At 43.4% G+C, this 72089-nt stretch overlaps 1 protein-coding gene across 1 annotated transcript; it reads right to left on the bottom strand.

Annotated features, from left to right (window-relative positions):
* Positions 1-47648: 47648 nt before the first annotated feature.
* On the bottom strand, positions 47649-71231 carry HSPH1 (heat shock protein family H (Hsp110) member 1). Its single transcript, XM_082498461.1, has 18 exons — positions 70999-71231; positions 70053-70110; positions 66610-66750; positions 64727-64849; positions 63438-63537; positions 60299-60432; positions 59562-59806; positions 58423-58651; positions 57373-57479; positions 55904-56037; positions 53512-53717; positions 52615-52746; positions 51738-51875; positions 51186-51311; positions 50545-50652; positions 50329-50448; positions 48964-49125; positions 47649-48462 (listed from the first exon to the last, which is right to left on the bottom strand). Exons 1-18 carry the CDS (start codon positions 71103-71105, stop codon positions 48262-48264), a joined length of 2571 nt encoding a protein of 856 aa, XP_082354587.1. The 5' UTR covers positions 71106-71231; the 3' UTR covers positions 47649-48261.
* Positions 71232-72089: the final 858 nt, after the last annotated feature.

Raw genomic sequence — 72089 nt, 5'->3', positions numbered from 1 at the left:
CCCAATTAAGAGTAAATACCCAATTTCCCTTCTGTTAGATTAGCCTGAGCGCATCAGGATATTTATTCTGACTTTATGCTTCATCCTATCTTCTGACGTGTTGTGGAGGGACACGCAATTCCTTTTCTGGCATGCAGTTGCAATGGCTGACCGCAGCCCCATCAGGTGTGAAGTGTATATGTTCGCACGGGTGGGTGGTCACTGCTTCTATACCTTGTGTCATACAGCTGCGGGAGTTTTGATTCGTTACTAGGATGTCTAAAACCAGATTTACATCTCTTAGAGCTGCACTGCTGCTCTAATTAACGTGGTGTGGTGGCCACATTTTGTTTCCCTCCCTACCAACCCACAACAGCATTTGATGGGAAGGACGTTGCTCCCTTGCAGGAGTCTGATTAAAGAAAGACGGTTCTGACCTGGGAGACATGGCAGGCTCCTTTCTGCCCCAAATTGTGCAGCATTTACCCTGCGCTTGCCTCGTTGCCCCGTGGTATTACTGGCAGTAAGAGTGCTGAGACCCAGGCTGGCATCGCAGCAATACTGGTGGGGGGAATAATGAAGGGGAGGGCTCAGCTCTGCCTTGGCCACAGAGCAGAAAGTCAGGTGGGCCGCAGAGCAGAAAGGCAGGTTTTGGGGAAAGTATGTTGTGCACTTTTGGACTAATTTGGTGTAGCCTCCTTGGTTGTCATTGCAATATCTTCCACGCTTATTTAAAAATACATTTATGCCAGCTGAACAGGGACTAGAGTGGAGCAGGGCAGTCTGAGGTGCCATATGAGGTGCAACACCACCAGCATGCCCAGGCTTTCTCCTTTCCCAGAGGTGCTCCTGAAGTCACAGTTTTGCTGGTGGCCATCAGGACATGACTCCAGACGTTCCGGCGCTTCTGAGAGGAGCACACTCCAGCTTCCCCTTGCCTGGTGCCTCCAGCCCCTGTGTGGGCAGCCAGGGGCTTGCTGACAAACCACCTTGTCCTGCTCTTGGCTCCGTTTCACGCACAATTTGGTTGCCTTCAGTTAAAAACTGTACTTATATAACTAATACTAAAAATAAGCTTTTCAAGGAGTTTTAGCTTCATTATGTCCTTAAAACTTGGGTGCTCTAGCTCTTAAAAAGAGTACTTCATTGTATAAAACCGCAACATAATACTGAAGTCCTCATGTATCACAAGTTCCTTAAAATCCAGCCAGCTTTAGGAATAAAACCTTCAGTTATTTTACATTAGAAAGAAAAAAGCTTAAGGAAAAAAGTGGAAGCATATTTTTGCTGCATGAGCAGTCTGTGGACGTTGGTTGGTGCTCAAAAACCTCTTTCTGAAATGTTTAATGTGAATTCTTGGTGATATTGTTTTGCTTCTATCACATATGCTCCATCCGTAAGATTTGAGTCATTCTTGAAGAAAACAGGAGGGTCTCCATGGTGACAAACTCCTGTGGCCTGAAAAAAAATGTGACAACGTTTTCTCCATACCCTAACATTTACTTTGTGGTTCTTTTTTTTTTTTTTCCCAAAGCTGAATTTACAATGATAAACACATAAGAGCATGGTTTTTAATATTCAGTATAAACAAAATCTTCCAGAATGTGCAAAGAACCTGCCTTCTCTTATGTACACCTGCAAAAAGATATCAGCATGCTCCTATGTAATGAAAACTCTCCAGGAAGGATACGTTAACACAAACTGTTGCAGACTCACCCACACGAGAGCTACCAGAATATTATTTCCTTAGCCTTCCCTTATGAAAAATTAACACAGAAGCTTCTCTCTGATGATAGATCCTACCAAGATGGAGACCGTAGCATTTTATGTGTTTATATACCCTAGTGAGTGATGGCTGTAAGGCCACTCGGAGCAAGCAGAGTGGTGAGAAGCCCCTTGAAGGGGGCCAGGGCTTTGCCCCCCGCTACAATGCCAGCAACACTCAGAGGCCCCTCTCACACCAAAGACCCACTGTGCCAAGGTCTGTACAAGCCACCAGAGGAAACGGACCATTTGTCCCAAAGACCTCGCTTTCCTAGTAATGAAATTTGAGCCGTTTTCCCCAAATCACTGGAAATTGTAAAAGACAGAATATCCATCCAAGTTAGGGGAAAAAAAAAAAACAGCCTCTTGCTCTTTGCACTGGCTCGGAACAGGTTGGTGTCAAAAATGCCATGGGATGCAACTGTGATTTTTGCACAGACTCAACTTATGTTATATACGCAAAATAATTATAGCGGTTGCCTTGTTACAGAATCACAGAATCACAGAATTATCAGAGTTGGAAGGGACCTCTAGAGATCATCTAGTCCAACTCCCCTGCCAAAGCAGGATTGCCCAGAGCACATTACTCAGGACTGCATCCAGGTGGGTCTTGAAAGTCTCCAGAGAAGGGGACTCCACAACCTCCCTGGGCAGCCTGTGCCAGTGCTCTGTCACCCTCACCGTAAAGAAGTTTTTCCGTGTATTTGAACGGAACTTCCTGTGTTCTAACTTGTGCCCATTGCCCCTCGTCCTGTCACTGGGAACCATTGAAAAGAGCCTGGCTCCATCCTCCTTCAACCCACCCTTTAGAGACTTGTAAGCATTAATAAGGTCTCCCCTCAGCCTTCTGTTCTGCAGGCTAAAGAGTCCCAGCTCTCTCAGCCTTTCCTCATAAGGGAGATGCTCCAAGCCCTTAATCATCTTAGTTGCCCTTCGCTGGACTCGCTCCAGCAGTTCCCTGTCCCTCTTGAACTGGTGGTACATTGTATAATCTGTGTGAATAAAACTATTTAGGTTTTTAACTGGAGGGCTATATGGTGTAAAATGGCTGTACAAGAAAATCCAGTTGTGTTTTGTTCTTCCAGTGCTCTATATGCACACTGATCTTCTTAAAAACACTCCAGGACTTTCAAAGCCCCTGTAGGACAGTAGCCAGCTGAGCCTATGCATTTTCTTATTGCCCCCAACATGTTAAATAGCAAACTCATTTATATTACTGCTTCTTGTAAATATTCCAGATCATGCTTTTCTCAGTAAATTGCTTTTCATGTGAAGTTTTTTTTTTTCAGTATCTGCAATTATGATAGGGTTGCACAACCAGTTACCTAAGAAAATGGCCTTGGTTTCCCCTAATCTTACACAGGTTTCATAACAGAATACTTATATTTATTCAGTAGGGTAGCTCCTGACTTATACTGGTTTGTTACTAAAAAAAAAAAAAAAAGAAATAAAAAAAGAAGGGCTGGTGAATGATAGGATAGGGTTTTTTTTAACTTTGATTTCTGGAAAAAAAATGTGGAACAAGTGAACAATTTCTAAGTGTGAAAATGAGTAACAGATAAAATGCATTTGTCAAGGACAATCTGTTAAATTAACCCACATCTCTTCTGGGTGATAGGTCTTGTGAGTAAGAGAAAAGAAACAGAAGTTATGCATCTAGAATTCAGCAAGCTTTCCACTTTCTTACATGATATTTTCATTGGCAGAACAGGGAAACATGGACTAAATGAAGCTATGACTACAAGGTGCAAAAATAATTAGATCATGCACCAGACTGCAGTTATCAAAGATGAACTCATCAAACGAGAGGACGTATTGACTGGAGTACATCTGCCACTTGTGCGGAACTCAAGTCCATCGTGCGCTTTCATTAGCAGCCCCACAGCAGCACCGAGGGCTCACCCAAGCAAACCCGCCTGGGACAAAAGGCGGGCTGCAGTTGCTTGATGCTTGTCCTATGTGGCATTGGTACCACTGATCCTGCCATCCCTGCGGTGGGGGGATGAGCTAGACCTGCTCTTGGGTAGCTACGGTAGCTCACCTCTTTGTTAATGGTTCTTTCCCAATGCTTCTGTTCTCAGCAGCGAGAGCTGGTTGTGTTAGTTCTTCTTTGCTCTCAGCAGTGGTGGTAAGAATTTAGCATCGGTCAGCACTAAAACTGTCACTGACTTCAGGGGGAGTGATGGTGCACTGCTCTGGTCACCATTGCTAAGGGACATCCTGGGCTCAGTTCAGTGGTCTAAGCATAGGGTTCATAGGGTGTGTGAGATGTGTGGGGTTGGCAGAGGTTAGACAGCACTCAAATCCTTCTGCAGGAGCAGCTAGACACTAACTGGGGTGCCCCGGGGCATCTCAAACAGCACTGGATGCCTCTGGTGAGGCAGCACATCCAGTGGAGCCTAGCAGGCACCTCCATTTGATCATTTGAATCACTCAGACTATGCTGATAGTACCAAGTAATCTCCGTTGACTGTAATAAGAACTGAGATTCCTGTCTCACATGTAGATCCCTACATTTTTTCTTAGTCGACAGCTGAATCATACTTCAACGACTTTTTATAGAAGTTTCGTTGGACATTCAGTAGTATAGGTCTAACACCAAACCATTAAAGAGACTAAGAGTTTTGCCCTATCCTTCATAGGTGAAAGAGGCTTTCAAGTCTTGGGCACAAAGTTTCTTCATTTCATGGTTCTACTGTTATTGAAAAATGGAAAATATTAGCTCTTATTAACAGTTTTCTCTCCAATATCACCAAGCACTTTACAGACAGGGCTAGGTAATCCTGCCTCTCTCCAGACACAGAAAAAGCGACACCAAGGCTTGCTCCCAGATACATGGAAAATCAGGGCAAAACTGAGAACAAGACCGTATGATTCTCAGCGTATCCACCTACGAAGTCTTGCTGACCTGTGACAAATTTTAATTGCAAATTAGACTTTTCGCTGATCTAATAGAAATCTGCATTACATTTCCGTGCAACAAACCCCAGAAGCAATAAAGAAAAAAAGATGCAGGAAGAGGAGAGGTTTTAACCTACTGCATATGTATTTAAAGGATTATTGCTGTCTTGCACTTCTCATCAAGGATTCCAGCTCTGGACACTTCACTCGCATATGTTTGGGATCACAGCACGTTAAGTAGGAAAGCCTTGGTGTCTCCCTTCCCTCTTTTCATTACATGAGGTTTCATCATGTTGTGTGAACGTTTAACCCCCAAGTGGAACAGAATCAGGCAAGAAGAGACCAGTCCTTCTGCCATGCATAAAACATTCACGTTCATTAAGATCATGGTGGGGCATAAGTACGAAAATGGAGGCTTCCAGCCAAGAAAAATATATTATAGAATATTGAGAACTTGTGAGTAATGAGATGTATGATCCAGTAGTACTCAGCTTTCTCATTTCCAAATTGCAGTGAAATCTGAAATTGCCCACTTTCACATCATTTACTGAGGGTTAACAAAAAGATCCATTCTCTCTCACACTGTGCTCCCTAGAGAATTTCTAAATTGTGTGATTTTGCCATTGTGGTCCTGTTCTGCTTTCAAAAGTGCTTGTGGAAAAATGTCTATTGTCCCCAAATGCCTGTTAATTGTGCTCAGTTTACTATGAAATGATTTTTTTTCTTCTAATGGCTTATCCTGCAAATCAAACAGAGATGCGCTCATCCATCTCAGCTCACGCTTTCTTGCACATTAACAACAGTGCAGAAGAAAGCTAAATTATGCCCACAGTTATTGCAGGCAGTCATGGTCTTCCAGCTAATCTCAGAGTAATGTCACTGGAATCCCATTATCTTCAGCAGCAGAGATTAGGCTGAATTAAGCAGCTATTTTCCACCAAGTTCCTCCTCTACCATTTACTGAATTTGCAGGGCTAATATACAGTATTAACAACTTTCCAACACCGCCTGGATTTAGTGCTTCAACGGAGCGCACGTTTTCTTGGCTACGTTTACAGTGTACGTGTGTATTCAAAAAGTGGGGCGTTGAGGGCAATGCAAGCAGACAATATTACTCTGCATCTAACTTCAGCAGTCCAGAACCATTCGGTTTAAAGATGCTAAATATAAGCCATCACTGAACAGATCAAAACTGACCATGAACAAGACCAGAAATTGGAGTTCTTGGAGAAACTGGAGTCAGAACAATGAGGTCCTGCAACGGTTTTCTTCTAGAAATATTAGGTGCTAAAGTGGGAGTAGCCCAAATGTGACCCTGGTCCTTCAGGAGGGCTGCAAGAGCAGTGTGGTCCAGCCTGCCTGGCAGCAGACAACCTCTGGAGGTGTCTCTGGGTATGAGGGATGCCTGTGCACGCATGGAGACTGTGGTCTTCCCAATCTACCACCACCTGCCTGCACCTCCCAGCCCCTGCCCGCGGGGTCCTGCGACAGTGTTAGAGCTGCCGCAGGAAAGACACACTGCTCATCTCTAAAACCTCTCCTTTTTTGATTAAACTGCTGTTTCATCTGGGCTGGCAATTTGCACTCCTAGAACATAGATTCCAATTAAATTAAAAAGGAAAACTGAAGTAAATACAAATTGATGTGAAAACAAAAAAAGTCTGATCAGTGGAACCTAAACCCAGTGATACGTTTTTAACTTTTCAGCACGCACAGAAAAGGTATAAAGGTATCTCTAAAAAACTCCAACTGCTGCTGTAACAGAAACATGCTCATAAATGATCAAGAAATTTGTAATTGGGTATTTAGGCATTTGCAGACTAATTTGCCCCCAGAGCACTCAATTTCCTTTCCTTCTCCCACTATTTTCTTTAACTGCAATTTCATTTCAATTCCTACTCACTGTAAGACCCACCAGGTTGTGTGGCATTAGCTACAGCTGTGGTCAAGGCACCCACCAGTTTGCCAAAGGCTCTTTTGAAGTTGATTACAACATACTTTGTGCCAAGACATGTTCAATAGCTCAATTCATCTATCAGTCATATTAAATTGAAGTACCTGAGCGTGAGTGGTTGGATGAACAGCGCTGGTACTTCTGTATCTGAGTAAATATAGCCGTAACTTAGTTTTTCTGGAGTTAAAATTCTCATAGAATCATAGAATCATAGGGTTGGAAGGGACCTCTGGAGATCATCTAGTCCAACCCCCCTGCCAGAGCTGGGCCACAAAATTCTCCGCTTGTTCTTATTACATATAGAAAAACTCAAATGTATTCTGAGTTTAAAATGTCACCCCTGCTACTGCTACCACAGATCAAAATTGCGCTTGCTTGGATAGCACATGGGAAACCTCTGGTGTCAGGGAGGTTGTGTGGAAGGGAACTAAAAAGTCTGATAGGCTCCAAGATGACTGAAGTTTATAAGCTGGGAAACACATGTCTCTTTAAGATGCTCTCTGTGAAAGCTCAGAAAGCTCCTTCTCAAATTAATTTTGCATACTTCTAGAGGCCACTAATGGCTGTGAACACTGATGTTTTCTCTGGCAACTGTGAATAGAGGATCATGCATGAAGTCTTACTGGAGCCGGCTGCGGGCCATGTGGTCTAGCTGTGTAATTAAAATACCTAGATAGTGCACTCAGTGCAGTGTGTACAATTACCGCATCTTCTTACCAGCTCGTAATCTTGAGACTTTCCAACAACAGAACCTCTGTTCTGTCTCTAGAACACAACCAAATAGCAGCAATTCATTAAAAGACTTGTTAAGTTGCCTAGAATAGCTTCAGTGTTGTGGTATTGCTTTCACGCTGAGAAATCAATGAAGCCTTTCCAAATACCCATAAATCGCCTTGAAATATTTCTTAATAATTTAAATTCCTGCCCAACCCCGCTGAAGTCAACAGCATTAAACAGTCACGGTTGTACAACAGAGCCCAGCAAAGAAGGACTGAGCCAAGGGGGAGATTTGGGAAGAATGACAGAGGTCCGCGTAGGGCTCCCAAGCAAATCAGCACACCTTGGCACTGGGACACCTCCAGCAGAAAACCTCCAGCAGAAAACAAACATTTAAAAAAAACCAAACCTTGCCATTTTACCAGTAGAGGGAAACAGAGCACCTTGGCTGCAACCTGTTCAGAGATGCAGGGTTGTCACTGGCATCTTGAGTGTCCTTTTTCCTTGGCGATGAGCTGTTCTCCTGCCTCTTCTCCTAGCGAGCACCCAGGTTGACCCCTCGCTTCCCACAGCTATGCGCTGCCTGCAGGCAGCCCCACGCCCAGGAGAAGGCAAGGGCCCTGCATAGGCCACCCCATTTGCTCAGCTCAAGGGAAAAGCAATACCTTCATCATCTTGCAGTCTGGGCTTCTCTCTTCCCCAAAATGGGATAGTGTTTGCCGCTCTTTGTACATCAATGAAAGCTTCAAAGTTGATTTCATGAAGTTAGATTGCTAAATCTCCATTAAAGCACTTAAATACAAGTAGCTTAATCTTCAAAGCTGTTACATACCTCTGACTTAATGGAATTTGTGGCTTCTTAGCACTACTGAAAATCAGGTCCCTAAAGATGTGCTTCAGCACTTACATTTGGCATTAGGATCCTGGCTAGAGGGATGGAGTTGTTTGGGGGGTGGGGGTGTAATTTGTTTTTCTCAGTCTGTTAAGAAATAACCCTTTTATATGCAACCTATAATTGGTATTTTTGCTTGCTCTTCAGCCTCTCTGCCTTTTTCATAGTAGTGACTGGGGTCTACAAGTTTAGATAAAAAGACGGTATGTATGTATCTTCCATGGTACAAATACAGCAGCAGTTCCTTGAAAGCAATAAGTTCATAAACTTTCAAAGGAAAAAGCACAATTCTTGCTTTCCCTGGGATGGATCCTATCTTTGGCAGCTGGAGAAAAAATAGAGTGGTCAAAGAGATTTTCTGCTCATCCAAATGTGTGTGCAATCTGTGCTTCACCACTGATCCCAGATTTCTCTTCTCTGTCCCAAGTCCTGCAGTGGCACCTTCGTGTTCCTAAAAATGACTCCTGTTAGCAGTGGTAAAGGAGGGAAGCTGGCAGGCTGTGTTTTAATTCTGCCATTATTAGTCCAGCAGATGTACGGAGTAATACCAGGCCTGTGGTTGCAACCTACAGCAGCGAGTTGTAAGCAACTTTTAAAATGGACTTCATTTTCCTGAAGTCATGCCATGGGGAGAAAGAGTGCTCTGAGGTCTGGGTCCCCCATCGTCAAAGTCAGGGACTTGCGGTGAGGTGCCGTGCTGCCTTTGGCCAGGACTTGTTGGGGCGTAATAGATTGGAGCCAGGATGCGACTGCGATGGGCACCTGGGCCTGAAAGGCTCTCCTGGATCCTCCAGCTGAGAACATCTCTTCAATAGCCCTAAATGTGCAACCCATTATCTGCACGTACAAATGGAACAGCTTAAATTGATATTTTAATTCCCGAAAACCACAGACTCGCAGCAAAGTAGACAAGAAGTGTGAGTTCTAATTAGTGGAGTCTTTACAGGTTCAGTTTCCCTGTTCAGTATCCCCCTGCCCTTTAAGATGCTCTTCTTCTTAAAGGAGTCAATACTCTACAACCATTCAAAAGCCATTTTTTTTAAAAAAGTGTGTCTCATTAAGAGGGTTATCATTGCTTAGATGAGGTCAATAGGCAAAGCTGATTTTTCCAAAAGTTTAGGTTATTTTGGGGTTTAGTCTCGTCCTTGAAAACTTTTCTTGCATTGAAAACCAGGTTCTTAGAGAGGAATGATGAGGAACTACTGAAAATGAGACCATCTGAAAGTGTTGCACAGGAAATGTGTGTTTTTTCAGTTGCACTTTTACAGGCTTGTCAATGAAAGGTGTAGATGTAGCATCACATCTTCATTTTATGGGCAAGAATCTTTATTTTTCTTCTTTCATAAAAGCTATATGCTATTGTAGTAATCACCGCTTATCATGAAAAGTTTGTACATGGCTGGAAAAATGTAGAACAAATGATACAGGACATCAAATTATCAATATAATTTGTTTTGAAGTGAGAGCATGCAGAAGATTATTTTAGAATCAGCATTTTTTACAAGCTTTGTCTGTGTTTTCTTCTGTGCAGTTTTAATACCAGCCTGTGCTGGAGTGATAGAAAGAAATTGTTACAAGCTTTCTTCAGTGAGGGCTATAAGCTGCAAGTAAAATGCAACAGATGATAGGATTATATTAAATTGCCTCAGTCATCAAGCATTTTCTTCTCCCTGTTATCTTATATGGTAAAACAGCATTGCTTACTTGACTCACTTTTGCATCTTTTTTGTTGGGAGGGGAAAACCATAAAGTTTTCTTATGCTGTACTCATTTCAGCCGATTTTCTTTTTGGCAAAGAATGATGGGATTAGGTAAAAATAAATCTGGTATTGACAGAGTCAGCTGTTCCACAACATACATTAGCTTCCAGAAACCATAATATTGGATCGAAAATAATTTCTTCCAAATCATTCAATCTGAAAATCTATTTCCTTAAGTAAGCTGGACCATGCTTTCAGGATTTTCCTTGTAAGTATAAGGACAAGGAACTTGCTTTCTAATGGAATAAGTGTTCTTTCCATTTTCCTTTGACTCTAGAGAATAAATACCTAATACTTTACGTCTCAATAAGACCCACAAATTAACAGTATTGTCAAGATTTACAAAGACTGGTGGATAAAGTTGGACAACAGCTTCATCAAATGCCTTTTATTCAGCTACCTAGCTCTTGTAATGATAATTAGAAAGAATTGTGCTGTACCCTTAAATGATTTCTTAAGTTTCTCAATTTCCATGTGACGTTAGCTGAGGGATGGCTTGGGTAACAGAAACTCAGTTATATGTTGTTTTCCTTTTCATACGATATGTTCCCCTTGTTTAAAAAAAACACACTCAAAACCAGAAAAAAATGTTCTGTTCCAAAATAATAGCTGATAGAAGTACTGATGATGTTTTGTTTAATAAGGCTGTAATACTCACCACCCATGGTGCGTATGAAGTCTACAGAGAAATCATCTTAAGCAGACCATTAGTATTCTTTACAAAAATTTCAAATAAAAAATGTCTCCTTAAACAGAGTGTATTTTCTATTCTGCCTTTTTTCTCCTTGTATTTAAAACTCTTTCCATTAAAAATAAAGAACTCAGTTGGTGCTAACCATCCCAGTAAGAATGTATTGTGCTGATCATTTGGGCTGCGGTAATGTGTTCCCCTCTAATGCTATTGCCATTTGCTGGTAGTTGTCATAAACGCTGACTCCCTGATCTGAACTTATTTTACACACCTTTTGCCAGCTATTTTTCCCGTGTTCTTAAGATTTAAGCAAATAGTAACTCAGATTTGGAGATCCAAATAAAGCATAAAAATACACTTCAAGTTTCGCTAAACTGATTTATATTCGACGTAGCTATTCATTGGAGGATGTACTTTCCTATGGAAATAAGCTTTAACAGAAAAGTACCGTGCAATGGCCTAGTGGAAACCATCTTTGCAAATGTTGTCATACCCTTCTTGAGTGCTTTTAACTTGTAAATTATTCAGGTGGAAACATTATGCTGCATATGATCACACTGAAGAGCTGTGAAATGAAGAGCGGTGCACAGGGACCGAAGGCGAGTGTGCAGAAGAGACTCTGTAAGTAGCCTTCTCTATTCCTCAAAATCGCAAATCTTCAAGGGCTTCTGACGTCTACAAGAGAAGAAATTGCTTTTGGGTGCTTTACTTGAAAGGGAGCACTCTCTTCACCCCGCCACACCATTACTTTCCCTGAGGCATTGTAGCAACAAACACAGGTTATAGCAGATATTTCTGGGGGTTTATACTCTTTGCTTAACTTCCTGACACTAAGAAGTGTAATATTGGACTGCTCTCTTACTTTGATATTAGTTTGAAGTGATTCCATGTGTGCTTTTATGTACATACAGGTATTTATATCTAGTAACTGAGATGATACTTCAGTGCCAAGGGCAGAGTTACATATTTTTTCAACCTGCCAATAAGAAATGATCAAATTTTTTCCACCTCTTGCCCTTTTTAGCAAGAAATGTGGACTTCTGTATCTGCAGATAAAGATTTGTGATAAGCATTCTTCTTCTTGTCCAAAAATGTAAGCAGGAATATAATACTTTGCCATTACCTAATGAAGACGATATTTACATAGAAGAAGCATCAACTTTGCAGAAATCGGATGCTATGTCCAGCTGGATTCAGGTGTGTTCCTCAGCACACATAGTCACTGGTAAATAGCAGATCTGATTCCATGCTTTGCAGCATAAATCAGAAGGCAGAATGCTGTTACAAATTGTGACACTTCAAATTTCAGTCTACAAAGCAAAGAATGAATTGCAAGAAAACACTTTGTTATCACTTGCTACAGTATCTTTCTATTACCTACCGTTTTGTAAAGCAAGTTTCCACTCATTTCCTTCAGACCAACCCTGTTGTTTCAGAAGAAGGCAAAGAGTTTCTTTATGATGAAGTGAGAAATGTGCAAAGATCTGTTTTCCCAGTTTCCATTGCTGACTGGGAAGAGAGTGCTCAGAGGCTTCTCCTGCCCTGTGGCAGTGCTCAGCCCCATCTCTCCCTGCACCAGGGTACCCATCTCCCCCTGATCCTGCAAAGACTTCAGTGAATGAGTATTTAGAGAGTGTGCACCATGCCCCAGGCTAGTCCCTAAGAAGAAAACTCCCTATAAAGACAGGAAGTAGGTTTGTTCATCAGGTCCACCAAGTTAACTTGATTTTTTCGAAGCTTGTCAATGATTGTCTACTCATAATTTTTTTTTTTTTTTTTTTTTTTCTGAGACATCTGGCAAGGGCGAATATCTTGTGCTCAAATTCAAACTCCTGCCTCAAATTCCCAGAGAATGGCAGCTCAGGTCTTAAAGTTGTTCAGGGACATTTCAGGATACCGTGTCTTTAAGGAAGAAAGTGAGACCTTGCATGTTCACCTCTCAGCATGTGCATTTTTTGCACACAAATGCAGATTCTGTAGCAAATGACATTTTTTGATTGTTTTTGTTAGACCAGCGGTTTCCGTGGATCTCGTATTCTTGCACTTTCTCCCTGGAGCATCAGTTGCCATATGGAAGTTTGTTCTGGTTTCTAAGAAAAAGTACTGACAAGCTGCACGCTACTCATGGCCAAGGGAGGAGATTTTAAAGGAAGGCAATGACAAGTGGTGGCAAGTTGCTTACAGAGCTTAAATTGGGTCCTTGTGACCCATTCCTTACCTGTGGTACCAGTTCCTTGGAGAAGGCTTAACCAATTTTACAAATTCAGAAAAATGAATAACTGTTAGAATAAATCATGTTAGCAATGTTCAAATAAAGGAATAGTGCTTGACTGGTAATAATTATAAAATCTCGTCACTCCCAGTAATTAGAAGCACTTGGAGAATGGTGTCCTCATCCAAAACCTCATCCATGGGCAATGTGCTGCCGTGTGCCCCCAGCGCCTTTGCGTTCAGTGGAGCCTGACCAAGATCAGTTGAGCTGTGACAGGCTCCATGCCACAGACCGTATCCTGTGTCACCCAAGTGCCACATTCCTCTGAGTGTGAGACTCATCAGAGGTGATGGGTTACAGAGAGGCCAACATGTATTCGTGGGTAACGTGCTGCCCTCTTCCACAACACAGCCATTTGTTCCTGTCAGGGCTGGAAATGGAGCAGGTTTTGACTGCCTGTGACCGAACTGGTCTTGCGGCACTCAGCAGGATGTGTCCCTGCCACCACTGGGCTATCGTGAACCAGCTGTAACACAGTGTGGCTCAGGAAGGACATTTCTACTGGAAAAGCCGTGACTGGTAAAGCCACTGTTTCTTCCTCCCAAACACGCTGTTTTTCACCGGGCAACAGAAACAGCCAAGAAGTTTTAGAGGCCCAAACTGCACAACTTCTTTAGAAGCAGCAGAAACCAATCACTACCGTTTTAAATGTTTTTTATTGTTGTTGATTTGTTTGTTCTCCGTGTGGCTGAGCAGGCTTAGTAAGACTTATCTGCTGGAGGTGCAGCAAGGGCTGCCTGCCTCCTGATTCTGCAACCTCTGGTTGCATCCATGTTGCAAAAGAAGAGATGGTTAGAGCACCTGACTGTCTACAGGGGTGAATGATAGCTTATACCCTGGCTCTCTTTGGGACTAATCCAGCTACTCCTTTCCAAGAAGAATCTATAGATAGAGCTAGCCCTAAGCCAGAGTGGCCAAACAACAGCGTCACCTACTCTCAAGGCTAGAGATTGGGTTTTGGCCCTTTATCATGCAGTTGTCTTGAGAAATCTCTGGCTGAGAAGTCCATCTCTTCATGATGGAATGAAGAAGGTTAGGAAGTCTTTATAAATCCATAACAGCCTGTCAAGCAGGACAGTACGTTTAGTTCCTTAGTGAAGAAGTTCCCCACTCCACGACATCTGGAAGAGGGAAGTCTTCTTGGACAGCCACATTTCCAGGGAAGTGGACAGAGTCAAAACAAATGAAATGTCTGAACTGTGAGCCATGAAAATGAGAAGAGAAACCGAAAGCTTTGGACAAAAGTAGGAATAGATAGTGTGGGTGTGTTTGTGTGTCCTAAAGGGGTAGAGATTAGATAGGACTGAAAACATCATAATAATGTAAACTGATATAAGTTAGAAGCTGTCAAGTGAAGGGAATTGATAAATACAGCAACAAGATCCATGGTTGACTGGCTCAGGGACATAAGAAAGAGTACAGAAACAGAAGAACCCTGGTAACAGCGTAGGTTAGTAGCTAGTTAGTAAGATAAAGATGTTGAAAATGATACAGACGTGGCACATCATTTTGTCCCAGAAGTTACTTATCTCTGGATTGTTGGGTCTCAGTAATCTCATATGGTGACAGGACATAAAGAAATGTTTTGTCATTTTACCATCCATCACAAGCCAGTTGTTTATCTGAACAGCATTGTGATTGCCCAGGAATGCAGCTCTGTGGCAGGGAGGGAGGGACAGGTCTTCAGGACAATCAAGGCATCACAAAACCAGGGCTTAAACATGCCTGGAGAAGTTGGCTCTTCCCTTGAACTAGGGAGAGCTCATCTAGTTATGAACATGCACGGTTGCTAATGTAATTTTTTATAGTGGGTATATTTACCTAAGTCTTTATTTAATCAATTATTGACCTTTTAATGAAGAGTTCAAAACTACAGATGAAAAACCAGGAAGAAGAAGTCACATTCACAAGAACAGGTATTTTTTCTGGTTCTTCCTCCTTTGTAGATCAGACGGAGACTCAAGTAATGGCAATTTAACAAATTAAAACCCGATAATTAGTATGCTGTAACTGCATTTCCACTCTCATAGCCTATCCCACTTGCGTTCAATTGTCTCATTGCGAGTGGTCCAGGCTAAGTTACCTCGTGTAGCAACTGGGGAGTGCTAAGAGAGTGTAAACAGGGGGGATTCAGCTCCGTGGTTCCAAAAGTGGTGTTGGGCTTGAGTAGTTGAGTGCAGGTGGCTCCATGTGAGCTGGGTGTTGAAGCTCTCTTTACAGCCCTCAGAGACCCGCTCAGTCTGGCGAACCCCAGCTGGAGGGGGCTCGGCTGGTCAGCAGGGGTCCCCACTTTGGGGCAAGCTGAATCATTCCTTGGTTTCACTGCCTACGTTGACAGGGTCTTGATTCAGGTCTGCTGTTATACCTACCTTCCCAAACAACTGTCTAAGGTACCCCAGGGGATCTCAGGTGGTATTAGGAACCTGTAGCTGAGCCCACAATACACCTTACAGGCAGTGGAGTGGTGCACCGGGTGCGGGGCATGGCTGTACTGACTAGGCTGAAGGAAGAGGTCAGACACCCAGCTCCTATTGTACGTCCACAAAACCAAGGTATCCAAGTCTGGAGCTGAATTTGGCCCTTTCCAACTGTTTCTCTGGCTTGACTGACTTACCAAGCCATGGTGGCTGGATTGTGTGGCCAAAGTGTCCTTAGTTACTGCCAGCAGATATTTCCCCTGTTCTCCTTTTTTTCCTTTTTATCTTTTCCATCCACAGCAGGGCACTTGTCCCTACTCTCTTGCCTTGTTTTTATCTTGTAAGCTCTCTGTAGCACTTAAGGCAGTGGAACAATACAGACTGTTAAAGATAAAATACAAACACCTGGTACCACTCAGTCGTGGTTACAGCAGTCTCCTGTAACTGGCTTCTGTGTGGAAGTGACACAAATTCCAGCCTGACGTGAAAATATCTTAGGACTTGAAAATTTTTGGCTTGCTTGCAGCTTTATGCATGCATTTCATGCTAACAGCTCAATGTGGCTGTCACGTACAGCCTTCTCCCACCTCCTCCCCCACTGCTGGTGTGTTAGGAGAAATAATTCTCACTCTGTGGCTGCAAAAGATAACAAAAAAATCTCAGTAACGCATGAACCAGGCACCCCCGCACCGTTTCAAGCTCAGCTTTGCTGACAAGCCATGACATTGTGCTGCAGGATGGTCTCACGGGTGACCTGGAACACCACCTGTCATATGGACCGCTGCTCCATTGCACAATTTCATAAGGATGCTCACAGGCATGATTTACAGGAGGCAGGGATCGTTAGCGTTCTGCCAGTTGTAGTCTCTGCTCAAGTGTGTATCAGTGATGTTTTGGGGTTTTTCTGCACGCTGGAGCCTGGAAGAAACAAGCTGTTTTCTGATTATAGGGATCTGAGCTACATGCATATTGTTCTCAGTTACACAGTGTGTTTGATTACTAACATTTTGGAAATCACAGACTCCTCTTCTGGCAAAACCAATCCTTTTCTGCAATCTCACAGCACGAGTATTGTTGTCACTTGAAAATGAATTTTTCAGGATTGTGTTTTATACCGCAGTTTTCTTCTTCCCTTCAATTAGCTTTCATTTGTGCTTTTCACAGATGCAGCTAGAGCACGTGCTGGAAAGCACCAAGCAGGGCATCATTCTGTTGCTTTCAGTATTAAGCACATTCCTGCTAACCGTAGCTGCTGTGATAGGCAGGAGCCTTGGCTCTGGAGCAGGTTCTGGAGCTAGTGACCCCACAAACCCAGAAAGTGATGAGCTACATCGTGGGAGTTCACAGCTGAAGTGTATGTAATAGGTGTATATGAAGTACATAAGTACAAGGAAGCCTAAGTAATACGATAAAGGAGGAAATGCAAATAAGACAATCTTAGTGAACATGGCAGAGAGTGTTCTTGGCACATGAGCAGCCTAACATTTTGGTCAAGCTCTTCTAAGTGGGGCAAGGTCATAGTGGGAAGGTCATATTGGTTTGTAAAGATGTGCAAAATGATGTGAGCTCTTTGGACATATTGGCCTTTTTTTGTGCCTGCGCTGTGTAGCCACAGTTGCCAACAAGTAGAAAGAAGAGCACGGAAGTAGCTCCACGGGTGGTAACAGGGACCTTTCCTCCCACGGGGAGGGCAGCAAAGATGAGGTAGATGGATGAAGAGAACTGGTATCTGAGTAATGGCAGCAGGATAATATTCAGTATTAGCTAGTTTGGGGCCTCCCGGGTCAAAAGAACTATGGAACAACCGGAGAAGGTCCAGTAGAGGGTTCCCAAGGTGGTTGGAACCTAGAGCACACAACCCAGGAGGAGAGCTTGAAGGACCTGAGCTGGTTTACTCTGGAGAAGGGGAGGCTGATTTAACAGCTGCCTAATACTGCCTACAACTGCACAAAGGGCTTCTGTGAAGACCTTGGAGTCAAATTGTTCCTAGTAATGCCAGACAATAAAAGCAGGGGCAACAGCCATAAGTTGGTGCCTGGGAGTTTTAGGTGGGACATAAAAGGTTTACTATAAGAGTAAACTTTTTACCAGAGCAGTTATCCAGAGAGGGGAATCCCCATCTTTGGGGATTTTCAAGACTTCGCTGGATGATGTAAGCCTGGCCTGACCTAGCTTTGGTAACAGTCCTGCTTTGAGCAGGAGATTGGACCAGAGACCTCCAGAGGTCCCTTCCAGCCAACATGTCCATAATCGCAGCCATGCTCTTCTTGCATCCAGAGCTTCAACCTAGCTTTGCTGACAAAACCTGACCACTGCACGGCGGCACCTACTGCTCATGTAGGGTGTGATCTGCCTCATCATCCCCTTCCCAAAGCTTTAGGTTTTCCATCTCTTCTCTCAGATTGTGTCTCTACTGCTAAATAAATGAAGGGTAGGGACCAAGCCACCTTCACCTCACACTACCCATCACACTCTCCTGCAGCTAGTTCTGACAGGGTGCTGACTGAGCTCCACAGGCCACCAGACACAGGATGCCCTGCACCTCGAGTGCTTTGGCTTGTCTAGGAGTCCTCGGGCTGCAAGCTGCATCTCCTGCCAGCAGCTTCAGGGAAGCAGCCCAGAAGGACCGCTCTCCCCTCCCCAAGTGGCTGGTGAAGGAGGCATAGAAAGGGCAGCAAAAGGGTAACTCCCTTGGTTTCATGGTAAACGTGTCAGAGGGTAGAAGTGCTCAGTGTCACTTCAACCCTGCAAAGAGAAGCCAGGCAGCCAGACATGGAGCTGTCAGTAGTGGTTTAGGAGCACCTAATTACCCAGTAACGTGGAAAAAAACCCTGTTTATGGCATGCTGAATTACATGGGTAGCTGTTCAGGTGGAAGGTAGGGTATGAGACAGCCAAAAACATATCCAAGTGGCAGTGCAATTCAAACTTCAAGTGGTCCTAGATACTGTCTCTGCAATAGGCAGCTCTGATCTGGCAGAGAAATCAAACCTTTCATCTCCACAGCGTGAGCTGCCCAAACCAAAGACTGCTGCTCAGGCATGTCATTCCCGGACACCTGCCTGTGTCCGCTGGGCCACAAGCCAACAATGAACCCCACCAAGTGCAGAGCTGAGGGAAAACTCTGTTTTTCTTGACTGAGCTCAGCCTCCGAGTGATGGAGGAGAAAATACAAGAACGTGTGGGTGTGAAGTAACACTTTGAGGAAGAGACGTTGGGATGCTGGAGCCTACAGGATTGCCTGAAGAAAAGGAAAGCTAACAGGATGTGAAACCTCTGGCAGCAGATGCAGATAAACAGGCATAGGATAAACACAGGATTCAATTAACGGGAGGAAATTTCTGTGCATGAATGTAGGCTGATTCGTCTTCTGAGTAAGGCTGGGTTCTCTGAGAGGGCACAGCGACGTGAACTGCTTCTCGGGGAATGACAATGCTGGGGCTGTGTGCAGGACCTGAGCGTGCATGGCGTGAATAACATATTTCCACAAGCCCGATCAGCCTGAATAAAAGAAACACCTTCTCTCTCACCAGCCAGTTATTTATTCACTTTCAGAAAAGCAGGAGGGAGGGGAGAGAGAGAGAGAGACTAGCAGCAGATATTGGTATTCAAGAGCAGAATTAGAATTTTAATCTATGTCTGCTACTCAGGAGGCAAAATTCTCAATATAAATGCTAAGTATTGCACGCTCTTATTGTGATGGCTGCATGAATATGCATTGTCGCTGCTGGCATGGGGAGTCTGTCTGATCGTCCTTTGGCTTTGCCACAGTCTGGACGTGCAAAAGCTGTAAGGACGCCAGCCAGCAATTCCACCTGAGGGCATCAGCAAGAGAAGCAGGCAAGGCTGGGATAGCTATAACATGGGGCTAAAATAGAGTTAAAGGCAAGTATGGCTGAGATCTCCCAATGCAAGGGAGATTTCTCTCCGTCCTCATGCTCTGGGAAATGGGAACTTGAGGCTCACCCCCTTCCTCTCCCCTCCCATGTGGCAGTGGGGACAAAAAGGGGAAGCCAGCTAGAGATCCCCCCTAACAGCAGCAGCGGTGGGAGCTGCCGGGGCTGGGCTTTCGAGCCATCTCCACTTGGAGATGGCTGTGCCACCCTGCTGGGACTGCCTCTGGAAGGGGGAGAGCTCAGCAGACTTGCATCACTTCCAGTATTGCCCCTCTTACCTCCTGCTCTCCTCAGCTCCCTTCCCAAAGCTTTCCTGTGCTTCATACAAACACATCTGATGCGGCCGGTGCCTTTGCTGCTCTCACGCTACTGCCTCTCTTGTAGGACCTGCCCAGTGTTCGGTTCACCCAGGTAGACCCCCGCTCTAGGCTGTTTGTATGGTGTCAATAGTATGACAGCATGGCTCTGGATCAGTCCCTGGATGATGCCATCAGGAGTGTGTATACTGATAATGAAGCGAAATGCTGCTCCGTCCCATCACTTACCATCTCAGGATCTGGTTGATTACTGCTGCTCAAGGAGCATTATTTATGCAATAAGTTATTGATCAATGCAGCTCTGTGAAAATTGGAAACTCTTGTCTGTCATTCTGCTGAACGAGTAATAGTACGTGGAGCAGCAAACACCGTGTGTCCCTGATCTGAAGAAAGGGAGGGGAAAAATAGACAAAAGCACTTTCCTTGGATGACTGCAAAGGCACAGAAAACATTTTGCTTTTGCATAACCAGATTTGATTTTACTAGGAACTATATACAAATTGAGGAGTGCAGTGAGCTCCCGGCAGCTATCAGGAGAAGACACTTAGCTTGCAATGAGGAGACACCAGTGGATTAAAAATAGGATGTTCCCTTCAAAGGTAGTGTTGAATCCTCATTGTCTTCAGTAGGTAAAGGAAAGATTTTTATTTAGGGAATATGTATAAAAGGGATCATGTTTGCATAGACAGTAAATTTATTTAAGAAAATAATCTGAGAGGAACAGAAGTGTCTGCTAATTAACTCAGACCTGCCCCTGCTAGAAGCGTGCACTCCGGGCACCTAGGCAATCCTCTGCACAGCAGTACTGCGGGTGCGACTAATAGCACTGTGGGTGACCTTCTTCTTTAACACCTGCTTTCTTTTGTTGCTTTGCAATGTTGAACAACAAATGACTCTTGAAGAACTTCAGAGGCTGAATTCTGCATTTCAAATATGGGTTTGCCAGCAAAATTGTTATCTCCACATAAGTATGGGAACAGATGCCCCAAAAGGGTCAAGAGCCGCTTTCCCAGGGCTGGATCCTCTGAAGCCACCAGGATGGAGCAAAGTGGTTGTGAGAGCTGCAATCACTCAGCTGGAGGGGTCTCCTTAACTCGCATGAGGTTTAGGTGGAGGGAGGAAAGGCTCCCCCAGCAGACAGCAGTTGCCCAGACTGTCGTTGCTGGCAGCACATGCGCTTTGCCAGTGATCTTCAAGGTCCCTTCCAATCTAAACCATTCTATGATTCTATCTGGTCTAGTGGGAGGTGTCCCTGCCTATGGCAGGGGGGTTGGAACTTAATGATCTTCAAGGTCCCTTCCAACCTAAACCCTTCTATGATGCTATGATAAATTTACTCTCCTTCAGCCCAATTCCTGCTGCCTGGCTCTGGAGGAGGAAGCAACTTAGGAAGAGGAAGGGAAAAGGGAGCTGTGCTCGGGGATTAGTCTCCAGCTGCTTTTGGGAGGTTGTAACAGGGAAGGAGCCAAGAGCTGTCAGGAGGGAAGGATCTTTTCTGCTGGAGGAGGGAACCTGGCACCCTCTTAGAAAGGCAGCTGCAGGTTTGGCAGCCTACACAAAGGCAGATGAGGCACAGTGAAAGAGGCAGAGCTATTCCTTTGCTCACCCTCCAAAATGTTTGTAATCAGGCGGTTAAATACAGCCCTTCTCCTGCTGCCGTTCATGAGATGAGAGGCTGGAGTCGTGCCGGGAGGTGCTCGGCATGGCTGTGGGCAATGGGGAGCAGGAGCGATCGAGGTCTTTGCCTGTGCTCCCGGCTGTGCTCCAGCTCAGGATGCTGATCCAGCATGGGAATTTTGGCAGTAATGAAAAGAGCAGGTTTTTTTTAGGTTGGCTTGCCATGGAGTCAAGGGTCCAGCTGCAGAAGAAGGAGGGGTCTGGAGACAGAGCGCCCTGCCAGCAGCGCCCTGACTGCTCTGCAGACATTGCAAGTTGCTGGCAGGAGGCTGCTGAGCTGAGCGGGGCAGCAATCACAGCTGGCGGGACGGCAAAGCTTCCCGTCTGCCTGGCTTCAAGTCCTGGGAACAGTGCTGCAACCCTTTAAATAATACATAGGCAGCCCTGCTTTCTAGATGACCTGTCATGACCACACCTCCTGAAAGTGGCCCACTGAATTATGTCTCAGGCTGCCCTGATGGCCAGAAGGGACAACAAAGAAAGGAGACTGTATCCTGGACTGCATCAGAAGAAGCATCCTTATCCACCGAGCGCTCCATCTGTCAAATCCATCTCTCTCCAATTTAGAGACAAGGATGTCAAGCAGGACAGTGTCAAATGCTTTGAACAAGTCCAGGTAAATGACATCAGTTGCTCTTCACTTATCCACCAACATTGTAACACCATCATAGAAGGCCACCAAATTTGTCAGGCATGATTTGCATTCAGTGAAGCCATGTTGGCTGCCACCCTTAACGTCCTTATCTTCCATGTGCTTTAGCATAGTTTCTGGGAGGATCTGCTCCATGATCTTGCCAGGTGCAGAGGTAAGAGTCACTGGCCTGTATTTCTAGGTCAGCTATCTGCCCTTTCTTCCACCCTCTGTAGGCTTCCTTTTTCTGTTTCAGTTTCTCCAGGAGCCCCTTGTTCATCCATGCAGGCTTCCTGGTGTTTTTGCTTGACTTCCTCTTTGTCAGGTTATATCACTGGTGGGCTTGAAGGAGGTGCTCCTTGAATATTAACCAGCTTTCTTGGGACCCTCTTCCCTCCAGGGCTTTATCCCATGGTACTCTTCCAAGCAGATCCCTGAAGAGGCCAAAGTCTGTTCTCCTGAAGTCCGGGGTAGTGAGCTTGCTGTGCTTCCTCCTTGGTGCCCTAAGGATCTTAAACTGCACCATCTCATGGTCACTGCAGCCAAAGCTGCCCTTGAGCTTCACATTCCCCACCAGCCCCTCCCTGTTGGTGAGAACAAGGTCCATCATAGCACCTGTTCTTGTTGTCTCTTCTATCACTTGGAGATGTGATATCATCAATGGATTTGAGAAGCCTCCTGGATTGCTTAGGCCTTGATGTGTTGTCCCTCCAAAAGATATCAGGGTGGTTGAAGTCCTCCATGAGGACCGGGGCTTGTGAATATCAGGCTGCTCCTATCTGTCTATAGAGGGCCTCATCCACTTGGTCTTCCCGGTCAGGTGGCCTGTAGCAGACCCCCACTATAATGTCACCTGTCCATGCCTTCCCTTTAACCCCGACCCATAAGCTCTTGGCTGGCTCCTCATCCATCCCCAGGCAGAGCTCCATGCACTCCAGTTGATCACTGACATAGAGGGTGACACCCCCTCCTCATGTCCCCTGCCTGTCCTTCCTAAAAAACCTGTATCCTTCCCTTCCAACACTCCAGCCATAGGAGCCATCTCACCATGTCTCCATGATGCCAATAAGACCACAGCCCTGCAGGCGTGCGCATGTCTCTAACTCCTCTTTTTTATTCCCCATGCTGAATACATTTGCATAGAGGCATTTAAGTTGGGCTTCTGATGAAGCTGACTTACTGGCTGGAGTGCCTGGAATTCCTTTACGCTGTACTCAGGGTGCTCTCCTGCTGATCTGTGATCCTTCTCCAGGCTTTGGGCATCCTGCTGGATTTAAGAAAATTATCGTATTTCCAGAGAAAATTGTCCAGAAGCGTAGGCTCACAGTAACGCACTTAGTAATGAATGAGCAAACCAATTATAACCTTTTTCAGCAATGTTATGTTGTTTCTTCCACTCCCGGGAGTTAGAAAAGGAAGGCTATAAATCAACACAAGTAGAGAAGTTCAAGTCGATAATGAAGAAGTCCATGAGTCCACATAGCACAGTAAGTGAACTACAATTTTTAAAAGTCTGAAAAGCAAGATCATGTTTTGGTTAAGTGTTGCTCTGCTCTATGGACCTAATCCTGCAGACAGAAGATCATTCCACAGCCTCTGTGCTGTTGAAGCCACTGAATTTCCCCAGAAACCCAGAATATTAGGCATTCAAAAATAGGTGATACGGAAAAGCTGTATTTTAAATATATAGTTTCTCCTTGTGTCTTGCTTGTGTACACTTCTACTTCTTAGAAGAGTGGTTACTTGTTTATGGTTAGGGAAAGAGGGAGAGAAGGTTGTTTGCCTTAAGGGAAAACTGTAGGACTGTAGGATAACTCTGCAAACAGAACTGAACAATATTTGGGCCACTTTCATTTTTGCTCGGTCATGATGAATTTGGCATTTTTACGTAAAATGAACCCATAATTGGATTAATCAGATCAGTGGTTGGAAAAAAAAAGTTATTCCTGAAATTCTGATACTCATCTAGAAACCAATATAAAAACTGAGACCGTAAAAAAAAAAAGTTATTCCCAGCTGAGTTCAAATCTGTTATGAAAATAGCTGAGTTCAAATCTGTTATGAAAATAAAGCATGCTAATTCAGTTACTCTTCACATAACATATTTGTCTCAAAGTGGTGTCATACACACAGTCATGAGCAAGTTGAAAAACTTTTCATGAAAATAAGACTCTGCTGCAACAGGGAGAGTTCAGTGGCTGAGCGTGCATGGGGGATAGTTTTAGGGTCTTTTATTTTATTTTTCCTCACTTGAAGAACAAGTCTTTTAGCCAAAAACAGGAGTAAGAACTGCAGCCTTATAAATTCATCAGCAGGGTTTAAGTCATGGTTTACAGTATACTAAAGAGAGGAAGCATTAAATGACATTCTAATTTTCACATTGAAATTCTGTAAAATGCAAATTTTCGTTCTGTTTTAGACAACAGTCTGCTGGCTACAGGATCCAAGCTTCCTTTTGGGTTCTGTACAAATTGAGGAAGAAGTTAGGAAAACATTCCTAATATCCTAATCCTGCTCAAACTGACCCAAAGGCATACTCCACACTGGTGTCCCTGCTCCTTCCCCTGCACAGCAATAAGCATATGCTGGACATTCTTCCAAAAACCGCCCAAGCCTCACCATGTGGCCATACGTTGTGCAGACGTGAGGCAAGGGTCAGCCCAACCAACAAAAAAAGGTATTGTAGAGTAATTGATTTGCCAGGGTCATAGGTGACAAGCAGGGGGCTCATCCTGGGTGGGACTTGATGGCTTTTCATTCTCCATTATATTTAATAGGATGCAATCTACACTGCACTCAGTCTGGTGGGGGTCACATAATATTCACCTTCCATCTCTGCAAGGTGTCTGAGGTCCTTGGAGGCGTCAGAGGGCAGCCACGCACGGAGCCCAGACCTGACAGCAGCACCTTGCCTCCTCATGGAGCACGGGGAAGAAAACATCCTTGTTTGCTTTTTAGGAGAAGTTCATCAAGGAGAAGCCTAAGTGGGTGTTGAATTTCACTCATGACAGAGTACAACAAACTCCTCCTGGGAACAGCGTGAGTGGTTCCCGCTTGCACTGTTGGATCCCTCTGGCCTTGACAGCAATTAGAGTCTCACGTGATGTTTCTCCACAATGTCCCGTTGGATGCACAAAACTATATTGTTAAATAGGTCACTTTGTCTCTCTTCATTATAATCTTAATTTTATTAGTCTATCCACACGATGTGCTCGGGTGTTTATTTGGCTTGAAGTCAGACGTAAATGGTAGTGTATGGGTGCGTCCTGCCCTTGATGGAGAGCGAACATGAAATGTAGCTAATGCCTGTGGAGGACCTGCCTCCAAAATATTTGGCACTAAGACATGTTCAATACAAATGGGAGATGACACTGATTGACAATGCCATGCAGTCACCAGCTTAGCCAGTGACCCCCAGACCTTCCTCATGCCTAGTCATTCCCTGCTTTACACTGAGGATGGGAGAAAATATATTACATCCCCCAAAGAAAGGCATTTTGCCTTCTGCTGCAGGAGTTAGGGGCCGTTTGCCTGAGGGAGGTGCTGAGTGCACAGGATTAATCCTGTTCCTTTTCAAGTGGCAAAAAGCAGGGTTGGACCCAATGTGACAAAATGTCTCTGTTAACCACTGTGCAATGTACCAAACAGCCTGCTGTTGCAATAAAATATTTATAACTAATCATTTTGTTAAATGAAACATGTCCTTTAGGGCACCTTTTATAATTAACAAGCCGTGTTCCAGTTAATTTTGCACATGATGTTTCACAGTTTATTACCAGGTACTACAAGGATACATAATAAGAACCTCCAAACAACTGCCCATATTAAGCTTTAGTATTGCAAACAAAAGCAATTAAGCTCCTGGGAAGCTTAGTATTATTTGTTTGTAAACAGGTATAAGCCAAAAGGTTGGGTTAGTGGGATGATTAAGCAATAAACCTTGCAATGCATGAACACGTTATTGTGGAGCTACGGCGGTGGAGTAATGAGGATGTTTTAGCAGAAACTTTAATGAAGCCGGGTTTTGTTGACAGATAATGTTTAAAGATACTGGTAGGGTTAAACTGCACTTAATGATGCATTAGATGACCTGAGTGCTGGCATTAGCATTGAAATAATGGTTCATGATCTGAGTAAGGCATTCTCAGTGGATTACGGCTACTTGAATGTATCCAGCAATTACCAGTAATTTTTCTAATTTGTAGAATAGGGACTAAAAGAAGACATTTAAGGGGTTTGTGCTGAAGTGAAACCTCCAGCGCGCTGCCGTTCATCTTGTTCTCAACAAGCCAGAGGTTGTGGGTATAAGGAGGTGTTAGAGATCCAGTCTGATCTAACCAGATAGCAGAGAGGTTGCATCCTTAGTTCACTGGCTTGATCACAGCAATGCACAGTGCTTAAGCCATCTCCTATTTGTTTCTGCTGTGCAAGCATAGAACAGCCACTGCCACCGTTTCCCGTGGATGTCTGGCAGGACAAACCTGAGGTTACTCACCGGGCTTCACCTTGCAGTTAGTAAAGCAAGAGTAGGCTTAAAACAACTAAACCTCAACATTTTCCTGCTGACAGCTCCAAATGGTTATTGAAGCGTCTTCTGAGGAAGAATTCTCCTTCGGTTAGAGCTAGCAAGTGGGTATCTTTCCCCTTTTATCCCTGCCTGGCAGAACAAGCGGGGTGTACAGCGCTCAGGCTGAGCAAGGGTGGAGGAAGCCTGGTCTGCTGTACCTAAGCGAGCCTCAAGCCTCCCTCCTTCAGCTCTTCCTACCAGAAATCCCAGCACTCCTTGGGGAGGGATGGAGTGGGAAATTCCCCTCTGATGCACAGAGATGCCCTTCGTCTCCCCTGAGTTGTTGTGGCCTGACTGGTCCATGCAGACCCTGTGGGGACTGGGGGACAAGGTGCCCTGGATGCAGGAGGCACCACTGCCACGTGGATGAAGCCGAGAAAGGGCAGGGGGCTCTGCACGCCTACTGTTGGGGACGTGCCCAAGTCTTGAGCCCCAGTGCTGCAGGATTAGGCCTTCCCATGAATTAATTGTGAATGTGGCATTTTCTGTCTTACTCTGAATGCAAAAGGCTGGGGCTGGCTCTGCTGGTTGTTTGGAAACTGGCAATTCTCACGTATTCATTACTTTTATTGGTGCTCTGGGTTCAATTTTTGCAAATTGCTGAGCAGCTTTGCAAAGCCAATGTGTGCCTTCAGCTCTCGCTGGCTTAATCACTGCTCCTTTGGTAACCAATATCTACAACATGAATTAGCCATCTGTGAAACGGTGCCCTGCTATATTTGTGCCAAATCCCCACGTCCTTATTTGAGATCAGGGACTGAGGGGGGAAAACGACTCTGTCCCTACAATTTACTTGCAAAACATTTCTTGGCCATTTCTTTTTTTAAGCCTGTGTAAATATTTGGCTCGTGCCCTCTGCATGAATACTCCTAAGGTAAACATTTCTGTTTTGAATGTAATGCAAAACCAGGTGAGAAACGAAGGTCTTTAATGATGTCCAGTTTGAAGGTTGACAAAATTATTGTGAATTTTCACTGCATTTAACTTTCATCTTTTTGTCTGTCTGCAAGGTAACTGATGTTCCCCAGGCAGTTTAGCTCTGGCTAGGATTCCCCAGCCAGGTTGCTGCCTTTTGATGTTGCACCATTTTCTTTCTGTTTGCCCTAAAACCGGAGGCAGCGCAGACAAAGAGATGTGCAACCAGATGAAAAATTCCTGGTTTCCTTTTTCATGCTGAAGCCAGCAGATGGTGCTTACTGTCTTCACACGCTTCTCGGAGAAACCCTACACTATCCGCTAGTTTATTTCTGGTATTTACTGGGGAACAGCTATAAGGCTTACAGCTACTTGTCACTTTTCAGAGAGCTGAAGGATTGGGCTCTGAAAGAAAAACACATCCCACGGTGTTGAGAGCTTTAGGATTTCAAAACCCTACGAGTTTGGTTGTTTTCACGGATTGTTTTCTCAAAATGCTGCTTTGCTGCCATGATAATCATTTGGGGGTTTTCTGTTTAAAATGGGAGGGTGGGAGGAGGAGAGCGAGTTGTACCATCTCCTTGGACAGGTTTCAAAGCAGAGCTTGAAGAAGCCGCCTGTAAGAGACAGCTTATGTCTCTGGTATGGGGTTGCTGAGGCCCAGGGGAGCCTGTTCGAGGGATGATTTGCAGGAAATACTGAGCAGTGTGTGCTTCCGGGAGGGATGCTCTGAGACTGTTTCAGCCCAGAGAAAAAACGTGGTAAGCTTTCAGAAAAACATCTTCCCAAGCCATTCCCAGCACTGGTAAAGAAGTCCTCTCCATCTTCACTGCCGAGGGGAGAAAGCTGTCGGGTTCCCATGCGTGCTTTGGGAAACTGAGCACCTGTGGAAAAACACATTGTGATCCCTCTCAGGGGGCTTCCACATGCTCCAAGAAGGGCCTCTGACTTTCTCCCCACCTTTACACCCTGAATTTTTTCCCAGAACAACTACCAAAAGTTGAAAATCTGCCAAGAATTCGACTCGAGGGTGCTGTTCTCTGTCCCGGTGTGACCTACATCTGCTGGAAAGTGCATAGAGATCGGGTTACGCAGGTTAAAAAAAAAAAAAAAATATGGCAGATCTGCTCTGTCATTTGTTGATGGAGAGTCTGAGCAGCAGCGTGCTGAGGATAAAAGGCTCAGCCACACATTTACACCATTCACTCTGATGCAAAGAGCTTACCTTGCTCTTATTATTTACCTATGTGTTTCCCTTCTACAGACACAAAACCAGAATAGAAATTCGCCTGACGGACTGCACCTTCCTGTGAGCACAGTTTTTATTCAATATTATTCTCTTTCTCTTGTTCTTTGTAGCTGAATTATTATGACTCCATTAAAGCAGTGGTTTCTACCTCCAGCCATGAGTCGACAGCTTTAGTAATAGCTAATAATTTTGCTTCTCTTTAAAACCAGTAGGAATTTCTTTCAAGATAATGTGTGTCCGACACATGCTCTCCGTGCTTCCAGCCCCACCCGTGTCAGTGCTCCCTGCATTTCTAGGAGTAGCCCGAGGTTTAAACTTTTCGTTTGATGATGGAAACAGAAGCGGTATTCCCTTCTAGGGTTCTTTTTGGGGGGTTATTTTTGACAGATTACCTGTTGTACGAGCATGGCTAGGTTTACCACATTGGAGGCCAATTTCTAAATCCACAGAGGTTGGTTAGAGAAGGTGGCAGGCTTGCAGCTGGGCTAACGTCCTGGCCACTCTTACCAGCTTTGGCAGCTAACCCAGGGGAGCGAGAGTTGCAAGGGACTCGTGCTGCTTGGTACTCTACTCCTGCGGTCCAGACCTGCATCCTCAGGTTTTCTCCAAATGACCTCGTTTCTTCCTGCCTGCATGTTTACACTGGAAACTTGGTGAAATCTCAGAAATATTGGTGTTTTCCTGAGGCTGCCAACTAGGGTTTTTTTACCTCACTGGAAATAATGCAGGATAAAAATCTCTGATGATTAATATCTGTTTGATTTGATTGTATGTGGGTAGTGTGAATCAAAGATTTTTCTAAATGATATAGAAGAGTGTGTCAAGGCTTGGGCAGAGGAACCAGGAAGGTCTGGCCCTGGGGGGAGGTCTGGTCCAGTCTGAACCCTCATAGGAAATCAGTGTATTTCATATACCTGGAGCTGATATCCAGGGCATTAACACTGCATTAATTAAGAGAATAACATTAAAGTAAACTTTTTAGTTTTCAGCTGTGTCCAGGAGTGCCAAGAAACTGCCTTTTAATTTGACTTTCTATCAATGAATTAAAACATGGATATCGAAGACAAACGCTATGTTATTACCGAGGTATTATCAAGCTACTTAATTTTTGTTTTGTGTCATGTGCAGGCTGACTAATTTTGTTTGGTTCCTAAATAACCAATCTACAAGAAGAAGACTCGCCCATTCGGTTCACTTTCTGTCCTATTTCTGGGCCCACGGTGCAAGCACAGGTCTCGTTAGTGAAGGCGAAAAGCGCTCAGCAACTCCACGGCCTCATTTCAGCAAAGCCCAGGCAGCTGCCAAACACCAAGCTCCATGGGAGACGTGCAAATGTGCTTCCTTGATGGACTGAAAACCCAGGAAGGTCTCTAAAATCTACTTTGCTCCCCAGGAAGTCAATTGCAGAGCTCCTATCGATTTCAGTGAGAGAAAAACCCTCTTCCAAGGGTAAGTAAATAAATGTATTTCACCGATGTAGAGATCAGCACTCACACAGCTTTGAAACATGAAATGCTGAGCATCCCTAGCATCACGGTGAGCACTGTGCTGCTTTGCTACAGCGTGCTTTATCACCCAGCCCAGACCTTCCCCCACCCGGGCTGTCTTCATCTGCCCACAGGAGCAGAGCCAGAGGAGTCACGTCTCCTCCAGGTCACCTTGGGTTTCCATAGTGACTATTTGAATGCGATTGTCTTATCAATCAGAACCTCCTTTACTTTCATAAGCAACTATAAAATCTCTTCTGGTTTCTATAGCAACCATCTTTAAACCCATATATTTGTTTTCTCTGGGCTCAGCTGAATTGTTGGAAATAGTGCAAATTAACTGCTTGTGCAATACTACTTATATTTTTTCCCTTAAGCCATCCTTTCCTGTCATCCAGAACAACAGTTATGATGAGGCTACTGTCCTTTTGTTTCAGTTACTTAGAGATCCTCTTTGCTGCTGAACCACATGAGCAATGCCTCTTAAAAATCATCATTTTCAAGAGAAACGCTGAAAACCTGCAACCTCTGGAATTCATCCTTTCCTTTCCCAGTTCAGGCCCCTTTGTCATTCTGTTCCCAGGCACTTAAAAGAAAAAATGGTGCTGTTTTGTTACCCTAAATCGCTTCTTGCAATAATACGCGAGAATAACACCTTCCCTGCAGTAACCTCAATGCAAAGTACAGTTGTTACTTAACACTGTGAGTTAGTCAGGTATTATTATCGGTGTAGTATGAAGAATGTGCATAAGGTTAATGGCCCATCTACACCGCAGACCCAATAAACGTCAAGCAGGTTATATTTTTTTTCAGCCTGAATGTGGTAGCTGCAGACCAGGCTGACATCACACTGTCTCTGGTTTCCTTACAGCAGAGAGCAGGCAGACATAAAGTTATCTGAATACGCTGACACTGGCGCAACCACAACTACGCCCTTACTTCATGATCTGACTATAAACACACGGTGCTTTTCAGTCTCACAAAGTTCGTTTTTCCTGAGTAGATCACGAGTGGACAATGTGCTTAATTCAAGGTTATAAAGTTAGGAATAGGTAATTCCTGTCCTCTGAAACCCTGTGGCAGCATTTTCTGGGATCCTCCAAGTAGCAGCAGGTCACAGTCATACCAGATTTACCTCCGTGCAGCTTCCAGGCTGCGTGGAAAGGGGAAGAGAGGACCTGAACTCCGTCTGTGGTGCTGGTTTTTAGTTGTCCTGGGCTTTTCTTACTCCTCTGCCCCTGTATTAGGAAAACAATTTTGGGTTTGGAGCGAGATGACAGAATTTTCTTTTCTCTTAATTTCTTCTTCTTTTTCTTTTCTCTTAATTTCTAACTTTTCTCAGAAACCATTGCTTGGTCCCTCCAATGTTTTCGTTTGCTCCCCCTTGCCCAGAGCTGGCTTGGGTGCCGGCACAAGGCTCGGTTGTGCCCATGGGATGGGACGAGTAGCACATGCAGAGACACCTGCAAAGCTGCGGTCACTCCACTTTGCTCCTTAGTGAAAGGGCTGCTGACAAACTGGAAGAAGTAGTAGGAAAGGTGAAAAAATAGCTGGTGGGCTGGGGTTGTGTTCACCTGATAGGGAAGAGCAAAAGAGCTCTGTGGCAGTTAATGGGGAACTCAGAAAATGTCATCAAAGATTAGGAAATTTTATGGATATGGGAGGAGGAATACATTGAGATAATAAAAAGGAGAGGAGTTAACTAATCCTAAAATTAAAAAAAGAGGAAAGTGTAGTGACTCAGGATCATAATGCTGAATTCACGAGAGGTGGTCGGTACTGCAGGAGCTTGGATGCCCCAGCTGCCCAGCTGTGCTGAGAGAGGTTTCTGTGTTTTTCCAGGGTAAACCATCAGTGCTACACAGGTTGAGGTGCAGGTGAAGGACAGAAAGGGGCAGGGGAAGCCTCGAGGGGAAGGAGAGGGTGGCTGGCCATGGGAGCTCCTCCACGGAGAGCCGGAGGTGACCAGGTGACATTCAGAGCCCGCAAGGGAGTAAAAGCATTTGTGTTCAGTAAGAAGCACAACCTTCTTGGGACAGGCGGAGGAGACCGTGTGGTCCAGCTGTGGATCCCCAACCTGCCTGGGTAAGGGGCTGTGGCAGCCCTCGCCACGGTGTGCCGGCACAGAGCTGGGGGCGGGGGGTGAGCAGCTCCCACCAGCCCACCGCGTCCCCGCTGCCGGCACGGGAAGCACGTCACTGGTGTCTTTGCTGACCCCGAGCTCAGGACCACGGCTCTGTCGCATTGCTTTGGGTATGGCCAGACACACCGGAGCACAGCCCTACAGCTCATTGCTCTTAACACTCGCAATCCCTTTGCTCACGCAAACCCCAGAGAAAAATAATTTTATAAAACAAATGCTTTGGAGAAATGCAAACTGTTTTCAACAGGAGCTTGGCTGGAGCTGCTTCTCATCCCTAAGCTCCCAATCCCACAGCAGTTTCTGCCCAAACAGATGCCCCTCGGATGAGCAGGGCTCTGTGCAGGGTCCTGCTGCATCACTGTACACTACCAAGGCTCTTGCAAACCTGCTCACAGACCTGCCGGGTACCGCTCAGAGAGGGGATGCCAGCAGCCCAGCTGTCTTACAGCCTGCAGGGGAGATGGCAGCCGACAGAGACGGGGCACAGGGAAGCCACGGAGCAACACTAACTAGCAGGAAAAGCCACTTCTTTTCAGGCAAACACTTGCCTTCCCTTCAGTGAAGAGTTGCTATTGCTGACTAAACCTTCCTGAGAAAACTTGCATAACTTTGCTTTCCAAAACACCAGCGTTAATAGATTTGGGCCCATTACATTTGACGTGGCTTAATAAGAAACTCACAGATGGAAACTGCTTAACGTGGAGCTGTTCTTACCTAAATTTCAGCCAACGCGTAGGCATCCTCAGACTCCATATAGCACCAATCTTTTACCTTCACATATCTGAAGAAGATGCTAAAATATTTTCTGTGTCTACTGTTGAAGTCTGTGGAAGCTACTGATATAATACTCTAATTCTTTCTGTGCAAATTTGCGGAAATTGTCTCATTTCTGAACGTGTAACTGATACATAATCTATGCAAAATGGACACGCTCCCTTTGCTGGCATTAGAAGAACATTTACAAATCTGAAGTCAAATACTTGGGAACTGGCAAATGCCAGAGTTGAAGCTCGCTCTGTAGTTTTGTATCAGGTCCTTTCAGCAAAATGCTCCGAAATAGCAGAGCACTTCTTGCTCAACTTCCCACCACCCTCCCCAGGCAGGCTGAATTTTTCTTCCTTCTCTTTCCCCTGTGGATTTGGGATGCTGAGGACCAGAGCTGCTGGGTTTTGGCTTGCCGAAGGACAACCAGGGGCGAGGTCTCTGCTCGCCTCTATGTGTCCAGCACATAACCCCTTCATGTTACTTTAGGTACACTTGCTCTTCTCTACCTAAAATTGAGGAAAGGGTCTGCTGGGGAGAAGGGGTGAGAGTGTGTTTTGCACTGCGGTTTTCTTCCCGAAGCCAGAGGTCAGGCAGGTGTGAGGCCCATGAGACTACAACTCTGTAAGGACCTCCGGAGTGCCATAAGAGGGGCAGATAAGGAGCACGTTGCTTGCGAGGACTAAAAGCATCATTCTCCTTATCTCAGTTTTCAGAGCCGCTTAAGCCCTGCATCTTCCTTTCCCCTGTGTGGCTGATGTATCGGGAAACCAGGCAGAGCAGTTCCACGTGTTGCTGCCTTCCCTGGGGCTCACGCAGGGTGTGGGCTGTGCGTGTTTAACACCCCACTCACTGCACGGTATGCAGCTGCACATCCCAGTCATCTTCTCAGCAGCTGCCCCCAAGAACATGACTTTGTTATTTGTGCTGCTCCCTCTCCTGCTCCCGCGCCCTTCACACTGTGTAGGTCCAGAGCCTGCGGTGGGCTTTGCCTTGGGTGAATGACTCAAGTGGCAATAAGCCCCAGCAGCTGTGCTAGCCACTGCCCCAGAAGTTTCCTTCAGGGTTAAGCTGGTGGAACAGCCACTAAGGCAGACCAGTGCCAGAGTTTGGCACTACGCTCACTGGGCTCTTGTGTCCCTGCAGGATGGCCTCAGTCCTTCACCCTGAAACCACTTGACTTCCAGTCCTGAAACATCTGAGCATCTCCCACACAAAAAGGAGCAGCTTCTGTGGGAGGGACTGTAGGTAATCACTGGATATTGGGTTAAAACACAGCTGGCAACACTATCATCTCCATCCCGCATTTGAAGAGGGTGGGATGTGCTCTGAGCACGGTCACAGGGCAGGTCCTATATATGAGGTGGTTCTCCTCTCCTGTGACTCCCACCAGTGGTGCAGACTGGACCTGGGATGCTGTGTGCATGCCCAGCAGTGGCTGCTTAAAGGCAGCTGCTAGACATCCAGACCCAAGTTCATTCAAAGGAACTAAAACCCACTCAAACTCATTCTCTGGCCTCCACTGTAGTATTGGTGAGATATCTCAGATCTTGGTAAAGGTGAGCAAAGGACATGCCTTTTCCTTACTGTTCAAACAGAAAAGAAAGCTGGGGCATGAAGGTGGGGATGAGGGGTGGGAATTTAAGTGGAAGGTTTGAGCTACTTTTCAGAATTTAAACTTCCTTTTGTCTTTTTTTTTTTCTTTTCCTTTAAAGACAGCTGAAGTGTGGGATTTTGAAATGGGAAAGCAGTTATTTGAGTTCACCAATGCTCATGGAGAGGCAGAAACCACCTGTTTCACTTTTGATAGCAGTGGAAGAAGACACATTTCTTTTTACACTTATTACATCTCTGCAGGCAGCAAAGAGCGCTGTGCTTGAATCCGGTGCTAGGCTGGCTACAGGAGGCAGAGATGGATGCCTGAAGATACGGAGTTACAACAACGAGCATTGTCGGCATGCTCTGAAGAGGGGTCTGGTAAGTTGACCCTGGCTGGACACCAGCTGCCCACCAAAGCCGCTCTACCACTGCACATCCTCAGCTGGACAGGGGAGAGAAAATATAACAAAAGTCTTGTGGGTTGAGATAAGGACACAGAGAGATCATTCAGCAGTTACCGTCACAGGCAAAACAGACTTTGACGTGGGAAAAATTAATTTAATTTATTACCAATCAAATCAGAGGAGGATAATGAGAAATTAAAACTAAATCCTAAAACACCTTCCCCCCACCTCTCCCTTCTTCCCGGGCTCAACTTCACTCCCGATTTCACTACCTCCCCCCTATCAGCACAGGGGGACGGGGAATGGGGGTTATGGCCAGTTCATCACACGTCGTCGCCTCTTCTGCTCCTTCCTCCTCCGGGCAGGGGGGACTCCTCACACTCTTCCTCTGCTCCAACGTGGGGTCCCTTCCACAGGAGACAGTCCTCCATGAACTGCTCCAGCGTGGGTCCCTTCCACAATGTGCAGTCCTTCAGGAACAGACTGCTCCGGTGTGGGACCCTCACAGGGTCACAAGTCCTGCCAGCGAACCTGCTCCAGCATGGGCTCCTCTCTCCACGGGTCCATAGGTCCTGCCACCAGCCTGCTCCAGCATGGGCTTCCCACTGGGCCACAGCCTCCTTTGGGCATCCACCTGCTCCAGCGTGGGGTCCCCCATGGGCTGCAGGTGGATATCTGCTCTACTGTGAACTTCCATGGGCTGCAGGGGGACAGCCTGCCTCACCATGGTCTTCACCATGGGCTGCAGGAGAATCTCTGCTCCGGTGCCTGGAGCACGTCCTCCCCCTCCTTCTTGACAGACCTTGGTGTCTGCAAAGCTGTTTCACATATTCTCACTCCTCTCTCCGGCTGCAGTTGCGTGGTTGGGTTTTTTTCCCCCCCTTCTTAAATATGTTATCCCAGAGGCTCTACCACCGCCGCTGATGGGCTCAGCCTTGGCCACTGGCAGGTCTGTCTTGGAGCCGGCTGGCATTGGCTCTATCGGACATAGGGACAGCTTCTAGCAGCTTCTTACCGATGCCACCCCTGTAGCCCCCCCCTACAAAAACCTTGCCACGCAAACCCAATACAAGGGGTTAGCGGTTTGCAAATTTCTGGAAGACTAGAAAACATTTGAAGGACAAAAATAAGAGTGGATTGGGCTTTTTTTTTTTCCCTGCAGAAGGAAAGTTTGGTGAGATCTGTGACTGCACCTATGCGGAGATGAACAGGAGCAAGTAAGGTCTTCCCTAGCACTGCGTGAGCCTTGTCCCAGGGCCAGATGCATTGGGTGGGAGTTTATGCTGAAAGTAACCATGCTTTTCTGTGGGAAGTTCCTCCCCTGAGACATTCCTGAGGGATTAGTCAGATTCGTGTGCCTCCAAAAGAAACGTGTACTACAGCTTCTGGAAAGAAAAGGACAAAAATAAATCCGAGCAGATCTGTAATACAAGCAGATGGAGCTGCCCAGCCTGACCAAGCAGGCTCAGGCTGTCCATGGCTGGGTCTGCAGGTCTGCACACCCACAGAGAGTGTGCTGCAAGTCAGACCATGCTCTAAAAAAACAAGCTCTTTGTGCCATTGCTTTGTGCCATCATAGACAACACACTGGTGCTGTTTCTAATATAGCATCACATGCAAGTCAGAGCCTGTTGCACTAAGCGTAGGACCAAGTGCATCGATGAAATGTTCTGTAGTTTCCATGAGGCAGAGTAATTCCAGAGTGGAAAATTACTATTCTGTCCTTTTGGAGATGAGTGGGTAAATTTGCCTATGTTTGAATATTTGAACTAACTATGTGTAAATACCACATCTCATTCTAGTTTTGGAGAAGTATGTTGGTAAATCAAAGTGTCCTGAATGATCTTCAAGGTATATTGTGGCTGTCAGGTGGGACAGAATAATTAATTTGTGCTTTGTAAGTAGAAAGACTGCATCTAAAAGATATGATATATTAACATAAAATAATGTGAAATTGTTTTAAAGGAAAACCTGAGCTCAGTGTTCAGATCTTGGTAAAAAAGTAAACCAGAGCAAAAATAATTTTACCACTAGAACCTGCTGTCTGGTCCCGAAACCAAAAATGTGCCCCAAATACACAAATCCTTGGGGATCTTTTCATAGGGGAAGCCACCCGTCCCCTCCACCCCCTTGGGCAAACACCCAGCTGTTTGGCTGTGGGCTGACATTGGGACCTGGGAGCAATTTCATTGAGGTCAGCTTGACTTATTAGCCCAGAGAGCCGGGTATGTGTATACATCTTTGCAGAAGCACCATGAGGTCTTATTGTCCCCTGAATGCAGTCTTGGACCATTCACTGGGGAAAAAAAAAAAAAAAATCTGTGTAAAGCTGCCAGTGATCAGAGAAACATCCAGCTGCCTTTTTTCAGGTAGCCAAATCGTGGTGGCAATGGCCAAGGTTGGATTTAAAATGCTGAGAGGAAGCACTTTTGTTATTTCTGCTGACCTGAAGGGTCTGCTCTTTCCTTACAAGTCAGGGATTCCCTTCAGACTCCCCAGGAGGCACCAACAGGCATCTTCCCACAAAAGAGGTTTTCATCATAAAATGGTCATTTGTTGAAACCGAATGTATCGGCTTCAGCAAACTGGACAATGTTGGGATTGGGACTGAATGGGGAAAGAAAAAGCTTGTAATTAGCTGCTGGCTATTCTGGGACACCCCTCTTGCTTGCTCTGTCTTTAAAAGTAAAAGTAGTTAATTTTAGCCAAAAAGTCAGAAACTTCTTTACCATCCGTGATGTGGATTTCCCATATTCTGGCCAGCTCCTTTTCCCAGTATGGCGGTGTAGCCTGTGTAGGGCTGACCTTCCCGAGCAGGGAGTGCCTGTCCAGGGCCAAAGAGGACAAACCTCTTCTGGCAGTGGCCAAACCAGAGCTCCATCATGCTCAGAAAACTCAGCCCTTTGGCGGGATGACATAGTAAGGATCCACCACAAGTCTGTATTTCAAATGCATTATTTAATGAGGGCAGTAAATCACAGCACAGGGTAAGTCAGCATTGCACAGCAGATAAATACTTGGTCTTGATTTCATTCAGGCCAATGAGATTTTCATGTTAAGCTGTTAATTTAATCTTAGCATCGCATAGTCTTCAGTCACTAGTTTTCATAAGGTCTAGGAGAAGTCAGAGACATACACAGTCCGAACTTGGGGAAGATTAGGCGGTTAAAACTTCATGGTTGTGAACTGAGATGGGAGGTGGAAGTCGGGTGCCACCAAGCTTGCAGCAGGGTCAGGCTTATGTGTATGATCTGACTAAGCTGAGGAACCTTCTGAATGACAGACGATGAACACTGTTTCTTTCATGGCTTTTCTCTGCTTCCATCCAGCCCTGCGGCCACAAAGATGTCCTGTGTGATGGCCACTGTCCACCGACTCTCCTTGCCTCAGCTGGTTACGCAGGTGACACGATAGTTTGGATCATTCCCTCCAGCTGCCACTGCCACAAACTTCATGCACCGCTTCCCACCGGCTGCGCTGGTGGAAAAGGCAAGTGCTGCTTGGGAAAACGATGAACATCACCCAGCTTTCAAAAATCTTTGCAAATGAAACATCAGAAAAGTATTTAAGATAGTTTGAAATGGTTGGCTTTGACTTTTGTGGGGTTACTTCTGCCATATACTTATCTTACAGATTATAAACATAATAGGAAGTGTTTTTCTAAAGGAAAACCGGTTTTGTTCTGAAAATGCTAAAACAGCCTCTTTTAGAGACTTGCTGGACTTTACTAAGGTTTCTCCCCAAAGCGAAACCTTAGCTAAAGCCATCATTCAGCAGCCTGCTTTGCGTTTCAGTAGACTCAAGTTTTCCAGTGTGAAATGTTTCCATCTTTCTTTGACCAGCTCCACTGAAAGCCGTCGGTGGTGATCTCTGACACCGACAGCAGCCTCGTGAGGCTGTGAAGGGGCAGCTCCAATAAATGCAATACAACTGCTTCAGAAAAAGGCAGAGGTGGGGGGGGGGGGGGGGATTGCTACTATAATTTCAAGACAGTAACGGGGAAATCTTGCTGTGTCAACGTGACGTATTTTATGCATTTGACATCATTTGTAATAGAAAAGTAATTATGAATTCTGTAATTTAAGTAATTCTTAAACTCTTTCGCCTTTAAGCAGGCTTCCATTTCTACAGGCTTGCTGGGGGCTGGAGCAGCGACTCTCGTTTCCAATGGGCACCAAGGCAGGAGTTAACACTGGGATGTGGTGCACGTCCCAGCACGTGTCATGGCTCTGGGGTGCTTTTTTAAATGATGTGTGCAGCGATATTTTTTTTTTAAAAAGGGGCTATGTTTGTGTTCTTTTTAGAAAACTGAATGAGCTGTTTGTCAGTTTGTAGTCATAACTAATCTTCCCTCTCCCTCTGCTTTTAATCTGTGCAGATTATTGATTTTTCAGCATTTAAAATACGTCCCTTAAATCGGTGATGGCACAACAAGCCTCTCCTGCATGGCAAAAATCTGCAGGACCTCTGGCCCTGGCATGATGTGGTGATCTGTCCTGTGGGAGAGCTCTGATTTTCCTTGATAACAGGATTTGCCCTCATCTTTTTTAACTGTTTGGGGGTTGTTTGTTTGGGTTTTTTTCATTAAATGTGAATATTTTATTGAGCCCTCCCTTTCTTTATGTTAAAGTTCTGAATGAAAGTAAACATTTGCTCAGGAGACAAATACCCAGAGAATACGTGAGGTGAGAAAGCCAACGTGTTACAGAGCACTAATAAATAAATACCTTGCAGGCAAAAGGTGATCACTGGAGGAAGGTTTGGGATCACTGCTTCTAACTCTAATTTCATCCCCTGTGTGTTCCTCTCCCAACAGACTCATGTTCCACCATTACTGAGAAATGGTTTTTGCCATCACCATTTGTTTTTCTGCATATTCCTTCTACTCCAGGAGCCTGCTCGGCTTCACACCTGTAAACTTGCACGCCGGCACGTGCACAGCACGCAGAGCCGAGCTCGGGACCCTTCGTGCAGCTCCAGACAAACCATGGAGGGAGGAAAAGCGTGTTCTCTCTGACAAGCTGCTGCAGACATGCATCCCCTCTTCGGGTTTGGTACAGGTCCCCACATAACGCAGTGTACGGCCATTAAAACAGCCCCTGCTGTATTATCATGGACTGTAAATTACTGGCTAATCACACAACTAGCCTGGATGTCCATCGCAGTCTGGAGCACAGTGGCAGCTCCACGGCATAGCTGTCAATCCCCACGAGCAGGTTCTCGGCGGGGCCGATGACTGTGGGTGGGTGGGTGGATGCCAACAGCACCAAGGAGTATGCCCTTGGGAATCCAGAGCGGGAGCCACCACAATGTTCGTGATACGGATTGTTCCTACCTGGATAAACTGTTTGAGGGGTTGTATGTATGTGTGTGTGTGTGTGTCTGAGCAAACACGATAAGAGAAAATAAGGATTTAAATGAGCAAAGTCGTGCCTATGATTTGTGGCTATATGAAAAAAAAAGAGCAACAACAAACCAAACAAATCAAAATCCCCTCCCCTCCCTCATGTTAATCTCTTTTCTCCTCTTGTACATTCTCATAAATCTGCCCTTGGTATTGCAGTGGCTTGTTTTCAGCACAGCCCAGTTTGCCCCTGTGTAGCATTTCAAGTAACACAATTTAATGGCCCATTGGCTAACCGCTGACAAATCTACTTTGAATTCAGTAGGAGGCAAGGACTAAGCAAAATCTCTGCAAGGACTTTGGCACAGCATCCTGTGACACTCACATCCTTGCAGTTTAGTGGGAGCTATTTACCCACACAGGTCTGTTTCACGCTCTGCGTGAATGCTGTTCTAACACGTTGTTGCATTAAAACAGCGTTACTGAGGCACTTCTACTGCGTTTTCGGTTGTTAGGCTTTGTGCTCGGCCCTGCACAAAGCGTGGCCTCTTTGCAACGTCATTCAGTGACACAGTCTTCTCTCGTGACCTGTATCTGTGTATTACTGCAAATCATAGGGGATATTACAGATTTATTCTTTATTTTGCTGTTGATATGTGTCATTTGCAAGCGCATATAGACACAGTTGTACTGTAAGTATGGTCTTACGTAGCTCAGTTGGGGCTGTGGAAATCTCCACAAAGTCGGCAGGCCGGTAGCCAGCTGCTTTTCAATGGCAATGTGATTAGGTTACTTAATTACCACCCCCGCTGGCTGCACGGGAAACCTCAACTCTGCCCTCCGCATGGTCCAGAGGTCGCCGGCAGCGATCGCTTCTCAAATCACGTGAAGTGCCATTCATGGTGCCGTTTCTCCTCCAGCGTTATTCGGATGTGTCGGATCCTCCCTGGAGCCTCAGCACCTCGAAACAAGCAGCGTTAGCACAGGGCTCAGGGACCGTACGTGCCGTCGGAGCTCCTCGGTCGGAGAAAGCTGGTACCCTCAGCCCCTCGGTAGTCCGATCCCTCAATTCCCTTTCTACATCTCTCTCTAGGGGATCCCTCTCCTCCTGTTCCACCTCTGCTTGGCTAGATCAGAGGTGATGGGTGACGAGAGAGTCCTGCTGTCCTCATCGACAGATGTCACAGCTCGTCTCCGGGGTCTGGCTGGAGACCACCCGGGTAAGCAATGCTAATGGCTGGGCAGGCAGGTGGCACTCAGCAGATGCACAGGGACAAAACACCCTCAGGAAGCCAACATGGCTTTCCCTAATCACCCTGCTGCTGGAGCCAGGGGTGGGTGAGCCCCCGCGGCATACATTCGTGGGCTGCGTTTAGTGTTTAGACCTATGCTTTTCTGTCCTGCATCTTCTGGTTTAGTCTTCATCTGTATTTTAAATCACTGGAGCCTACACTTGAGTGACAGGGTGGGGTTTCTTCATTCCACAGGGAATGCCTTTGGGATTTTTCTATTTTCCCATATGCATCCTACATTCTGAGGAGGAAGAATGTGGCCAAACAATATTTAAAATTTACCTCCTTCAGCCAGAAGAACTAGAGGCCAACTTTTAAGACACTTCAAAACCTAAAAATGCAGATGTTAAGAGGTTTTTATTGTGCCTGTTATGCTTTTTTAACAACAACAACAAAAAAAATCTGTGGAAATTTTATGCTTAAGTCCTATTTTATTCTATGCAATTTTGTCTCCTTCACCACTTTTGAAAGTCAGCTGAAAAATATGTGAATTAACATCCACTGAAATCAATACCAGTTTGGGGGATTAATCAAGGTCCATGCAATAAATAACACCTGACTTGGAAGATTACATAAACATGTATCTATCTATTTTGGAATATTTTTCAAAGAGCTGTGCTGTGGCTTAATCACAGGTTAGATACAAAATACAGAAATATATACGTAGGACACAAACATTATAGGTACCAGAGCAGTAAATACCCTGGTAATCAGGTGGTAACTCACCTGTCAGTGCAGTATCCTCTTCTACAGAGTTAAGAGAACGAGTAGGCCTAATTCACATGAATGAAGGCCCAGGAGCCAATGATTAGTCACAGCAATGCTTCAAGTCCCTCCTTCCTTTACAGCTTGTTTAAAACAGTGACACTTTTTTTCTGTTTGAGCTTTCTGTGACATGTATGTTGTGATCCTGTTTTCTGCTCCTCCTCTCCCCAGAAGTTAACTGAAGACTCCCTACCACCTTTACAGCTGGTATTACCCTGAGCTGAGAGATGAGTCACAGAATGGTTTAGGTTGGAAGGGACCTTAAAGATCATCGAGTTCCAACCCCCCTGCCATGGGCAGGGACACCTCCCACTAGACCAGGCTGCTCAAAGCCCCATCCAGCCTGGCCTTGAACACTTCCAGGGATGGGGCATCCACAACTTCTCTGGGCAACCTGTTCCAGTGCCTCACCACCCTCATAGCGAAAAATTTCTTCCTGATATCTAATCTAAATCTACCCTCATCCAGATTGAAGCCATTACTCCTCATCCTATCACTACATGCCCTTGCAAAAAGTCCTTCTCCAGCTTTCCTGTAAGCCCCCTTTAGATACTGGAAAGCTGCTATAAGGTCCTCCATGTGCACCTCTTCACACAGTTAACACCTTCCCTCCTTGCTCTGGGACCTTTGTGGGAGCTGAGCCTTGGGAGGTTTCCACTCATGCCTCCTGGAAACTCCCTGGGGTTCCCTACGGAATACTGACAGACCCACAAGGCCTGCCCGTTCACCTAGTGCTAGAAGGAGGATCTTCTGTCCTGCAAGTCCTCAACACAAGCGATGGAAACAAGATGGTGCACTTAGGGCATGTTTTTGCACTTCCTGCAACAGGCTAAGGAACACCAGGATGAAATTCAGCATGAGATGTGTTAGACCCCCATCGGACAAATGAAAACTTCATTATATATGCAGTAAGTGTATTTAGCTTTCTAGAGAGATTATCTTATTTTGGCTCCATCATTTTCATCATGTATATCCATGAAGAAAGTAAAAGCTATCGCAAAAATGGGAGAAGCAATGATAATAGAAGGAACATTTCACTGAGGGGCAGGATACCTGATCAACTATTATAATGCATCATTTGAACTTTAATAACAATCAGTCTATGCATTCAGTCCGTAGTGAGGGCTGTGGACTAGAAATGTGCTGGAGCAAAACTTTATGAGAGCGTATAGAGTACATAAAATTAAATTTAAGATTTTACTTTTTAAAATTTATTTTGTCCTTATCCTTTTGTGGTTCTAAGCTCTCAGTGGCTTAAAGTACTTAAAAATCTGATGTTAAAAAATCATTTCTGAGAGCGCATCATTTCACAGTTTTTAGTTCCACTAAACCCTTTGAAAAAGCATAATGGAAGAGTGAAATACAACATTTCTGGTAAGTCTGATGTATTTTGCACAAGTTTGAATCATGTAAGAATCAGAATTACAGAAAGATTGAATTTCAGGGAAATTTGACATGTTTTGTGAGGTTATAAACTTTGCTTTAAAACAAAGTTAATTCACAAGTCTGTTATGTCAGCAAGATAATGGCAGTTAAGGAATATTTATGTATGTAACTAAGGGTAATAGGGACCCAATAAGACAGTGTGAATACTTTTTGAGTACTTTCCACTCACACCCTTAAACATTTTCAGTGGGGATTTGACCTCCTTGTATACTCCACGCAGATTTCAGGGTAAGAAATAAATGTCTGTATATATTATACACTTTTGGATCTTTCAAAGAAGAGGAGCCCAAAGGATCTCAGAACACAGCTTGAGAAATACCATATCTCCAAAATAAAAATACACTGAATACTGATGTAAATTCTCCCTATGAGGAATGCCACTATAGCAAAACAGTTGTAAAGACTTAGGTAAAATTAGGAACTTAGAGAAGAGTGTTGTAAGTAAATGTAACGACTTAACACACACTAGCCAAAATACTCCATAAAAAAATTTTCAAAAGCTTTTCCTGAAGTAATCAAGTTCTCTTATTTTGGAAGGAAATAAAAAAAAAAAGATTCAAACCTTTATGCAATATTTAGTCAGTAACACAGTAAGGCCACTACACCTCCATGCCAGTAAGATTAAACTCACCAGCAATCTACGGTGATCAGTGACAGCCAACATGGCTTCACTAAAGGCAAATCATGCCTGAAAAATTTGGTGGCCTTCTACGATGGCGTTACAGCGTTGGTGGATAAGGGGAGAAAAAATGACATCATCTACCTGGACGCATGCAATGCAGTTGATACTGTCTCCTGCACAACATCCTTGTCTCTAAATTGGAGAGAGATGGATTTGACAGATGGAGCACTCAGTGGATAAGGAATTGGTCACACTCAGAGTTGCAATCAACAGCTTGATGTCCAGGCGGAGATCAGTGATGAGTGGCATTCCTCAGGGGCTGGTATTTGGACCAGTACTGTTTAACATCTTCTTTGGTGACATGGACAGTAGGACTGAGTGCACCCTCAGCAAGTTTGCTGACGACACCAAGCTGTGTGGTGCAGTTGACACACTGGTGGGAACAGATGCCATCCAGAGGGACCTGGACAGGCTTGAGAGGCGGGCCTGTGTAAACCCCATAAAGTTCAACAAGGCCAAGTGCAAGGTCCTGCACGTTGGTTGGGGCAATCTTATGCACAAATACAGACTGGGTGAAGAATGGATTGAGAGCAGCCCTGAGGAGAAGGACTTGGGGGTGTTGGTAAATGAGAAGCTCAACAAGACCCTGCAACATGGACTTGCAGCCTAGAAAGCCAGCTACATCCTGGGCTGCATCAAAAGTGTGGCCAGCAGGTCGAGGGAGGTGATTCTGCCCCTCTACTCTGCTCTCCTGAGACCCCCCAACATACAAAGGACATGGACCTGTTGAAGCAAGTCCAGAGGAAAGCCATAAAGATGAACAGATGAAGACAGGCTGAGAGAGAAGGCTCCAGGGAGACCTTATTGAGGCCCTCCAGTACCTAAAGGGGGCCTACAAGATAGGGAGGGACTCTTAGTCAAGGAGTGTAGCGATAGGACAAGGGGTAACAGTTCTGAACTGTAAGAGGAGAGATTTAGATTAGTTATTAGGAAATTTTTTTCCTGTGAGGGTGGTAAGGCACTGGAACTGGTTGCCCAGAGAAGTTGTGGAGGCCCCATCCCTGGAAGTGTTGACGCCAGTTTAGATGGGGCTTTGAGCAACCTGGTCTAGTGAGAGGTGTCCCTGCCTATGGCAAGGGAGTTGGAACTGGATGATCTTCAAGGTCCTTTCCAACCCAAACCGTTCTATGATTCTATGCCATGCACTGCTGAGTGTTCTTCTGGTATACTACAGCATGAAGGAAACTGCCATCCTGAGCATCCTCACCTCCCTGTGACTGATGCCAAGATTAGAGTGAAAACACACACACATTGTTTTCCTTTGTGTCTGGTAAACAGTAAATTAGAAAGCAAGAAATGTATTAAATAGGGGGGAGGGGAGATGAGGAAAAGCTGAATCACTGATTTCTGCTTTCATTCCCCCCCCCTGCAGCTTAAAGCACAAGCACTGTAAAGATTTAAATAAGCCATGTAATCATACAGGATCAATCACTTACCACACCATTAGCTGCTATGAAATAGTTAATGTTCCAAAAATCTGGAAAAAAAACCCAACCAACCCACATTTGTCTGTTCTGGTGAAGACTTCTTTTATGAAGGCTCATTAGAGGAAAATTGGAGCAGTACTTCTATAGCAGTAACTGAACACGTGGCAATCCATCATTCCAGGGCCAGCAAAGCTTCTTTTTGTAGATCCAGGACTAGATGTTCTGACAGAATACTACTTTAAATGTCTCTACAAAGTTTTCCTCTGATCAGGCTAAGCTTCCTGCTATGGCATCCTGCTGATTTTGCAACGTAAGTGCATATGTTTTATGATGCTAGAATCATAATTTCCATTTCAGCAATAATCTAAGCAAGCAGCAGCCTGTTACAGAAACTTAACCATTAACCACTGTACAAGAACCAACACAGAAGTACTCTTCCACACTCCAAACACGGTTTTGAAGTCTGGTCTGACTTCCTATTCTTTAGCTGTAGGAAAAGGACAGGGAACAATCAAATTATTCTTAGAGTTGCCTACTGTACACAATTGTCTAATGAATCAGCAGAGGTAAAGAACAGGCAGCTCAAAGAAGCAAATAACAGGGATCCGCATTTTGCTAACCCAGCTGCTTACAGTCAATGCAGAAGATTGGGCACTACTGTGGGACCTTGCACACACACACTGTAGTATTGCTCTTGCCCCAGGCTGTAAGACTTAGGGGGTTGCTAAAAGCACTAACTAGAAGAAAAATACTTGCCATGACTAAGATTAGCTGGCCCTAGAAAGCACCAGGCCTCTCACCTGTACTCCCTCTTCAGCAGCTCCAGGGAGACTAATGTCTCTTTTCGCCTTTTTGTTTTGTTATTGCAGACAAATTACTGCTGGAGCCACACTAACTCTTTAAGAAAAAAAAAAAACAGAACACCACCCTTTGCATTTAGTGACACCGATCTTTCAGCATCTGGTATCACGTGCTTATATATGGGGTTTATGCTCTAGTGCATCAGTAGATATAACACCCTTTGGAATATGCTTCCAAGAAAAATCCTTCCCTCAGTACTTCAGGTGCCCAAATCCCTAGTGTAGTCTGATGTCTAAAGCTGAGGACACAAACCATTTCTTTCAGCATCCTCCCCTGCTCCATGTACTTAAAAAAAAATAAGCTTCTTCAATAGACAAGAGATTTACTCGAGAGGAATTCTTAATTTTTAAAACCTCTCTCAAGGTCGTTAGAGCCACTTGCTCAGCAGAATGGGCCAAAATATCATTTTACCATTCAGTTTTGCCTGTAACAAAAGGCAGCAGAGCCTGTTTTAAGTATTCAATCAAGTTCTAACATCACATTCTGAACTGCAGATTGTCTCTAAACTATAGGGTTCTGTGCAGCAGATTTTGTCCTACGCCTTAACATCTGTGAAGTTTGCAGGCTCTTTCAGATGTGTACCACTCTTGGAGCAAAGAAAAGAGGCATAACTCATTAAGCAGCCAAGTTACTTTCAACTTGCAGCACAACTGTTCTCTGCTAAGTGTGAGAGTTTTAAGCCTTTTTAATGATTCTTATGCACAGGAACACAAGGCAATGGCCTCTCACAGACCATGAAAAGGGCAACACACCAGAAGTACTGAAAACAGCTAAATCCAACGAGTCAGGAGATACCAGTAAAATGAACTTTATTTTAAAGCTCATTAAAAAGCTTCACAATAACACTAACAGAAGTAGCATTTCCTTCATTTTATGTACCCCCACATGAAAAATGTATTGTTTAGCAAGAGATGAAACGTAAGCGTTTCTGCATGCTACTAACACATTTTACCATCTTATTATCTGGTAAGTGTTTTGGACTGCAATAACCAAAAACCTTAGAACAGAATGATGTCTTCTGGAAAGTCCTTATGAATGGGACAGACACTGGCTTTTTATTGACATACCCAATTAGATGTCCAGACAAAAGAAAACTACCTTGGCATCTACAAATGCCTACGAAGGTTTCGATTACAACCTTTTGAAGGAGCAGTATATTTCAGAGCTTCTTTTCATCTTTAGTGATGCAAATGGTTAAATACTGCACAGAAGCTTAGTATGAACTCACAATTCCACAGGAATCTGAAAGTTACCAAGGCAATTTTCCTTTTAGGATAGTCATGACCAACACTATTACTATTCTTCCTCCCATAACACAACATATCCCAGACAAGTCTTAAGAAAAAAATATAAATAGTTCCCAAAACAATGCATTCCCACCCCCCCATCACATACGACAGCAAAAATATTTTCTGTCATGGGACGAAATAACTTGCTGCAAGTGCAGTGGTTTAGTCCAAGTCCATGTTAATGGTGTTTTGATCACTTGGATGACATTCGCCATTTTGTTGAGGCATTTCAGAATTTTTGTCATCTTCTCCCATGTCTTCAGTTTTGTAATCACTCCGTTCATTTAACGGGTTTTCTTCCTTAGGGGAGTCGACTTTCGGTTTTGGTTGTGTCACAACAGGCTCACAGACATTGTTTAACTCCTAAAAGAAAGGGAAAAGATGTGGTCAGAATATATATTAAGGACCTACCAGCTTCACTAATGTGAAGAGTCCTGTGCCCAAAAGACTGAAACTTGCTTCTGTGTTTGCTTCCTGAGTCCAAACTGACAAGTAGTTACTGACAAGTACACCAAATTCAGTTAATTAGTCTACTTTCTGAAGTTTTGTGGGTAAAATACTTCAAAGTAGTATTTTGGTTTTGGTGTTGTTTTTTTCACTGTTACTAGAAGGCACAAAATAGTCTTAAAAAAAAAAAACACAGCCTGAATTTTTAAGGTTACTTGAAAGACAAAGTGTCAATAAGCTCCACAGAATTGTATATAGTATAGTATGGTTCCTCTGCTTTCTACTGAATCTCCTTCTGTCCTACTTTCCAACTACCCTTTAAGAACACCAAAGCAGTTAAGATGAAAAGGGGGGAGAAAGAAGGGAACAGCCTAACTTTAGCACCAGCCTCTAAAATTTGTTTCTTATGGTACTTACCTGTAGCTTTGCCTTAATTTCACTTGAATGCACAGCCGGATCCTGATCTAAGCTCTTCTTAGCCTGTGCACTCACAGCATTATTCATCCACTCTACCACTTCACCAACACACTTCTCTACTTTCATCATTTCCATTTCATCGATATGGATGTACTTCTCATCCTGCCCAAACACAGACATTTTGTATTTATTAATAATGTCAAGCTTACTGTCGTCAAGCTATGCCAGCAAGACTATGTCAATTATTTATTATTATTATTTCCAACATACAATCTTTACTGATTTTCAAAATAAATAGAAGTTGGCAGCAAGCCAGATCTGTTACAGCAAGAGACAAGACAACATGTCAAAAAAAAAAAAAAAAAAAAGCTTCCTTTGCTCAATAATCAAACAAGAAACCCATTTCAAAGAGGGAATAGAGGCTTCACAAACAGGTCATGCAATAAAATATAACATTCTTAACAGGGTTGATAAAAAACACAACCATCCCCTCCCTCCCTCTTAGAGGGTCCTACATGGGCCCGAGGTAGTTTAGACTGCAATTCTGCCGTATACAGAAAGGGAAAGGATCAGTTGTTCAACTTTAGGAGCATTCCCTACAATGCCCAGTTACACAATTAACTGATATCAGAAGGACCTACCTGGCAACACAACTGATGATTTTGGTCAAGAACTCTAAATACAGATTCAAGTCTTAAGTGTACTACTTTCAACAATGCTAGTTATTTCAAGACTGTAATACTACTGAAGGACTTCACTTAAAGACAATTTTGTAATCTATAGCTGTGAGGACGTAATTGTTTTCTGATACAACTCTCATCTCAAACTGAATTAGCTTGAGTGATGTAAGCTTCCCTATTAAAACTCATTAAGTTGAAACCCAAAGAGTCAGTTTTCAAAAGGCGGGAACGCTAATCAAGAAAGTGATCTTCAAATATCAATGGTAACTCCCCTCAAACACCAACATATAATAAAGAGCACTAGGTTTTTTAATTTACCCTGAGTAGCTTTTACAGTAATGCTTCTCACCATGGCACAATTCTTGTTCCCCAAACAACTGGAAGAAGAGCATACTTCTAAAAAAACCAGTCAGATGAGCTTTTAAAAGGTCAAGAATCAGACCACAGTCTAACCCTCACTCTTTATAAAAATGTCCTTTTCGGCCTGAAAACATCCAGAAGTATCAAGTAACTGAAGATGACGCACTAGGAGAGATTTGAATACTGGGAAACATTTGCAGTGTTAAATTTGTGACCTATATAACAGTAGATTGCAGCTCATCTGAAAGTGAATTTGAAGCCTCTGCCAGCTGGTGAGCCTCAGCGAAACACTGTGGTAAAAGAAAGGTACTTTGAGGCCACTTACTTTATTCCTGAATTCCCCAGCTATTGTAGCATAATACTGGAGCCTGTGTCCCAGTTCTTCTAACAGCTTTGGTCGTTCTTCTGCTTCTTGATAGCGCATTTCAATTGGAGTACCTAATTTCTAGAAAAAGTAATTCCTACGCGTTATGCGATTTGTTAACATTGTTTTGTGTGGCATTTTGGAAGCTTTGCGATTTGGGCACACTGACAGACCTACCTTTAAATCCTCTAATTTGTCTACGTACACCTGCTTAGCTTCATCCTCACCCTCTTCATACAGCCAGCCTTCTGTCTCTGTTAGGAGTGCAGAGAATCCCTGCAGATCCTATGTATCAATATAGTTCAACATGTCAAACATCAAAATATGTCACCAGTTGACTGTGTTTGTCTTACAGCAACAGGACACTAGTAAATATAGACATTAATTCTCAGCCTCCAACATAAAAATTACATTTTTGTAACTGCAGTTTTCGCCTAATCAAGTCAAATAAACATCAGCTTCTGAACTGGGAAACACACACATCTACAACGTAGGTACCATTTCTAGTCTTTTGTCCTTGATTAGGCCAATGCCTGGGGTGCGGCTTTAATTCATGGTTTTGGTTATGGATATAGCAGCACAGCTTCTTCTTATAGTCGCCAACTTTATTTGGAATCAAAACTTTCTTCTATTTGTGATAAAATTTATTTTCAGGGATATGCACTATTTGTTAAGCCTAAACCTAATTCTGGATCGGTCCCAACCATAATTCAAATGAGTTATGATTTTCAGTTATTTCCAGGGTGGCTTGACAAAGGAATACAGAACAGATATTTGGTATCAGTGTTTTTAGAGAAGTTCCTGAAACCATTACCTACCTTTTCACAAACAAACTTTTCATATGGTCCAGACAATTTGTCCCTGAACTCATACACATATTCCTCCACTGCATTCTTCGCATCATTTCTTTCTTTCTCCAGTTTATCTTGCATAATCATCTTTCCCTGTATAACCACAGAATAGATTTTAATTAAAAATACCTATGTTCAAGCAGCAGTCTACAAAGCACAGTTCCTGTAAAACACAGTAATCTTCCAGAGGCCTTGACTCACGTAATGGCTGGAATTCTCATTGCTAATAAGCAGGCTCACCTAAAGAAATGGGATGCACTTCTCTAGATTACAACAGCTTGAACCAATCTGTGATGTCATTCCATGGATCAGTGCTGACACTACCACTATAAACAACACTTCAATCTTTCTGATTAATATTGGTCAGTTGTGCATTAAAAGTTGGACTGTATATTAGCTCACTGTAAATGATTTGAGTCCACACTTCAGGGTTACAGTAAAAGATCAGGCGTTGCCTTAAAAAGCAGATGAATGGTTAATAACAGCAATCAAGAAAGTCTAAACCACACTCTAACTCACCTCTGTTTCAATATACATATTGAGGAGATCTTTTCCTAACTGCCAAACCAAGTTAGCTTCAATAGGTAGTTCCACATTCTTCACTTTTATCTTGGGTTTTTTAGCTTCTGGGGGCTGATCACCTTTCTTCTCATTTGTCTGAGTTGGAGAGAAGAAAAATAAGGTAATTTTCCTGACTTCCTTCTGACGAAGTAGCACTATGATGAAAGAAAAGTTAACAGGAAGAAGATGCAGAGATTTTCTGTGTCCTTCCAGAATCTTCAAAACATAGTTTCCCTTTGGGGACTCCACCTCCTATACTAGTCTGCTTACACTCTATTTCATGGACAGTAAGTACTGAGCTACATGAAATATGTTTCTCAGCTATACAGTGTATCAAGCAGGTTTTCCAGAAGTGACCACGTTTAGCTTAGCGCTTCACCAGTGATGCTGACAGCGGCAAGATTCTACCCCAAAACATTATTCATCTTATACAGATGAAAGAGCAAACTACTAGGAATATCATGCAGGCTTATGTTTTTCACAGAGGTTATTTCCTCTTTGGTTTATGAATTCCCGATCCCACCTTCTCTCAGCAGGCTTAATAAGCTTGGCCTCTAACAGCTGTTAAACAAACCGAAATGTCTGCAACTCTAACAAATTAGCTGTACAACACTGCATAAAGACAGTAAAGTGAGAAAGAGACTTCTTGCAGGAATTCTTTTGCAAACTCAGTACGAAAATCATCATGAGACACATACATTTTTCACAATAGAAAAGGTATAAAAATGAAAAAGTTTCCAAGCATCAACTTCCTTACTTTTTCCTGGAATGTTACCAATTTAAATGCCACCATTATAGAGCATAACATTTTGAACAGATTTAAAGGGTCACTCACTTTCTTGACATCTGGGATTTTGTTTTCTTCAGAGGGAGGTTCTGATGAAGGGGGAGACTGTGACGTTTGCTGACCATCAGTTTGTACCTGGGACTGTGTTCCAGCCTCACTGTTCTCTTGCTGGATATTTTTCTGAAATGAAAGCCCAGGCACAAAGGATGTAGAAGGCATGTGCACTTGTATTTAATAAAAGTTAAGGCACTTCACTTCGGATGCACATACTGTACAAAGTGCCCTACAAAGCATTCTGTGCACACGCAGAAACACACACGCTTTGATTAATGGAGATACAGACAAGGTGCAAGTTCAGAAGGACTTGCAGCATAATATTTGTGTGCATGTGTGCGCATGCTACCACTTTCTGTTACAAGAAGTGGCGTTTAATTTATTCAGTCATAGCTTTTAAGTTTTTTTTCCCCCCCCTCAGAAAACTATTAAAACATTAATTACACCGTAATAATGCTGCATTATTCCCCAGTGCTCCCCTCCCCTTCAATGCTATAGAAACCAATCCAGCTTTCCCTTCCACAGGATTCCACACAAATCCTTTTAGCACAGAGAGCATGGATGACTAATAATGCAAACCAAATTTTCCTATTTGGAACAGTCTGACAACTATGGCACCTGTAAGCAACCCCACCCTCAAATAACCCACCTGCTGCTTTTGGCATTTTGCCCAATAATTGATTTCAAAATCCACACACTTTCAAGATAGCACAAATTTTCTCCTGTTCTTATAAATACAGGTATGTATTTCCTGAATATATTTCTTGACAGCTATGCACATCAAAATTAACCTCATTTTGCTTCCATAGAAGGTATTTTTCTTCCAGAGTACATAACAGCAAAACACGCTTTCATCAGTAAGGACGTTCACACACAGATAGAAGAACTTACATCACTTGAGTTTTCAATAGGCCTCTGGTCCTGAGATTCCACTTCAGTCTCAACACCGACATCTTCACTCTCTTCGCTTTTAACTGGTTCCACCATGGATGCAGTGGACACACTGAAAATGCCATGAGTATTGACACGGACTTTCACTTTGACTTTAGACTTCTCTCCATCTTTTTGGGCTGCCACATTCTGGATAACATACCTACCTAAAAACAAAAGCATCAATACTCACACAGAGAATTAAATAGGTAATATTACAGATCCAGGAAAACACCTCCCTCTTTCAAAGAGGACACATTTTGTAAATATTTGATGAAGCCTCTGTGCTAATCTCATGGTCCCCAATATGAAACAAACACTACAAAACCCTGAAAAGTATGCTGCTTTTCAGCCACCTTTACATTACAAATTAAAAGGGAGAACATTTATTTTCATCATGTAGGGTATGTTCTCCTGCCACTAGTAATATAGAGTAAATATCAAAAGTAAAAGCTCACTCCCCTTACTCGTCCTATATGTAATGCTACAGCAGGATGAAAGAAAACTACACAAAGACTTAGACTAATGTCAATGTTAAGTGATATGCCTTTTTAATACAAGTTACTGCCCAACAGAGAAACAGTATTTCTAGAAGTGTTCTTCTCAGCTTCTAACATCCACATAAGTCCACCGTTACCTCCTACTCTAGGGTAGAACGCAATTGTTTTGTAGCTCCTGTAATGCTTGAAATGAGCATTGTGAAACTAAGAAACAGAGAGGATTAGTTTAACAGTATATGAAGAATCAGATCTCCTTGACACTAACAGCAGACATTTTCCTGCGTACTGCGTGGTTATGTGTATCACCAAAACAGTGACTTGCAGATTACAATGCTTGTATAGGTTCACCGATTTCACAGGCTAGATCTACACATGCCGGCACACATCATCCCTTCATCAATAGATACAAACCATATGCATACAAGCTTTTACCTGCTTACTTTACAGGCTAAAGAATATACACACACACACACGCCCTCTTGTAAATCCAGTAATATTGAAGTTGTGACCCGTCCTCCCTTTTGGTAGTCCTCATCAGAACTACTGACTCACCCATTAAGACTACTAAGAATTCTGTTCTGAGCAAAGTGTTAATCCACAAGTGAGCTGAAACCAGTCTGATTTTCAGTTCTGTTTTTACCAGTTTGCAGAACAGCAGTTAAACACCTTCTCATTTGTTAAAGCCATATAAATTGTACAGTCGCAAATCTCACTATCAGTCTTTATGGTAAGAGCTAAAAATAAAAGGAAGTCTGTTGTTTCTGTAACTACAAAATATTGTGCTGGTTTCCAAGACATATGGTATTTGAACTTCGTGACTCTCAGTGAAACCACCACATAATTTGCTTTGAAGTAGAGAAAATAATTGATACTTTCTGTTAGGATGATATTTTTTGGTAATTTTGCAGTGCATTAAGTATTAGCTGAAATACTGATAATTCAGACAGATGGTTTTTGCCCTATACATTCTCCCACCCGTTTTAAGAATATTTATAAAGCTTGTCTTTAACACTACAATTCTGGTGATACTGTATTTTAAGTGCATTGTTAATCAACAGGACAAATATTGGTTAAGTATTTGACAATAAAACTGTTATTTCTTCTACCACTCTGGGAAAAAGAAAGAAAAAGGTTGAGCTTTCTAACAAAACCAAGCAGTTACTTGGCAACTTTATCTTAATTTTACATGCAAACATACAACATTTAATTGCATGCTTAGAACTCAAGAGCAATTATTTAATTGTCCCATCTTTACCATCACAATCTTTTTCTAACTAACCACACTGTAGACTCTTTGCAAGTGTCAACACTGTTAATGTTGTAATTTGTCAAAAAAGATGAAAGAGCTGCTTACAAACATTACCTAGACAATTCAAATCAATACTGTAGTCTTGCAGCTGCCACTATTTCAGACTGCTTTGATTAAAACTTACTCAGCATTATGTTAAACCCAGAAAGTATAGGAAAAACAGCAACTAGTTACTCAAGATGTGTTTAAGTTTTTTATATGCAGGAGATATTTTTTCAATTACTCCTAGCTTGCTTTAGTGATAAGCAGCAAAGAGTAAAAAGGTTAAAGAGTTATCTTTTGCAGTAATAGCCTCATTCTAGTCCTAGGCATTCAACTCTAGTTTCCCCTCATTTCTTCGTTGGGCTGAAGCAACTTTAGAAGCTAGGAAAATAAAAAAAATCCAAATTTGGTTACCTACAGAATGGGAGAATTGAAAATTGTGTCCTCCAGACAAAAAACTAAATATATGTCATATAACCATACTGTAACAACACAGTTACAGAACTAATTTTAGACCCAACAATGTGAGACAACATTATTTCCAGGACAATTTATTACTTACCAATTTTTGACTCAGGATATGGGACTCCCTTAGGATCAGAATAAAAAGCTTCTAATTCAAATGGACCTTTCCTATAGAAGGTAAGAACCTTGGAGAAAGGTGCTGCATGATTTCTGCTGAACACCTCGTGAACCCTGTAAGAGAAAAATATCGTTTTTAGCAGAGTATTTGAGCTGAAAGGCTTTGATCTAGGGTCAGAACTCTTCACAGAAACATCACCATGTTTTGACACATTAACCTTTCTGCGTAATTCCAAGGAAGATACTTCACTACTATACTGTAAGGAAAAAATATTACTGCTGTGTACTGTAATGGGAAATTGTCCTATTCCACTAACTGAGTCTCAGAAGCAAGTTTAGATGTAGGTGGCAATTCAGTGACACACTATCAGCAGACCTCCAGAATTTGTTTCCTGCAAAGGCATTATTCTGCGCTTGGAATAGCATAATTTAAATCTTAATTTGCACCCTTCCTCAGTTAGTCTCAAAAGGCTAATTATAGCCCTGTTAATTCATTACTCATTTACTTTCTGTGGCTCAGTTGAGAACCCTGACACCAGATTATTATTCATTCCTTGATATGACAGAAAGACAACCAACTTTATTTTATGTTCTTCCTCTAGCATCTGTCCGCTATTATGTCAGTCTGATTCTAATTTCCAACTAAGTTTTGTCTCCTAACTATGGAAGGATCTCATCCAATAACCTAAAAGTGAAAAAATAAGTGTCACCTAGAATGTGAACCCACAGGCTGCTCTAAGAAGCATGTGACAGAACAATTAGGTTCTGCATCTCTACAGATGACGGACAAAAAAAAAAAAAAAGAAAAGGCTGAATGGCAAAGAATATGAGAAAGGTATGAACAGGTCCCTGTAGAACTCTTAACCTACCCAAAAGTTAATCTCAGACCTCTTTACATCCTACACAGCAACTGCATTTCCCACAGGCATGGCAGTTCACAGCAGATAGGTCAGAGTCTTAAGGCACTGCAATTGCAAGAAGTTTCTCTTACAAAATTCTTAGAAGTTAAATCCTTACTTCTGTTTTCAGACAAATAGCATCTACGTAAGGTCACAATGTTTACATGATGCATAACGTTCCTACTAAAACAAGAATCCAGACAGGTGGAAGGAACACCTTGAGTAAAAAACAGTCAGAAAGGAAAAGTGGGATCAGGATCCAGCAATTGTTCTAGTTCATTTTGTATTCCAAAACCTGACAACCAGATAAGAGCAATGCAAGACAAGATATTGGTTGCTAGCTCATTCAGTCACAACTTTTTTTTTTAATCTTCATTTTTTAACACTTGAGGAGTTATGGTTAGAAATTTCAACACATGCCTTCACATGTTCCACTATCAGAGATCTCTGGTACACAGCCTACAGGTTTTCTGCATCAGCTTGCCAAAATCCTAATTTAAATGCAACCAAGAACATTTTCCTTGAATTATGAAGGCCAAAAGTTACCTACCCTTCAGTGTCCTCTGCTTCTGTGTTCCACAAGAGAGATATTGGGAATGGTGTAGCATCTGTCACAGAGAATTCTCGCACTTTGAAAGCTGGAGAAAGAATTGCGCACTAAAAAAACAGACATGCATTAAAGTTGGTTAACTGCTCTGCTCCACTCACCCAAGACAGCTAAACATCCTTAAACAGAGAAAAAAAAAAAAAGAAAAAGAAAGAAAAAAAAAAAAAAAAAGAGAACTGTGTTGACTTTTAGCAAAACAGAGCTAGGTAAATTGCCTGATTTCAATGGAATATAAGAAGTCTCATACAGAAGTGTTTACACCCTTTGGGTTAGCAGAACTTTTGGTCTCATTCTTACCATAACTTGTGAAAAAAGGTAACAGTCTAAATGAATACCAGGACTGTAAAGAATGGAAGTGCTGCATTATTTAGTCCTAAAAGAAGTGGTGTTCATCTTACAGGTCCTGCTTCTTTCCTGGGAGACAAATGATTGCTAATGATGGAAAGCAGTTAGTGAGATGGTGTAAAGAAGCAAGTCAAAAGACAGGGTGAAATAAGAGTAAGTAAAGGAGAAAAGAAGGCAGAATGAGTGGTTTGCTTGTAAAATATAGTTCACTAGTTAGAAACTGTAAAAATGGGGGAGAAGATAAAATAAGTCTGTTTCACATTGATGGAAAGCTGGATACCAGAAAAAGCTTTGGGCTCTCCATAGATACTTCTCATACACTTTGCTGATTAAAAAAATCTCTCTTCCCTCAGCTTGACAGTGACTTAAGTTTTTCTCATTAAAGATACCGAGATCCTGTTCTTTGAAGAGTGGACCGCTTACAGACTACACCCAGCATCAGCACTTTCAGTAAAGTACTACACCACAGAGGAGTACTCTGAACTTTTTAAACAGCATAGTCCCATAAAAAGACCCCGTGAACACATATGTTGCCTTATACGCTTTACAATGCCATTTTCTGCCATTTCTCATAATTGCTTGGCTAATTCTTCAAAAAAGTACTCCCAAGAAGTGTTTTCAGCTTATCAAGTGTTGCCAGTACTATACCTGCAGTGCACAGCCTCTAGCTATGGCTTCATCTGCATTCAGTGTTGTACTGACATCTTTGCCAAAGAATTTAGCAATCCTCTCTTTGACAGCAGGAATGCGGGTTGCTCCACCCACAATCTCTACAGCAGTTACATCTTCCACTTTCAGTTGTGTTTGTTCCATTAACGCAAGCAGAGGCATCTCTATCCTTTGCAGCAAGTCAGCACACAATTCTTCAAATTGTGACCTAAGGAAAGAAATGGAATTAACCAAAGAAGGCTTGTTCCACCACTAAGATTTCCTGGTGTTCTTGTTTCCAAACTGATGCTGACCAGGTCTGTTAACTACACTGCAAAGAGACTTAAAGCTAAACCCCTGTGAGTAGGCTGAAGTGACAGCCATAGACAAGGCAGTACACAAACAGCTGCTTACAGATTTTCCTATGCTGCTATCAGTGTAGTTAAATAACATAAAGGTATTGTTTGGGCAGGTCCTATATATTTGCCTCAGGAGAGGTTACAGATAAGAAAAGGAAGCATCACTTTCCCATTTACAATGGAAAACTGTTGCCTAAACACTGAAGGGAAGAAAAAAAACCCCACCAGTCCTGGCAGTAGTTACAAGACTAAGTGACTGCAAATTAAGTTGTGCCTATGAGTGTGTAAAAGCAACAGACTCACACAGACTTCATTTACACTCAGGACATAATCAATTCATCCCCCATAAGCACCACTCCTGTCCTCCATTTCTCTGTCAATACCCACAGTACAGTAAGAAAAGAATAAAGGAACAAAGCTTCAATTGTTGCTATCTTAAGAGCAGTATGGGATTAACGTTACCTAAAATATGCAGGAGTCCTAAATATGCAGCCAGCCCCCCTGGGTCTGGTTTGCATGCATCAATCTATGGTTTTAAGAATGTGTCATTCTACAAAAAGAATCCAATCTTCTTATGCATGCATTATTACACTGAAACATTGCTCAGGTAGCTGAACATTACATTTCACAGCCTTAGTTATTCTAGCATTATCAAGATGCCACAGCTATTCAGCAGTTGAACTCAATTTTAGCACAGTAAGTTTCTTTTAAAGATGGAAAGAAACACTTGTTTAAGAAATACAGCCACTAAACCAACTACCTGTCTTGTATAGAACTCACCTGTTCATTTTTCCAGATACATCAGTATCATTCATGAAACACTCAATATTTAGGGGAATGTCTGTGCTGTTTGAACTCATCAGTTTCTTCAGCTTCTCACATTCCTGATACAGACGAAGAAGAGCTCGAACTTTTGCTTTTGGATCCAGTTTGTACTTGGCTTTTATTTCTGCACAAAAGTAATCCACTAGCTTTCCATCAAAGTTTCTTCCACCTAGGAAAGGATCAAATGCTGTGCCAAGTACCTGGTTTGAAAGAAAATAATCATTCGGTCTTGTACTCAGTAAAAATCAAATAGAATAGCAGTCTTCCAGTATCAGCAAGCCTTTCCTTCAGAAAGGCTGGGGACAAGTCACCTGATATTCCAATGCACAGACTTAAGCACTTTAATCAACCAGATCAGCCAAAAATTACTCTTTGTTTTTAGAGTGGAAGACTAAGTAACTAGGTGACAATCTTAAGAATTCCCAGTTTTAATCCATACACACATCAATTTAGATAAAACAAACTAAATTAAAGTAGTTGTATTGTGTATCTTACATTAGTGTACTGCGAGGAACTTAGTCTCTATTTGAAACCATCCTAATGAAATGAAGGACACTGACAAAAATCTTCACATTTTGACTCATTACCACTTCCCATGCATTAAATTATTTTGGAATTTAAAAACAAGGCCAGTTTACAGGCTATTTGATTCTAATGTCTCATAAGCTTTTATTTTCATTTAGTCTTACTACCTTTAGTTTACTCTTGTTGAATGCACAGGCTGATACTTGAAATGCAGAATGTCCCATATCAACAAACACAACTATCCGTGGCTTCTCTTCAGGAGCTGGGAGGTCTTGTTTATAAATTCCGTAATTCAGAGCCACTGCAAAACAAGTGTCAGATATTATCTAATGCAACCTCTAGTGAGTCTCCATTTGCATGCCATCACATCCCTGTGAATATTGAACTATAGGATCAAGAGCAGCAAGACAAATCCAGACATAGACCTATGCAAGGTCTTAACTACATAGAAGCTTTATTCCACCAATATATAAGATCTGAGAAGCAAAAACCCCATTTGGGGGTTTTCTACCTTGGTCTGTCTATTAAGAACTTTTTTTTTTTTTGCTTTGCATAGTAATCAAAACCACAGAGCATCTTTACAAACCCCAAACTCAGTTTTGTATTTACAAGGAGTATCTCCCAGGCACAAAGGCTTTGTCTGATAATGGTATAAGTGGTCAGCAGAGGCTGTAAAAGGGAAGAACCTCAGTCTATGGAGAATATCAGGCAGGTACAGTCTGTGAAGGTGCATCAAGAGTGTAAAACAGAAGCCAGTGGGGCATGTAAGCACAAGATAATGAAGTCAAAGGACAGAACACAGTTTTGCAGCACCATTCATTCTGGATGGATAGCAGTGTCAAAGCTAGGCAGGAGGCTGATGCAATAATTGAAGATAAAACCCTAGAGAGTCTTGGCTACATGGTTACGTAAGAAAGGCTGAGATTTTGGCATGAGATAGAATGTGCAAGAATGTACATTTGCATACAACAAAAAAAATCCCAAGCTGAAGATAACAGCCAGGATACTTGACAGATTATCAGGCAAGAGAATTAGAGCATTAGAGAAGGTAGTAAGGAAGGCTAGGAATACGTGCTCTGAAGAGCAATGTTTTATAGTCACACTGACATCCTCTCACTTGATGAGAAAGGGACATCGACTCCCTCTCTCACATCAAAACCAGTAGTTCCAGACCATCTGGAACAAGGACAGTCAAGTTTCCCACTGCTCAGAGACTTGAGATTTATGGATTCTGATGTCTAATAAAGTTTCCCTGCAGTCGGTGCACTCATTCTCATCTGTGTGGATTCTTTGGGGTCTATAAAAACCCAAAACCAGCACTCTCACAAGCAGTCATTAAGAGGTGGTTAATGAAAAACTATCTCAAGAATATAACAGATACATTTTGTGAAATCTAGGTTTGACTGAAATCACATATCGGTCTGTTCATTCACATAATATTTGTACTTCTGAGCAGACTGAACACACTGCCCTTGTTTCTAAGCTAAAAATCAATCTATGAACAAAACTTGATAAATTATAGCAGAATTTGCCTTTCATTAAAAAAACAACCTTTTTCTTTTCTGCCCTACTACACCTCAGGACTCCTTCCCCAAAGACATAACCAAAGATTATTACATTTAAAATACTAAAAAAAAAAACCCACTTGGATAGTACTCATTAGCTTTGCAATGTAAAGAAAAGAAAATGAGAAATGCTCTGTGCTACACAGTAAAGAAAGGTTGCTGGTGCTGCTAAGGGGATGAAAGCTATCTGCTTTTCCAGGGACCATCCATCCTAATGGCAAAGCTTCTAAAGATCTTTGCTAGAAATTCCTGAAAAGCTCTCAAGGTTTTTGCACGGCCAAAGACTGGGCTGATGTGTTCTCTAAAACAAATAAAAAGGAAGTGACAATACCTTTTCTGGCCAGGCCTTTAGCTGGCTTATATCATGAGAGGTCATCTCTGAATTAGCAGAAGTAATCCTTCACACGTTCAATACAGGAAGGGGTTGGAAAGTTACTCTTTTTTTTACTGCTAAGGTTGGAAAACACTTTTTTCCCTAGTGTTAAACTAACTTTTTTCCTTGATGGATACAAAGTTTTTTCATAAACATTTTGAAAGTGGAATTTGAAGGTTAAAAATAGAGGGTTGGATATTTGTCCTTCCTCCTCTCTCCACAGTGACCCTAGAAATGTATACACCCTGTAACTCAGAAGAATCAAGGCACATGGGACAAAGTGTACCTACTGTGGGGTCCACACTCAGCTCAAGAATTCACACTGCCACACACTCCCTGTAGCACTGTTTGCTATATAAACAAAGAATCAAGCTAAAGCTAGATGACAGAAGCATGCACCTATGGCTTTTGCAACAATAGTCAGATTTGCTCTTCATTAGGTGCAAATCTGTGGTATTGAATGCAGAAATCAATACTGATGAAACATTTAGTAGGAATCCTATACATCACCATGTAGATAGATACTTATCTGAAACTGATTCTGGAAAAACATTGTAAGATACCACTCCATCAATGCATATTTAAGATTGCTTTACTCTTTAAAATAAAATAAAATTCAGAAGCATGAATCCAGCTGCTGTGCACCGATAATGTTCACATGGAATGCTCTCCCAAAGTAAACTCTTCCCTACTTTTCTAACTAATGTGGGCAGTGGGAACAGAAAAGTAATTGTCCTCTGGTACAGAGCTCTACTTCCCAACCCTTCCCCCAGGAAACAAGTGCTAGTTATTATGCCATTTAAAAACATGGAACAAATGCTTTCTCACCAAACACAAACAGAAAAATGCAGGAAGACAGGGTAAGAATGCTTATTTTAAGAAAGACCAAATAAACTCTTGGTTCTGTCAACGTGTTTTCAGAGTTCAGAACAGATTAGCAAAGGAAATTAATTGCCTTTGTGTGTGTGTTTTAAAACCATAATTATACTGACAAAAGCCTTGGAAATTACTAAGTGTTGATACTTAATCAAGGTACTTCCTTTAAGAGTGCCTAAATACTGCAACTGTGCATCATAAGGTTTCTTCCATGAAATCCAGACAGTAAACTAAATGGACAAGTGCTCCAAGCACGTGGTAACTCCTAAATAAGTACTCAGGGAGACAACTATCACTAAAGCATCACCTCTTCTACCCTTTCACACAGAAGACATTAACATGAAAGACTGTAAATCAAGAGAAGAGCAACAAGTTTTTAAAACATTTATGTCTCGTATCTGATTTTTCAAGTCAGCCATGTTTCCTAGAGCAACTAAATGCACTCTCTATCACACTTTTCATTTGCAGAAACAGCTATTCTATCGTACTTACCTGCTGTCATGTCATTCATTAATCTAAGACAATTTAATCCAACAATCTGAGCTGCATCCAGGAGGGACCTCCTTTCAGCATCTGTGAAAAACGATGGAACCTGAAGAAAGCAGGTGAGAACAAAGTTATTTCCAGAAAGTGAGACACCTCACTGTTTAAAAGTATTCGTTTAATAATTGTATCTATTCCCCCTCTTTGAGAAATACACTTGCTCACTGCAAGTCTTGTAGCGTGCCACAACTGTAATGAATAAAGACTTACTTCAAATATTCTATTCAATCAAACTGAGGTGGAATTAAATGCACATCAGCTAGTTTACATAAGCACACACGAGCAAGAAACAAACAAGTTATTTACATACAAATGCTGGGAACTTTAGTTACTGGTGCAAAATATGAAATTAGGCATTATGGGACAGACATAGAATAACCTTTATCAGAATTAGTAATGTGTTCCTATTGAAGAAAGTAAAGAGGTGGAAAAAAAAAAGTACAGCAATATTGCAGATGTCAGAGATGCAAAGAAATAACAAATACAGAATCTGTTCTGGCCAAAATTACTTTGGGCAAGAAGTGGTAAGAGATTCTTAAGGAATATGTTGTTGTTAATTTGCTAGATCTCTAGCATTAGTGTTGGACAGTGACCTCTGATGTCCCTAGGGACAGAAACTACATCATTAGAAGACACTAGCTTTCCGGGTATCCACTGGAGAACAAACTCTTCTAGTGATAACAGAACTAAACACTCCTAGATGCAACATGAAACAGACTTGTTTTTAAAGAGTCACTGAGAATACAGAGGCAGACATTTTCTACTCAGGCTTTGCAATGGAATGACTGCTCTTTATCTGAGGTCATTTTCTGTGCAGTCATACACTGAAAAAAAAAAAAAAATTAACTTACTGAGAGGACAAACATAATCAGGACAGAAACTAAGGTTTTCAGCTACCAGTGGGCACCTTTGATAAACAAAGGTGTCTTTAATGAGTAATTAGTGTGCTTAGTCATGGAAACAAGCTGCAGCAGAAGGGTATATACCTGGATCCCAGAAGTGTTTTGGGTCCAAAAGTTCAAACATATCCAAGAGAAAAAGTTCACAAAGTGGGTCAGGGTCTGGAATAAGGAAGCGGCCCTGGGATTTCTAAGTCAAAAGCTCTAAAGCTAGTTAGGATTAATCCCTTTTTAAGTGCTTACGCCGTGTTCTTTTTCACTCTACACGAATAGAAACAAAATGCCCTCAATAGCTGAAGTTAAAAAGACATAGTGTTCCTGTGCACTACAATTACTTACAGAAATAACACAGTCTGTTACTGGCTTTTTCAGGTTACTCTCTGCAGTCTCCTTTAATTTAGTCAGTAACATAGCTGAAATCTGTTCCACGCTGAAGATATGCTCTTCATCCATGTACATGACCTGGATATAAGAAACAGGTAAAATAATTCCATTAGTTCAACTGGAGGAGAAATTACTTACATTAAAAGTTTTTTGATACACTGCTGACTAATACACTATCAATCACGACATGCTTAATTATTTTATTATAGAACTTCACTTCACAACTTACTTTCCCAGTTGACTGTCTACAGAAGCAGCAATTCCATTTTCAGACTTAAAACATCAAGAACCACATCAACTCTATAGATGAAGGAAATGGTAGGGAAGGGATTTAAAAAGTGACACAAGTCTAAAGTGTGACTAAAGCTAGACATAGTCACAAGCATTATGCCATAAAATGAAAAAGCAGCCATCAACTTTCAAACTGCTGCCAACTGAAAAGAAGTCCAGAATTACTTGCCGACTGTTTTCCTCTGACATTTTTATGCATTTGCTCAAGTACATGAAGAGTCTCTGAACGGAAGAATTGCACAACAGTACAGCTATGCACATAAAACTACTAAAAGCTTAACATGAAGCTCAGCAAAAAGTTTATTTATTGCTCCCTTACCAAGAAATTATTCTTGAATCACCTTTTTCTGTGTAGTAGAATAAATGGCAATGATGAAGTGAAGGTACGGTTGATTCTTGAAAATAGCACTTGCCCTTTACTCATATCAGTCCAATTTGGGGGAAAATTAAGCATTTCGGTTTTAATAGAAAAACCGTTGTCTAAACATCCCAGTCTTATTGAATGTTACTTAGTGAATAGATTCTTAAAACTTTAACCAGTTAAATAGAAAAACACTAGTTTGTTCTCTAAACAGCCTGAAAACAAAGAAGAAATACCAAGTAGCACTGTTCTCCCAATAGATTTTTCTCATACAGTAAGACTCCTACACACACTGTAATTAAAGGAAAACATTAATTTCTGTCTGAATTTATCTGTTAACCTCACGAGTCACAAAGAGCATATGAAAAAGCATCTCGTCCTTTGTAAAGCCTGACCACTCTTCCAGTCAAAATGCTTTCTAGTGTATAATCTCTTCCGTAATCCATTCATTACTGAAGTTTTGAGGCACCAGTTCAAGTGGAAAAAAGCAGCAAACTAAATGCACAGTCCTAACATAGGGTCTTCATTAGTGAAGCAGTATCATCTGTTATGCCAACAAGGCTTCACTATCAATATTTTTATATACTTCTGTAAATGAATACCACGTCATTAACTGCACCTATTCTAGGGAAAGCTGACATTTTATCAGCAAACTCCTTGAAACATAAGCAAAAGTCAAACCTGCAATGTGGTACAAATTGGTTTTGAACATCTGTTGCAAGTAGTATATACCAGACAGTCCACTAAAGACAAACACGTCACTCTTTCATAGCAATTATGCTAAAGAAGATTTCCTACTACTTTATAAGGAATTTTGGCCACATAATTAGACTGTTGCAATGCATTCCACACAAGAGTGACAGAAAGGTTAATACTTTGAGGTAAAACCATACGACCTTGTAATTATCTTAGAAGTTTTTCTGCCAGGATGCTTGAGCTGGATGTGCAATTTGCCAACAGGGGAGCTCACATTTCAGCAATTACTCACAAATGAACCTTAATTTGGTAGTTAACATCCACTACTTAAAGATAAAGCTGTCTGTTCATAGAGGAGCCATTCTTTAACAGAAAGGTTGAGGAAAACCTTTAAAGTAATTAAAGGAAACCTGTGTTTTCATGACTAGGTGCTGAAAAGTACACTTTTAAATCTAGCTGTAAAATCAAAAAAGATACACCGCAAATTTACCTTTACTCCAACTCCACCGTTCTTCATAGGAACCAAATCATAGCTCAACTTTTCTTTTTCCTTCTGAACAAAAGGATCATTAAATGCACGGCCATGGAATCTCTTGAAGTTAGATACTGTGTTGTGGGCATGAGTAATTTGCTGTTAAGAAACATAGGATAGTTAGAAATCAACCTGCAGTGTTCAGTGCTGCTCTGTATGCCCCCAGGCATCAGTCAAGTTTTAAGACAACTGCTCCCTCACTTGTCACATCTATTTCTGCAACACCTGTAATTACTATCTGGTACTTTATATCAACTCAATACTACAGAAGATTCTATGAGTCAGAGACATAGATACTTACAGACCATTATGTTAAGTATTATAAGGATTATACAAGTACCTCTAAAACCTTGAAGCAATCAGGTGAGCAATAACAGGATCTGTAGTGCCTACTGCTTTAGTCACCCAACTTAGAATTCAAACAATTAGAGATAGGAGCCAGCTTCACAAGTAATTGCAATACTTGTAAACCAGCACTCCAACCCCAGCCACCCCACCTCCAGCTGTTCACTTTAAACCCCATTACATTAAGTGCAAACAACTGTTTTCACAGTTACTGTTTCATGCTGTTAAGTCTCCACTTACTTCCCGCCCCCCCCCCCCCCCTCCCCCTCCCCCCAGCTACTTTTTAAACCAGGGCATTTCCCTGTTCATGTTCACCTAGCAACCACTTGAATTCTTGAACCAGACCAAAGAAGGACACGGTGCATAGACAACAGCAAGAAACACGAGACTTTTTTTGGTAACAATGTCAGCTGAAAGTATACAGTGCAAGCTCCCCACAGAATCAACTGACCTAGAGAAGCGTTCTTTATCAGGAATGCAAAGTAGAACAGAAATTAGACAAATAGACCAGCCTAAGAGAGATACTGCAAGTATCTCAGAGTAGAATTAATCCTATTCTACTGGAAAGAAACTACAAAAGTGCATTGTTCTCTCCAGAATAGATTTAGGCAGGCACCAACAGATTGCATCATAACTCAAATGATGAGCACACTGAGGAAGAGTTCTAGCATTCACTGCCCTCAAAGGAAAGCATCAGTTTCTTACTGCATACAAAATTTTCCATCATGGAATTGAAGACTCCAAGCTACATTTTATATTAGAAAACTACGCAACTATGACAGTTCTCCAACAGAAAAGCTCCCTGACAAAGTAGCAGGCCATACGCATGCTATTAAACAGTAACTTTCAGAAAGCTGTGTGTGTGGAGAGAAAGATGCTACACCCAAATTCCCTACTGGGAATCATCCTTGATTTATTCTAATTGCCAAACAAAGCTTAGCAATTATTTGTAAGAGCACAAGACAGGCCAAAAATCATGCCAGGAACTATTCCAGTACTTTAATGCAATAGAGTATTTAGGTTCCTGTGTTCAAGATCGTTTCCAATCATGGTTTCATTTATTTGTATAGTCATAACTTCAGAGTACTTGAATGCTATGTACTTCACAGCTGTATTGCAGAAGAACGTAGAAGCAAAAATTATTACCATGCAGTGGGCAGAGAAGCACAAACACTGTTAGCTTTTATAGCCTGATTTAGAATTAACCTTAGAGCCTTTCCCAAGAGAACTATGTTAGGATATTTTTAGGGTAATTGTATTCCATTAGGTCTGTAGCGTGTTTTAATATCTGCTTAGTGACAATTAAGAAAGCTGAGAATTATGGTCTGTTAACTAACATACTACTCTCATCTCCAATGCTACCAGACATTGCTAAAGGAAACAGATTCCCTGAAAGTTTGCTTCAACAGCAGCTCCTTAAGTGTTAAAGGAGGAGAGCACTGATGAGTATTATGAGCTCTCACACATAATCACATTGTTGAAGTCACCAGTAAAACACCAGGGCTTTTTTTTCTTTAGTTTCTTTTCTTGGGGCGGGGGTTCTTGGTTGTTTTGGGGTTTTTTTTGTGTGTATTTTTTTTTTTTTTAAACCAAGAAACTCATTCAAATGAAAGGGATCATTTTACTCCTTGATTTGAGTAGATACTACATCCCCAAGGAAACTGAAAATATAACTCTCAGTTGTCCAGATCAAGAAATGTCTACATTTACAAAAGAAACATGATTTACATCTCAGGTTGTCAGTCAGCCAACCCGGAACACTTGCAGCAAGAGAAATAAAGTGACGAAGATTTCAGAGCATTTACGCATCACATTCATTTCTTCTGGCAAAAATATTTAGTTTCAACTGCTAGGACAACCAAGCATGAAAGACTTAACATAGTAACATCTTATTAGTGTGAAGGCAACTGAAGTCACAGGTACTACATGCTTTTAAATGCAATTTGAGAGACAGAGTCTACTTCAGTTCCAGCTTACTTCATATTTTCAGCAGCCTTTACTGGAATAATCTAACAATACTGAAACACACCCGAGACTACATAGGATTCAGATCACTTGCTGTTTTGAGCAACAACTCATTTCTGCACACTGATGAATCATACTAGTTTCTGACTTGAAACAGTGGAAGAAGTTGAACAAACAAAAGCAATGCTAAAATGAAATTTAAGGAAAACACACAAACATATGTATGTACTTTATCACTCTAAATGTTAACCGGCAACTGAAAGTGCGTGTGTGCTTGTGAAAATGTAACCTATTCATCTTTCCTTGGCTGTTCAAAATTAAGAGGGGAGCTATTACAGTGGGGAAAAAAAAGAAAAAAGGTTCCTTTAGCGCTCTCTCCATGGAAACCCACTGCAGTCCTTTCACAACAGGAGAGATCAGATCCGCACTGGCCCGTGCAGGCTGCATGCTGCTTGCTCTCCACTTACATAACAACCTACAGGACCATACCTGAGGATTCATTGAACCATTACATTCAGTTATCTTAAGACTTGTCAGAATTAGGTTCTCCCTTTAAATTGAAAATACTACTTGAATTAATTCTTTCTGAGCACCTCAATCAAGAAAACCCTTAAAGACTTACTTACACTTTCAAAAACACAGGCATTCACCTTTTGGGTGAAACCAAAGGCAGTAAGGTACCTAAATAGCTTTAAGAATCTAAGCAAAGACTCTCCGTTTGCATCTAGTTTTGAGAAACTATATATGACATTTAAAATGTTTTCCTGCAAGTCCAAGGAAAATCCTACTTACATAAGCATTAGGAAAAGAAACCCAATTACCTCAAGTTGTCAGAAAAGGAATCTGTTCAACTGGAAAAACATTACCCTCAATGAAAGAGAGAGCAGTAGCGTTCTAGCAAAAACATCCTGCATTTTTCTGAAGGAAGCATGGCAGCATAGTGCAGCATTTCCAAATTAAAAGGCTTGACAAGGAAAATTAAGTTGTTTGGTTTAAACTACAGCAAGCCAACTCTCTTTACAGCCACCGGTACTTGAACAGTTTGCACTGGCCGATTCATTGTTATGCAGAAATGCCAGGAAACGACCTACCTGGTTTTTAGCCGAGACACCGATAGCTCTGTTTTTGGATCCAAACGAAACCACCGATCTGAAAAGAACAACAGGCTAATTAACTCAGTACTGACAATAAATACGACTGAGGACTCTCACAGATACATTTACTACAATAGCAAATACAACACCACAGTCCTTCCGTGTAAGTGTCACTCTTCCAGCTTGCGGTAAAACGCTACAGTAAGACTCTTACCCATCTTAAAAGTCTTGGCTCGAATTCGGGACTTTGCACAATGGTTTATCAAAACAGTTAAACACGATGACCGCAATTAAAAGCTCACATTCAGACTACATCCGACTTACCTGTGTTTGGCCGCTCACAACTTCACAACTAACTCCTCCTGCTTTGAACCTGTGGCTCTCTGTACCTGACCTCAGACTACCGGAGAGCTGCTCTAGGGCAGTTACAAGAGTCCGCCCGACCGCAGAGAGAGAGTATGTGTTGTCCCCGTCCGTGTCGTGTCACCACCCCCGCACCCCAATTCAAGCCCGGCTGCCCCGTCGGGGATTCCCCTCGCAACCGCCGGCTCTCCCCACCCGCCGCACAATTACCCGAGAAGCCCTCCCTCCGCGGGACAGTCTCCATTTCCCAGTCCGTGCCCGGGAGGACGCGCTCCAGCCCCATCCCGGTGGGGGTACACAGACACGCACACACCGGGGCAGGCAGCGGAGCGCCGCCCGACACTGCGCCTCCCCGCCGCCGCGCACCTGCCCGCCCCCCCTCCCCCCCCGCGCTCCCCGGCGGCCTCCCGCGGCCCGTGAGGAGGCGGCGAGCACCGGGGGCTGCGTTGGCCCCACACCGCCCCCACCCCCCCCAAAAAGCTTCCAGCACCTTCCAGCGCGGGCCCCCCGCCGGCCGTCGCCCAGCTCCTGCCGGCCCCCCCCCAACCCGCGCGGGAACCGCACCACCCCCCTCACTCACGGAGTGCAACGGTCGCTGAACTCGTTGGCGACGGTCTCGATGCCGCCGGCCCGCGCCACGGCGATGTAGCAGCTCTGGAAGCCCAGATCAAAGCCCACCACAGCCATGGCCCCGCCGCCGGTGGGGGGAAGGCCCCCGCCCTGCCCCGGTTCAGCTCCCGGTGCTGCGGCCGCCGGCCCCAGTACCGCGCGCGCGGCGGCTCCGTGCGCAGGCGGGAGGGGAGGGCAGAGGAAGGGAGCCGGCCCCGCCGCTTTAAATATGACAATGGGACGAAGTTTCCAGAAACTGCGGCAACCACTCACCGGCTCCACGTGCGGCTTCCGCTTCCGCCTTCGGCGGCGTTCTCGAACAATTCCGGCCAATCAGCGTCGCCGGAGCCCGGTGACGAGAGCCGTTCTCATGGTGACCGCGGACGCCGCCGGCGCCGCGAGGGGAGGAGGCGGGGCGGGGGCGCGCCGGCCGGCGGCGGGGCCAGGCGGGAAGGGGCGGGGCCGAGCAGGGGAGCGGGGGCGGGCAGCGGGGGCCGGCGGCGTCTCGCGCTCGCCTGGCGGTGGCCGTTAAACGGCTCCTCAGCGCGGCGGGTGGGGAACTATGGCGCCGCCTCGTCGGTGCGCTCCCCTGGTCCTCTCGCCTTCTTCTTCCAGCCCTTCTCGTCGCCTCCTCCCCTTTGCCCGTCGGTTTGGCGTTCCTGGGGGGGCGGCGGGGTTTCCCCCGGCCCGGGGGTTGCGCGGGAGCGCGGGCCGGGCGAAGAGCTCTGCTGTTCTCTCTGACCAAAACAAGCTTTGAGAAGATGGCTGTGAGCGCTGAGGCCTTGCTGAAGTTCTGCCAGTGGCAGTACCCGTCGGTGGTGCCTGTGTTGCCGGCGGCGGGGCGGGAGGAGGCTGGGGTTAGGCGGGGGTGGCGGCGGGAAGGGTTCCGACCGCGGCGGCCAGGGAGGAGCGGCCCGGAAGGCGCAGGGCCTGGCAGGCCGGGAGGAGGGGACACGGTGGCTGGGGTTGCGTGAGGAAACTTTTGGGACACAGGTGAAGTGCAGCGGTGCTCTGCTGTCTGAGTGTGTTACTCGGCTCTACTGTGAGGAATTTGTATTTCAC

The sequence above is a fragment of the Vanellus vanellus genome (genome assembly GCF_965231255.1).
Source record: "Vanellus vanellus genome assembly, chromosome: 1".
NCBI lineage: Eukaryota > Metazoa > Chordata > Aves > Charadriiformes > Charadriidae > Vanellus > Vanellus vanellus.
The sequence above is the reverse complement of the archived record's forward strand: the minus strand, read 5'-3'. Positions and strand labels throughout refer to the sequence as shown.

Coding starts and splice junctions, on each gene's coding strand:
- HSPH1 (XM_082498461.1), bottom strand. CDS start 71,105: ATGGCTGTGGTGGGCTTTGATCTGGGCTTCCAGAGCTGCTACATCGCC. Junction 57,480..58,422: donor CTAGAGGCTGTGCACTGCAG/GTATAGTACTGG, acceptor CTGTTTTTTTAG/TGCGCAATTCTTTCTCCAGC. Junction 48,463..48,963: donor AAATTAAGGCAAAGCTACAG/GTAAGTACCATA, acceptor CCTTTCTTTTAG/GAGTTAAACAATGTCTGTGA.